Source organism: Callithrix jacchus, chromosome 11 (genome assembly GCF_049354715.1).
Source record: "Callithrix jacchus isolate 240 chromosome 11, calJac240_pri, whole genome shotgun sequence".
In the NCBI taxonomy this organism is placed as follows: Eukaryota; Metazoa; Chordata; class Mammalia; order Primates; family Cebidae; genus Callithrix; species Callithrix jacchus.
In genome coordinates this window covers 55,889,796-55,961,884 of record NC_133512.1, presented here as the reverse complement: position 1 = coordinate 55,961,884, position 72,089 = coordinate 55,889,796, and the positions used below count along the sequence as shown (strand labels likewise).

The following is a 72,089-nucleotide window of genomic DNA, read 5'->3' as shown; positions in this document are numbered from 1 at the left end:
GCCCTGGTGAGTGATATTCCCATCCCTGTGTCCATGTGTTCTCATTGTTCAACCCCCACTTATGAGTGAGAACATGCGATGTTTGGTTTTCTCTTCTTGTGGTAGTTTGTTGAGAATGATGGTTTCCAGCTTCATCCATGTCCTCGTAAAGGGCATAAACTCATTCTTTTTTATGGCTTCTTAGTATTCCATGATGTATATGTGCCACATTTTTCATTATCCAGTCTATTATTGATGAGCATTTGGGTTGGTTTCAAGTCTTTGCTACTGTGAACAGTGCCACAATAAACATATGTGTGTATTCATGCCAATATTTAAGAGATTTGCAGTAAACATTATTACAGTATAATCTATGCAGGGCATGTCAGACACGTGATAGTATTGGCAACAATTTAATCATAAATCAACAAAGCTCCCATTATTTTAGCCATAATTATGTGGCTGTTTCCTTTATCTAAAGCAAAGATCTAGACCCAGAGACATGGAGACAATAACTTTATTTTCAATCAGTCAACTATGATTTTCCTATCTATGTGACTATAAATATGATAAGTATTTTACGAGGGGTAAGAGAAATAACAGCCCTGGTTTTTATCCTTAAGAGACAGTAACAACAAAAAAGAATATATTAAAGTGTATAGTTGTACTGTTCAAAAGAATGAAAAAGATTAAATGTAGTATAATGGGCTTAAGAGCACAGTTTTCATAGTTAGACAATGTTAACCCTTTATTTTTAGTTGTGTGATGTTTTACAAATTGCTTTAGAGTCGTGATTTATTGTAGTAGGGATAGAAATATCATCTATCTCATGGGGTGATTATGAGAAGTGATTAAGCATAGGAAGCAATACTAGGTATAGAATGTACTGTCTTCAGTTGATGATAGTTATTATTCATAATAACATTAATGTTACTACTAATAATAATGACAAGAGTAGATGGGCAAGACTTAGGGGAGAATAGAATTGGGCTTTGAAGGTTCAGTAGAATTTGAATATATTAAGGAGGGTATTATTTCAGAAAGTACAAACAATTTTGAGAAAGGCTTACAAGGAGGCACTCAGGGAGAGATGTATAGGGCCAGTGGCTTGAAGTAAAGCTAAGTCAAAAGAAGACTATCAGGTCATTGAAGATGTCAAAAGTAGGATAATGAGAGCGTTCAACCTCTCTCCCAAGCATAGAATAAAACTTTTCAAGTTTTTTTTTAAATTAATTGAGATGTAGGTAACATAAAATAAAATACACATCTTAATTGTTCAGTTTTAAAAATTGTGTAGTCCCTGTCTAAACACAAAAGAAAGCAAAATGTGGACCATTTTCAACACACCAGAAATTTCCCTCATGCACATTTTCAATAATTTCTTCTCCATATTCACAGCTTCCATGACTTTTAAATGTCTGTAACTATTTATTTTATCCATTTTTGGACTTCATATAAATGGAATTGTTGAATAAATATTCTTCCATGTCTGTCTTCTTTTATTTAACACATTATTTCTGAAATTGATCCATTTGCTTGGTCTTGTATAATGATCTACATTTAGGAGATCTATATGGTTCAAAAATAACATTTATAATATATTTTATTTATTATAATGTCCTTATCATTTAAATGCCTTACTTTTGATGTTAATTTGTGTTTCCTCTATATTTCTGATCATTTTGGCTAGATTAATCTTTTAAAAAATCAATTATTCATCTCTTCATTTTCCCAACTTTTTGTTCAATTTCTATGTCACTGGTTTCTACTTTTATTTTTATTTTTTTTCTTCTTATTTGAATATAATTTGCTATTCTTTTTATAGCATGTTCAAGTGGACTCTTAGGTTATTTTTTTTTACTTTTATTCATTTTAAGAACTTTCATTTTAAGCTAAAAATTTTTCTTTTTGCATAAGTGCATCCTTTATTTTTATGCACTGTGGTTTTATTATTATTTATCCCAATGTATTCTCTAATTTTCCTGTATATTGGGCATCCTGTATATGGGCCTAAAATTTGTAAATTTTTTACATATTTATAATTTCTCTATATTTACACATATATAGTATTCATTTTATATTTATATTTATTCAAATCTGTTCTATCACATATATATTAAAATTTCTATAATTTCTATATATGCTAAGTATATTGCTAGATTTATTTATTAATTTCTAATATAATATAATTGTAGTCTGAGAATAATTCTGTATGATTCTAATTATTTGATATATATTGCAATTTGTTTAAGACCCACAATGTGGGGAGAGAGATCAAAGATGGCTGATCGCCAACAGTTCGAGATTGTAGCTCCCAGTGAAAGTGCAGAGAACAAGAGGATGCCACACTTTCAGACAAATTTTCGTCGCTCACGGACCAGAAGATTCCCAGTGGAGGGGCCCCACAGGCCTCCAGCACGACTCTTGTGGCTGGCCGAGTGGTTTTGCCAGTGCCTCGGCACGGCAGCTCTTCATGCAGAGTAAACAGGAGGAGATTCCCAGGCAGACGAGCACCATCAGTCTTATCACTGCTGTTTTGGCCGGTGCAGTGGGTTGCTCAGATTCCTGCGCTGGGAATCAACAAACTGGGCATCCACTCAGAAACCCAACTAGAAAGGCAGTAATTGTAAAGACGACAGATGGATAAATTTATAATAAAGGGAAGAAACCAGCCTAAAAAGGCTGAGAATGCCCAAAATCAGAACCCCTCTCCCTCTACAGGGGATTACAGTTCCTCATCAGCAACGGAACAAGCCATCATGGAAAAGGACTGTGGGCCATTATCAGAAGTAGGCTTCAGAAGATGGATAATAAAAAAATTCTGGGGGACCGGAACGATCCAAGATGGCCGATCGCTAACATCCCGGGATTGCAGCTCTCAGGGAAGGCGCGGAGAACTAGAGGACGCCACACTTTCAGACAAAGTCTGGTCGCTCACGGAGCAGAAGATCCCCCAGTGGTGGAAACACACGAGTCGCCAGCGCGACTCTCGTGGTTGGCGCAGCGGTTCCGCTGGCACCTCCGCGCGGCAGCGCTTGGCGCAGAGTAAAAGGGACTGGTTCCACTTCTGACCGAGGTTTGGAGCCCCGGGAAGGCAGAGTCGCCTACTACGGAAACAAGAAGGAAGCCCAACAGGAGAATCCTGGGCAGAAAAGCACCATCAGTTTTAACACCGCTGCTCTGGCCCTGGGAACTAACAACCTGGACGTCCACTCAAGAGACCTAATCTGAAAGTTGGTAATTTCAAAGACGACAGAGGATAAATTTACAATGACGGGAAGAAACCAGCGTAAAAAAGCTGAGAATACTCAAAGTCAGAATGCCTCTCCCTCTAAAGATGATCACAGTTCCACATCAACAATGGAACAAGGCTTGATGGAGAATGAGCGCCTCCTGATGACAGAATCACTCTTCAAGGAATGGATAATAACAAACTTCGGTGAGTTAAAAGAACATGTTGTAGCCCAACGTAAAGAAACTAGGAACTTTGAAAAAAGGTTTGATGAAATCCTATTGAGAATAGACAACTTAGAGAGGAGTATGAGTGAATTAATGGAACTGAAGAATACAATACAGGAACTCCGAGAAGTATGCACAGGTTTAAACACTCGAATTGTTCAAGCAGAAGAAGGGATATCAGAGGTCAAAGTCCAACTTAATGAAATAAAATGTGAAGAAAAGATTAGAGAAAAAAGGATAAAAAGGAATGAGCAAAGTCTCCAAGAAATGTGGGACTATGTGAAAAGACCAAATTTACGTTTGATAGGTGTACCTGAATGCAACGGAGAGAATGAATCCAAGCTGGAAAATACCCTTCAGGATATTATTCAGGAAAATTTTCCTAAACTAGCAAAGCAGGTCAACATTCAACCCCAGGTAATACAGAGAACACCACAAAGATATTCTTCAAGAAGAGCAACCCCAAGGCACATAATTGTTAGATTCACCAGGGTGGAAACGAAGGAGAGGATACTAAGGGCAGCCAGAGAGAAAGGTCAGATAACCCACAAAGGCAAGCCTATCAGACTTACAGCAGATCTCTCGGCAGAAACTCTACAGGCCAGAAGAGAGTGGGGGCCAATATTCAACATCCTCAAAGAACAGAACCTTCAGCCCAGAATTTCATATCCAGCCAAACTAAGCTTCACAACTGAAGGAAAAATAAAATCTTTTATGAACAAGCAAGAACTCAGAGATTTTGTTACCACCAGGCCTGCTTTACAAGAGCTTCTGAAAGAAGCATTACACTTAGAAAGGAACAACCAGTATTAGCCTTTCTAAAAATATACCAAAAAGTAAAGAGCACCAACATAAAGAAGAATTTACACCAACAAATGGATAAAACAGCCAGTCAACATCAAATGGCAGTAACCCTAAATTTAAATTGACTAAATTCCCGATCAAAAGACACAGCCAAAACCCAATGGCATGTTACATCCAGACCTGTTTCACATGCAAGGATACATAAAGACTCAAAACAAAGGGATGGAGAAAGATTTACCAACCAAATGGAGAGCAAAAATAAATAATAAATAAATAAAAAGCAGGAGTTGCAATTCTTGTATCGGATAAAATAGATTTTAAAGCAACAAAGATATAGTGGTAAAAGGATCAATGCAACAACAAGAGCTAACGATCCTAACACCCAGATACATAGAGACTTAGACACAATGAGACAGAAAATTAATAAGGATATCAAGGTCTTGAACTCAGATCCAGAACAAGTAAACTTAATAAATATATATAGAGCTCTCCACTTCAAATACACAAAATATACATTCTTGTCAATACCACATCACACCAACCCATTAGTTTAAATGAAACATTGGCCATTATTAATACCCATTTTTTTCAAAATAAAGCAATATTTCCATTTACTCTCCCTCTTTCTCTTCCTCTTTCTTCCTCTCCTTTACTTATTATTTTTTTTTCTTTCCTTCTCTCAAAAAAAAAAAAAGAAATCAACTTGTAAACCTCTAGATCCAGGTCGGCAATGTCTCTTTCATTGCTTGATTTCCTTCCTTCCCTTCCCTTCCCTTCCTCCCTCTCTCCCTGCTTCCTCCCTTCCTTCCTTCCTTCGTCCCTTCCTTCCTCCCTACCGTCCTTCTTCCCTTCCTTCCTGCCTTCCTACCGCCCCCCCCCAAAAAAAAATTCTGGGGGTTAAAAGAACTGTTCTAACCCAATGTAAAGAAACTAAGAACTTTGAAAAAAGGTTTGACAAAATGCTAACAAGAATAGACAATATAGAGAGGAATATAAATGAACTAGCAGAGTTGAAAAACACAACATAAAAACTTAGTGAAATATGCACAAGTTTTAATAGCCGAATTGATCAAGCAGAAGAAAGGATATCAGAGGTCGAAGACCTACTTAATGAAATAAAATGAGAAGACAAGAATAGAGAAAAAAGGATAAAAAGGAACGAGTAAAGTCTCCAAGAAATATGGGACTGTGTGAAAAGACCTAATTTACGTTTGATAGGTGTACCTGAATACGATGAAGAGAATGAATCCAAGCTGGAAAATACTCTTCAGGATATTATTCAGGAAAAGTTTCCGAATCTAGCAAAGCAGGACAATATTCAACCCCGGGTAATACAGAGAACACCACAAAGATATTCCTCAAGAAGAGCAACCCCAAGGCACATAATCATTAGATTCACCAGGGTTGAAACAAAGGAGAAAATACTAAGGGTAGCCAGAGAGAAAGGTCAGGTTACCCACAAAGGGAAGCCTATTAGACTTACAGCAGATCTCTCAGCAGAAACCCTATAAGCCAGAAGAGAGTGCGGGCCAATATTCAACATCCTTAAAGAAAAGAACTTTCAGCCCAGAATTTCATATCCAGCCAAACTAAGCTTCACAACTGAAGGAAAAATAAAATCTTTTATGAACAAGCAAGTACTCAGAGATTTTATTACCATCAGGCCAGCTTCACAAGAGCTTCTGAAAGAAGCATTACACTTAGAAAGGAACAACCAGTAGTAGCCTTTCTAAAAATATACCAAAAAGTAAAGAGCATCAACATAAAGAAGAATTTACATCAACGAATGGATAAAATAGCCAGTTAACATCAAATGGCAGTAACCCTAAATTTAAGTTGACTAAATCCCCAATCAAAAGATACAGCCAAAACCTAACGGCATGCTACATCCAGACCCATTTCACATCCAAAGATACACAAAGACTTAAAACAAAGGGATGGAGAAATATTTACCAACCAAATGAAGAGCAAAAGTAAATAAATAAATAAAAAGCAGGAGTTGCAATTCTCACATCTGATAAAATAGATTTCAAAGCAACAAAGATATAGTGGTAAAAAGATCAATGCAACAATAAGAGCTAACGATCCTAACACCCAGATGCATAAGACTCATAGAGAGATTTAGACTCAAGGAGACAGAAAATTAATAAGGATATCCAGGACTTGAACTCAAATCTGGAACAAGTAAACTCAATAAATATTTATAGAGGTCTCCACTTTAAATACACAAAATATACATTCTACACCTTAAATACACAAAATATTGATTGGCCATTATTAATACCCATTTTTAGAATAAAGCTACATTCCTGTTCTCTCTCCCTCTTTTTCTTCCTCTTTCTTTCTCTACTTCACTCCTGTTTTTTTCTTTCTAAAAAAAAAAAAAACTACTCAACTCTTAACAATGGTGAAAGCACCAATTTAAATCTGCAAGCAAATCTTAATAAGCAACCCTTGTTTGCCATTCTTTTCTCTTTTCAACTTCTCATAACTTGCCTCCTTCCACCCCCAACATAAGACCCTTTAAAAGAAAAAAAAAAGAGAGAGAGAGAGAGAGAGAAACATGGGAGCTTAAAAAAAAAAAAAAGAAATTCAGTGTCTTTCTCAAGATCACACAGTAGGAAAGCCAGGGTTAAATGAGATAACACATATGTACTTAGCACAGTGCTGGGAAGATAGTGTGTTCAATAAATGCAAGTAGGAGATTCAGTATGAAGTGAAAATAAGTTAAAAAAAAAAAAAAAAGTCTGGGTGCAGTAGCTCATGCCTGTAATCCCAGTACTTTGGGATGCTGAGATAGGATTGTTTGAGCCCAAGGGTTCAAGACCAGGCTGGGCATCATAGCAAGACCTCATCTCTACCAAAAAAAAAAAAAAAAAAAAAAAGACCCACAATGTGGTCTATCTTAATGAATGTTTCAGGTCACTTCAAAAAAATGTATATTCTGCAGTCAGTAGTAATAGCCTATGAGTGTCAATTGGGTCAGGTTAATAGTGTTTTTAAAATCTATATTTTCACTGACTTTTGGTATACTTATTCTAATAGTTACTTAGAAAAGTTGGCTAAAATCTCCAACTACAATTGTGGATTTATCTGTTTTTTTCCATTAGTTTTGTCAAATTTGATTGATGCCTTTTGAAACTCTGCTATATTAACTGCATACATGTTTGGGATTTTATGTTTTCTTGATGAGTTGTTTTGCCATAAACCATGTTCTTTTCTTTCTAGTAGTACTCTTGTCTTGAAATATTCTTTGTGTGCCATTAGTATAGCTATGCAAGCTTTCTTATGCTTAGTGTTTTGTGAGACTATTTTCTACACTTTTAATCTGAATCTGTGTCAAGGATGCTTTTTGAAAACAGCATATATTTGGGTCTTGTTTTATTATTCAGTGTAGTAGCTCTTTTAATTGGAATGGTTATTCCATTTATATTAAATGTAATTATTGATAAGCTTGTTTCAATGTTCCATTTTGGTATCATTTGTCAATTTTGTACTTTTTTTCTCTTTTCCTTTCAGGTCTTCTGTTTGATAAATCACATTTTTTGGGGGGTATTTTATTTTGTCAATAAAATGTCTCTTGTATTGATGTTTTAGTTGTATCTCTTTTTAAATTGGTTGCTTTAGAAATTACAACAGAAATTATTAAGTCACTATAGTCTACCTTTAAATAATAATAACTTATGACCTCACAGTCTGCATAAGAACCTTATAAAAGTTATAACAGTATAATTCCATTTATTTTCCCTATTTTTTGTTCCCAGGTTATCATAATTTACTTCCAAATATGTTCTACTGTCCCTTTTTTTTTTTTACTATTTTTAAAATAAACAAGTCCTTTAAAAGAGATCCAAGATGGCTGATCGCTAATAGCTCAGGATTGTAGCTCCCAGTGAAAGCACAGAGAACGAGATGATGCCACACTTTCAGACGAATTTTTGTCGCTCATGGACCAGAAGATTCCCAGTGGAAGAGCCCCATGGGTCTCCAGTGTGACTCTTGTGGCTGGCGCAGTGGTTTTGCAGGTGCCTCAGCAAGGCAGCTCTCAGTGCAGAGTAAATGGGACTGGTTCCCCTTCTGACTGACATTTGGAGCTCTGGGAAGGCAGAGTCACCTACTATGGACTCAAGAAGGAAGCCAGACCGGAGATTCCCAGGCAGAAGAGCACCATCAGTCTTAATGCTGCTGTTTTGGCTGGTGCAGTGGGCTGCTCAGATTCTGGCACTGGGAATCAATAAATTGGACATCCACTCAGAAACCTAATTAGAAAGGTGGTAATTGTAAAGATGACAGATGGATAAATTTATAACATAGGGAAGAAACCAGCCTAAAAAGGCTGAGAATACCCAAAATCAGAATGCCTCACCCTCTACAGGGTATCGCAGTTCCTTATCAGCAACGGAACAAGGCCTGATGGAGAAGGACTGTGCTCCATTAACAGAAGTAGGCTTCAGAAAGTGGATGATAAGAAACTTCTGGGAGTTAAAAGAACTTGTTCCAACCCAATGTAAAGAAACTAAGAACTTTGAAAAGAGGTTTAACGAAATGCTAACAAGAATAGACAATATAGAGAGGAATATAAATGAACTAACAGAGTTAAAAAACACAGCACAAGAATTTAGCGAAATATGCACAAGTTTTAATAGCCGAATTGATCAAGCAGAAGAAAGGATATCAGAGGTCGAAGACCTACTTAATGAAATAAAATGAGAAGACAAGAATAGAGAAAAAAGGATAAAAAGGAACGAGTAAAGTCTCCAAGAAATATGGGACTGTGTGAAAAGACCTAATTTACGTTTGATAGGTGTACCTGAATACGATGAAGAGAATGAATCCAAGCTGGAAAATACTCTTCAGGATATTATTCAGGAAAAGTTTCCGAATCTAGCAAAGCAGGACAATATTCAACCCCGGGTAATACAGAGAACACCACAAAGATATTCCTCAAGAAGAGCAACCCCAAGGCACATAATCATTAGATTCACCAGGGTTGAAACAAAGGAGAAAATACTAAGGGCAGCCAGAGAGAAAGGTCAGGTTACCCACAAAGGGAAGCCTATTAGACTTACAGCAGATCTCTCAGCAGAAACCCTATAAGCCAGAAGAGAGTGGGGGCCAATATTCAACATCCTTAAAGAAAAGAACTTTCAGCCCAGAATTTCATATCCAGCCAAACTAAGCTTCACAACTGAAGGAAAAATAAAATCTTTTATGAACAAGGAAGTACTCAGAGATTTTATTACCATCAGGCCAGCTTCACAAGAGCTTCTGAAAGAAGCATTACACTTAGAAAGGAACAACCAGTAGTAGCCTTTCTAAAAATATACCAAAAAGTAAAGAGCATCAACATAATGAAGAATTTACATCAACGAATGGACAAAACAGCCAGTTAACATCAAATGGCAGTAATCCTAAATTTAAGTTGACTAAATCCCCAATCAAAAGATACAGCCAAAACCTAACGGTATGCTACATCCAGACCCATTTCACTTGCAAGGATACACAAAGACTCAAAACAAAAGGATGGAGAAAGATTTACCAACCAAATGGAGAGCAAAAATAAATAAATAAATAAATAAAAAGCAGGAGTTGCAATTCTTGCATCTGATAAAATAGATTTTAAAGCAACAAAGACATAGTGGTAAAAGGATCAATGCAACAATAAGAGCTAATGATCCTTAATCCTAACATCCAGATACATAAGACCTATAAAGAGACTTAGACTCCCTAGACTCCCACACAATAATAGTGGGAGGCTTCAACATCAATATTAGTAGATCAACGAGACAGAAAATTAATAAGGATATCCAGGACTTGAACTCAGATCCGGAACAGGTAAATTTAAGAAGCATTTATAGAGCTCTCCACTTTAAATACACAAAATATACATTCTTGTCAGTACCACATCACACCTACTCATAGGTTTAAATGAAATATTGATCGGTCATTATTGAGTACAATTATTGGCATAAAAGAGGTTTTCAATACCCATTTTTAGGATAAAGCAACATTCCTGTTCTCTCTCCCTCTTTTTCTTCCTCTTTCTTCCTCTCCTTCACTCCTTTTTTTTCTTTCCTTCTCTCCTTTCTTAAAAAAAAAGATTTATAAATGTAACTAAATTTAAAATAAATATAATCAAGGTAATTTAAAGTTTTTTTTATGTTTTCTCAGCTGTTTACTTTTTTGATAGCTTCATACATCTCTAAAAAGTTTGGTTTTCTTTCTTTCAACCTAAATAACTTATTTTTCTATTTATTAATGTATGTATTAATGTATTGGAATATAGATTTACTGGAGATCAACTCTCTTAACTTTTGTTAATACCTCTGTCTGATAATACCTCTTTTGCTTTCATAGCTTAAAGATATTTTCACTAGAGATAGCATCTTAGATTTTACAGTATTTATTTATTTATTTATGTTTAGTACTTACTTATCATTCCATATGTGTCTGGCTTTTATTATTTCTGCTAAAATGGTAGGCACCATTTATATTATTTTCTTCCCATAATGAGTCTTTTGTTCTTTGGCTATGTTTACAAATTATTATTTATTTTGATTTTCAGGAACTTGATTATTCTGTAGATAGGCATAGTTTTCTTGGTATTTATCCCTTTTGCCTTGTTGAGCATTTTGGACCAGTGGGTTGATGTCTTTCCCTCGTTTTTTAACGTGTCATTCATTATCTCATCATTCTGCCTCATCCTCTCTCTTTTTGAGGGGACTACAATACATATAACTGTTTTGTTATGTTCACTTTTTTCATTTTTAAGTTTTAGTTGGGATTCTTCCTATTTAACTCATCTTCAAGCTTTCTGATAGTTTTCTTTATTGTTAAGTTATTAAATATTTTATTTTGGACATGGCACTTTTCATTGTTAGTATTCCTTTTTGTTTGAGACGGGATCTTGCTCTGTCACCCAAGCTGGAGTGCAATGGTACCATCATGGTTCGCTGCGACCTCTGCCTCCTGGGCTCAAGTGATACTCCCACCTTAGCTTCCTGAGTAGTTGGGACCACAGGCATGCACCACCACACTTGGCTAATTTTTGTATTTTTTGTAGAAATGGGGTTTTGCCATGTGTCCCAGGCTGGTCTCAAATTCCTGGACTTAAACAGTACCTCCACTGGGTCTCCCAAAGTCCTAGGATTACATCCTATTTTTTGGGAGCCACTGGGTCTATCCTATTTTTTTATTATACCTTTTATCTCTCTTATAAATTTTCCCACCTCTTTACACATTTCATTAACCTTTTCTTCTGGAACCTCTCACGTTTTAGACACAAGTATTTTAAAGCCCATGTCAATAATTTCATGGTCTTGAAAATCTCTGGGTGTCCATTTATTAACTGTTTCTTCTGAACAAGAGTCTAATTTTGTTACCTTTACATGTGTCCTATAGTGTTTTATTGTATACTGATAAGTTTGTATAAATATCAGTAGAGATAGAAGTAAATTGTATTTACCTTCAGAAAGGGCACACCACCTTTTTCAGACTGCTAAAGAGGTGTTTAAGTCATTCTGATTTGTAGATGTATTGGATCTGAAGTTTGTTTTGTCTTTATTTTATTACTGCCTTTAGGCATTTTTAGGCTAGTAATAGCACATTCCTTTTAGTGAGATCTAGGAAATGTGTACTAATAACATTCTGAAAAATTACCTGGTTTCCAGTCAAGCTACCAATTTTTGTAAATATGAGAAATATTTTTACACTTTCTATCTCAGCTGCTAGAATTTGGAGCAACTGGGGAGTTTTTTGTTTTGTTTTGTTTTGTTTTTACTTTCCAGCCCTACCCCTTGCTTGCTGGGCTGTAGTGTATCTTTTTTGACCACTGAGGTCTCCCCAAGGCCTTCAGAGAGCAAATGCTCTTCACTCTATGATGGTCTAGACTTTCCCGGATGTGTTTCTTTCAGTTCTATGGGTGTGTTTCCAGTCTTTCATGTTTGAAAGCCTAAAGTTACTGATAACATCCATTTTATTTTAGCTTTCTTTTCTTGACCTCAAACCTGCTAAGGTTGCTGCTTCAAATATACACGAAACCCTGCACATTTGAGGAAGAATTTTTCTGAACTTCCCTGCTTTCCCTGCCTCTGGAGAATAGTATAATATTGCTGAATATTTAGTGAAGAGCTGAGGGAAATAACTGGCAGGTGGAAACATATATAGCTGAGTTTCTTTTCTTTTCTTTTTTGACAATCTCGGTTGTTTTCCTAACTCTTTTATGGCATGTTCTTCTTTCTCTCATTAGTATTTTAAGAATATAAACGTCTTGTCACTTTTCGTAGTTTAATTCATTTGTATTTCTTTAACTTTGTATGATTTTAAAACTTGTCCCATTTGTTTTGTGTTGATGTTGAGTGTTAGGTGAGCATTATAGTTTCTTGTGACTTGATAAATCTGAATAATAAGAAACTAGGAAGCTCTATATTTCAAATTAAATAAGTCTCATAGTAAAGATGATGTGAATTAATAAAACTCGGGATGTAAGAATTAGAAAGTATTTGTACACATTAAAGGGATTTGAGTACACAAGGAAATCTGAAACTAACCTCTAACCTTTAATCTTTTTATTTTTTTAATGTTTAATTTTATTCATGCTTGCCTTGGGATGGAGAATAGATCATTCGGTAAAAACATACAGTAAAACCAAAATGTCTTATAATATACAACTTTTAAATTACAATAATTAGGTACCTTAATTACTTCCATGCACATAAGTCTAACATTTGTTTTTTTTTATAAGCACAATCAGGACTTCTAGGAGCATTTTATAATAATGTAATTCCTAATTAATTTTTCTTTGTAGATAGATCAAGCACCTCCAAAATACAAATTCCTATACACAGTAAGTACATTACTTAAAATGAACTCAAGTAAATTAAGTACATGGACAGTCTTAATATAAACTGACATTATATATTCATCTAGTTAGGCAAAAAACCATAGTGCCAAATGGAAAAAGTATTTTCAAATAAATTTTAAAAACTAATTTAATTTTTATAATTAAATACAGAAAATATACTGATTTGCTAAAATAAATAAGATGTGATGCCTTAACACTTCACTATAAAGAATGCATACCAGAACATTTATAAGCAGCGAATGAATCTTATTAAGAATAGTTACGACAATAAATGCTGGCTAAATAGAAGTGCATATTGTGAAGCACTATGGGTGGTATATGTTTTACCACATACTTTTGTTACCTTGAGGTAGATAAGACATGTGTACCCAATTTGGCCTTCATTTTCATTATCATGTGTTTTAAGGAATGTGTACAGTATGAAAAACTTGAAAATATGAATGAAAAAGTCTTAGAAAAAAATAGATATTTCATGCAATTATGTACAGTCTCACTATGTAAATTTCAAGGCAAGGTTTGTTTCCTGTAAAACAGATCATTGTTCTATGAGAGAATGTTCTTTACTTGTTTTGGTGCATCACTTTTGTCTCCTCCTGTGTTGCATTATTTTGCTTGTCTTTATTTTTGTGTGCAAATGACATGCCAGTTAAAATGAAAACTATCTCACCTGTAGAAAAAGAAAGTCGGGATTTTTAAAAACCAAAAACTAATAAAATCCTTACTAAATGACACCATCTGATTCAAGTAAAAAATGACTTAAACATTAGTAAAAAAAAAAGACAAAACATTTCATGAAGAATACAAAGATAAATGTCTGCTGAGTGTTTTAGTTCAGATGTTTCAGAATGCTGCCGTATGTTTTATGAGGAATTTGGGGGAAGATTTCATCCCAGAAAGTTAACACCTTCTCATTAACATGTGGCCTGTGTTGACTTAAGTGCCCGATGTCTTTGGACTCAAGCTGCTTGTTAAAGAGGAACTCCCCATTGTTGTTCAGAAATCCCTCCTCATTTCCTCTCTCCCCAAGCTTCCCATCCTCTATTGGCTCAGTTTCTAGCATTTCAATATCTTCTTTCCTGCTAAAGAACGTGTCCAAGTAACTAGTGTGTTTTCCTTCTCAAAATGTTCATCCTTCCTTACCTCACAAAACTGATTTATGAGAAAACAGTCCTCCCTGCCACTCACAAACTGGCTGTCCCAAGAAGATTGGTACAAGGCTTCTAATTGAGCCAGATTTGCATTCCTTTTTCCTGTTTTTCTTGGCTTACTGACTTTAATATCAAACTTTTCAATTACAGTTGGGACACTGAGCTATTCAAGTCATTTAATTTATCAACAACATCAGTAGGCTTATGTTGGGGACTAAGTTCCTGCAATAAAGGAATCAAAATTGAATCTCTGATTCTTTCCCCTTTCTTTCCCAGCCAGTTGCTGTGATGCTTCCTCTAGCGCTATCTGGGCTTTAACCTATCCATTCCTTTCACATTTTGATTTGCCTTTCTTATCAGATTTTTCTTTGCTTTGTTATTTCCAATTGGAAAGATCTATGGTAAGCTTGGGTTCATACTAATGGTTAACTTCACTCTCTCTCCAAACTAAGTTATCTAAACATGATGATGACTTCATTTTGTAGTTACAAGTATGACTACACTCCAGATCACAATATTTGTTTTGATGATGATCTTGGTGCTGCCAATAAGGCTCAGTAGAGTAATTGTTATCAAAAGCAGGATCCTCCTGATACTTTTCCCAATCTCCATCCAAATATTTTCAGGGATCAACTTGTACTTCCTCTTCATCAGTGACATCAGGCAGAGCTCTTGATCAAGCTGAAAGTCATCAATATCAAAGTTGTTAGGTATAGGCTAATCATGCTCTGAAACCTGACAATCATGGTAACTTTCCCAGTTATAAATGTGACTGTGAGTTTCATCCATAGGCAAAATATTATGAACTTCATCTTCAATATGAAAAGGGTGGCTTGAAATTGGCTCATCCATTGGAAGAGAATATATGCTCATGTAAGGATGAGAGAGCGCTTCTTCTGCTATTAACCGATTCATGGGGCTGTGTCAAAACGATGTTCCAGGAAATCCATTGTTTCTTGATTAATTCCTGAAAGCAGCTGAGTTAAAGGTTTATGTGGCTCAGTCATGTCATTTCTAGTGTAAACTGGAATTATGCTGAGAATCTCCTGTATGACAGGAATAGTTTCTAAAATCAGCTGCATCTGTTTAAGTTCATGTGCACCTGCAAAAAGGGTTTTACCAGTCAGCATTTTGGCAAAGATTCAGCCTGCTGCCCACATGTCAATGGCTTTCATATAGTTATTAGGAGAAAGTAAAAGACGTGGGGATCTGTACCATTTAGTAACCAATCCTTCAGAATAATGACCTTTATGGGAATAATGAGAATCCATGATCCATGCAAGAACAGAGTCACCTATCTTCAGCACCAACCCTTCGGTATTAGTGAAAAGAGTAGCTGGTTTGAGATATTTGTGCAGTACATTTGCATAGTGAATATACTTGAGCCTCCACGGCAGCCAAAACATGAAAAGCCTGGCATGCTCTTCTAGTAAAGGGCCCTGCTCCAGCACATTAGCCAAGTCTGTTTCCATATACTTCTGAACAATCTAAACACTGCTCAGTTCCATAAGAAATCCCACATCATCTGTTAATTGCCTTCCACTGAGACCAAGAATTTCAAATGTTTTCACAATGTTACAATGATCAAGTCTTCTAATAATTTTGATTTCACATAGAGCATGTTTGACCTTCTGGGGATTGGTAAGGACAGTTTTCTTGATGGCTACTCTTTTGTCACAGTCATTGTCTATAGCAGAAAAAAACAAGCCCTTGCCTCCACAACCTAATGGTTTTAAGTCCGTATACCTAGAACCCAGATCAAAACCATGAATGTTCATTAGACTTTCAAATTTCTCTGCCATTTTGAAACCCTTACCTGGCAGAGACCCTTTCCCACTTCTACCACATCAGAACACAGATGAAAAGCACCATCTGTGAACCAAAGAGTAGACCCTCACCAGACTAAATCTGCCAGAGCCTTGATCTTGGACTTCCCAGCCTCCAGAACTATGAGAAATAAATTTCTGTTGTTTATAAGCCACCCAGTTTATGGTGTTTTGCTATAGTGACTCAAGTAGATTAAGGCACTAGTATAACCATCTAAGAAAAAATAAAAAACATAAGTTGACTCAAAAGACTCAAACCAGCAATCAAAAATTGCTTCATACGGGAATCCATGGTTCACAAGTATTATCAAACTCTCAGGGTAGAATGTAGTCTAATCTTACACGACATCTTACAGTTAATATGAAATAACTTCTCAAGTCATGTTATGAGACTGATGTGATATAGATGCCACCAATATCTGAAAAGTATACTATGAAAAAGGAAAATTGCAGGCCAATTTCAGTCATCAATTGATATAAAAAATCCTAAACAAAATATTAACAAATATACTCCAGCAAAACATAAAAGAATAAGAAATTATGGCCATGTTGAACTTATCTAAGAAAACCAAGTTCAGTTTAATGTTAGAAAATCAATTAATATAATTTATGACATTAAGGGTTTAGAGGAGAATAATTTTATTATTCAATATATGTAGAAAAATGTAACATTCATTTTAGACAGAAATCTTAGAAAACTGAGAGAGAAGCATGATTTCTTAATCTGGTAGAGGTTATATATAAAATATCTATAGCAGCACAATACTTAACAATTAAAACATAGAAAACTTTGCTTTAAGATTACTAATAAGAAAAGAAAGTTTATTTTTACTACTTCTAAGCATTGCATTGGAGATCCTAATAAGAAAAAAAATGAATTATGAAAAGTGGAAAAGAAGAAACAAAATTGTCTTTATTTACATTTGTACATACAGGCATGCAAAAGCTATGATAGATAGATTCAAAAGCTATGATACTAGAAATAGTAGATGACTTTTTCAAGATTGATAAATATAAATTCAATATTAAAAATTATCAGAGCGATGTCATCAGGAATGGCAGAATAAGTACCTCTACAAATCATTTCATTCATAAAAACAATAGAATTCTGGCAAATAGTCTTATAATCAAGTTTTTCAGAAGTCTGAAAATTAGCTAAAGGCTTGCAATGATCTGGGGTGCATTTATTCAAGAAGAACAGAAAAACAAACAAATTTTACTGAGAAAAGAAGAGTACATTTTGTAGCATTTTACTTGCCCTATTCTTGAGGTGGGTGGACTTTTCCTACTAGATATCAAGATTATTATTATTTTTTAGTAAATAAAAACATGCTTCAGTAATAGAAATATAGAAAAATGAGCAGAACAAATCATGCCCCCCACAAAAAAAATCATGTGTAAATGAATGTTTGTCATATGAGAGAGATGGCATAACAGATAAGTGGAGAAATGCAGGGTTTTCAACAAAAGGTGATGAGACAATTGTAACTCATATTTAAAAAACGAAATCAGATGACCACTGCCTCATACTCTACCCCTCCTCTAAATCCAAGGTATATTAAAGAACTAATTGTTAAAGGGAAAACTACTCATTTAAAGAAATTAATACAGAAAAATATTTTTGTTATTTTTGAAGTAGGGAAAGCTTCTTTAAAAATAGCAAAAGCGTTCACCATTAAAGTGATAGATAATTTAACTACATTAAAATGAACTATTCAGGCCCTCAGAGTATTAGAAGAAAGTTAAGAAAAGTGACTTTGAAAGAAGTGAGAGAAGATATGTGCAAAAGATAGACAATTGATTTGAATTTGGAATATATACATAACACTCCTGCATATATATATATATATATTTTTTTTTGAGACAGAGTTTCGCTCTTGTTACCCAGGCTGGAGTGCAATGGCACGATCTCGGCTCACTGCAACCTCTGCCTCCTGGGTTCAGGCAATTCTCCTGCCTCAGCCTCCTGAGTAGCTGGGATTACAGGCACGCGCCACCTTGCCCAGCTAAATTTTTTGTATCTTTAGTAGAGACGGAGTTTCACCATGTTGACCTGGATGGTCTTGATCTCTTGACCTCGTGATCCACCTGCCTCAGCCTCCCAAAGTGCTGGGATTACAGGCTTGAGCCACCACGCCCGGCCATATTTTTTTAAATAAAATTTTTCTGGCAAAAAAATCTGTGAAAATGTGTTTCACCTCTTCAATATCAAGATATGCAAAATAATAACACAATAGTATAACACAATAAACCCTAAAGAATTTCAAAAGTTTTAAAAGTAGGGAAATGTCAATTGTGTTAGATTAAATTATTGGTTCCAGCGCCTTATTCCTCTGTAACAAAACTATGGGTGCACATCCTTGTTGTGGCCTCATGGTGCATAAAATGAATATCATTCCTCTTGATTTTGGGCTTGTTATTTAGAATTTGCTTTGGCTGATGGAATATAAGTGTACATGACAGAAACAATGGTTTAAATTATTATTTCACTGTGGGGCTTGCTCCTAAGCTCTCCTATATCATCCCCTATAAAATTCCTATACATGTACTAACAGTGTATAATATTCACAACATTAATGATCTTTACATTGATTGAATTTTCTTTATTGGTGAGTAATGTAAAAATTATGAGGTGTTTCATGAACACACACACACACACACACACATACTCTCACACACTTTTGAGCCTTGCACCTTGTTCCCAAGTTTATTTTCAATGTTGGGTCATGACACTCAATGTGTATTTTCTTGGAAAAGTAAGGAATTCCATTATGTTCATCCTGAATTAATTGCCTTTTAATCAACAGTATTTTCTACCTCTTTCCTTTTGAAAGACAACCAATTGGCTCACTGAGTATTTTTATAGTAGTCTAGAGAATGACTTTCCTCTGAAACATTGGAAATCCCATAGTGATTGCTTCTGCAGTTGTCTCTGTTTTGGGGTATAACATCAGACCAGTGTCTTGTGTGTGCAAAATGCTGCTGTGGAAATCAGAGAAGAAATCAGAGAAGCTGTTTTCTCCTCTGATTTTGTTTCCATTTGCCCTCCTTGCAGGTCTCTGGCCAGTCTTCCTAAGATGTAATTCATTCAACCAATATTTATCGAGCACCTGTGCAGTGAGTGACTAAGTACCTGATCCCCTGCAGCTTACACCCTATTGAGAAATATAAAATCTAATGCTGTAACATCAAATTTCTCAATTTGTGGATGTTATTAAAACCAAAAATCGTATAACTCCCTTTCCAAGTTCTCTGTCTGCCAATGCTTGCTGTATTAGTCTGCTAGCGCTGCCATAACAAAATACTATTGACTGGGTGGCTTAAACAACATACACTTATTTTCTCATAGTTCTGGAGGCTGGAAGTCGAGATCAATGTGCCAGCAGCATTGGTGTCTGGTGAGGGCTCTTCCTTTAGGTTGCAGATGGCCACCTTCTCACTGTATTATCAGTAGCCTTTTCTGGGTGTGGTGTGTGCACTTGGAGAGAGAGTGAGCTCTTTGGTGTCTCTTCTCATAAGGACACTAATGTATCAGATCAGGGACCAACTTTATGACCTTATTTACCTCCTTACTCCAAATACAGTCACACTGGGGTTAGGACTTCAACATATACATTTTGGGGGAAACACGTAAATCTTGTCCATAACACTTGCTGATCTTGTTCTTGACCCTCTTCTTGCCTTAGAGATTCCATTGCTGGGACCCTCAGAATTAACCTCATTACTCTTTATAGTATGTAGTGCTTTTACTTGAGCAGCGTAGCTCAGCCTTGTGGCTAGTTCTGTCCTCAAACTTATTATCATCATCAATTCACATTGATTAAATATCTACTTATTTTAAATTGCCTTATTTGAGTACTATGCAGCTTGCCCTTATCAGATGGACTGTTGGTGAATGCCCAAAGTCACACATGGAGCTCAATTCCTTCTTACGTCTTCATCTAACCTTTCTGAGACTTCTGCATTTCTGCCACCAGTTTTATGTCTATAGACTGAGGCTGTTTATTCCTCACAAAATGACAAATGGCCTGTCATTTTTAGAAATGCTGTCTTATGACTTTGTAGCACAGATATTTCCCAAACAGGCTTTGTGAAGCCACCCATGACCTCACTGGGGCTTGCTGCAATCTCATGCTCTATGTTGTAGTATAATTGTTAGCTTTGAGGCCAGAGGCTGTCTCAAGAATTTTACCCAACTTAGAAAATCAAATAGATGAATTAATTGTATTAATTGTCTCTGAGAAACACATAATTGGGGAGGCTTCTCATTTCAAGAAGAAAAACATGGGGTAAAAACTCATTTGGGACAAGGAAAATCAATCATAGTAAGAAAGTCCTTTGAGAACTGTGGATCCTTGCACCAATTATACCCTCTCAGGTGGGTCCCCTATTTAAGAAGGTGAATATTTTTAGAACTGAGTGCTTCAGAATTGGGCATTTGTGTCATAACTATGGCTTATGTTCCCATGATAAGAACAAATAAGACCCCATGGGATCTTCTCCACTTTAATGGGGTGAATTGTTCAATTGACAGAGGAGATTTAGAATCCTTCATCAGACAAACTAATACAGGCCCATTTTCCCATCTAGAATAAGCTTTTCTAAATCACTTTTCATAGATGAAGCTTCTTATAAAGTAATTACTACCAGAAATATTTTCTCTTTTTAGAAATATAGCTCAATACTTCAGTCATGGCATCAGTCATTTTCCTAGAACCCTATGTGACTGGGGACATTATGTATTTCATTGAAAATACCCCGCAGGCACCAAGAAAATCATAAAAGTAGGTTCTTTCTATGGATTCATTAAATTATTAGCTTATTGCCAGGTCATTTAAGAGAGTCTATAGAGACTTGTCAGGTAGAATAATGGAGCATGTTGTCTTTTAGACAACTACTGCTCTGGGATCCAAGAGTTGTTCTCTCCTAATTCCCACTGTCAAGATACTGTGATAACCAGGGAAATGCTAGAGTGATCATTCATGCAATTATGATTAATACCAGTCACTTATACTTTCTTTTTAAAAGAATATTATAGATAGCAAAGATAAATAATTTTTACTTACAAGCTGAGCTGAGTTAACCCAGCTCCATAAGGTTATAAAGTAAAATGATATTTTATAAAATCTCCAAGAAAAATTCTAAAAGTTTAAAACAAATTCACTGTATTTTATCCTTTGTGCTCCCATTGTAGACTTTATGTCCCATAATTTCAGAGCGGTAGTTTATTAGATACGTTATATGTCCATTTCCCTAGTTTGAATATACTCACATAAAGACAAGGCCCAAATCTTTTACTTCTTTGTATAAACAGTACCAAGCATGGAAGTCAGCACTTCCATGTTCACTCAGCATAAGTGAATGAGTGAATAGCTTATGTACGATGATTAGAATAGATTTCTTTTCCTGTATTACTGTGAGTTTAGCAAAAAACAAAACAAAACAAAACCCAACAACAAACAAAATATCTGTAAGCCTACCTTTAATAGGAAATGAAACAGATTTTCCTCTATATGGTAATATGTAAAACTTTAGCTTATAGACTAAATGGACCATAGATTTCAATATAAGTTAGTTATTTATGACTTTGCCACATATTTGAATTTTATATTCTGAAAATTAGGCCAATATGTTAAGAAACATATCTTAGCTTTCTTTGTTAGTTTCTGCTTCTACTATCAAATAAATTAAAAGTTTCATATTTTAGTAGTCAAAGTTTTGAGAAACCTATGCTTTTGTTTTAGTTCTTCTACTAAACACCTTCTAAGAAAGTGACATTTTGGCTTTCTATAGTTTCCTGTAAAATAGAAATGATAATGACAGTTTTGTCTTTTTAAGAAGTATGATTATAACAAAAATAAAATGATAATATGTGGAAATATTTTGAAAAAACATAAAGTGCCAAGCAGCTATAGGGAAGTATTGGAACACAAACAGATATAGGAATATGATGATGAAAGTACTGGCTAATGAATTCCCCCTTTACCTTTATTCAGTATTCAAAGCTCTTAAAAGTGTTAGTTATATAGAGGTTGGATTGGAATGGCCACTACTTAATTTCAAAGTACAGCACTGTAACTTCTACCCTCCCTAGCTGACGCTTCCATAACTATCTAAACACCTTCCACCCTTGCCTTAGCCTGTCTATCCAAGATAGGCCACTTCCTACTAGTGGGTCAGGTGCCTTTCCTCTTTCTTATGTTTCCTTTCTACAAGTGGAGCTCAATCTATATAAACTAAATATCTCTTCTCTGCTTTACTGGTTCTGAGCTGAGGAACTAGAATAATTTATCTGAGTGGTTAACTTGGGTAGGATAACAGGACAGGCTTGGCTCAGCACCACTTGGCTCTGAGATCAAGCTGGCTTAAAAGACAAGCTCTCCTCTACTTCTTTGCACTGTTAAGTCTTACCTACATAGACTTCCATGATGCACAAAGGCCTTCCTTGGTGTGGCACAGTCTGCAATTTGGTGTCCAAGTCTCTCTGATCCAGGGGTTCAATATTGGCAATCCTACTTTGCTATGCCACCTAAAGCTAGGTCCTCCAACCTATCCATTGGTTAGTAAAAGTGATTGTTTACTCTTGATAATTATTGTTTATTTTATTTCCCAACTACTTCAGAACCTGAACAGTGAAGAGGTATGATCTTTATTGCTTTTTGCTTTTCTTCACCCCTGAGTTCTGTACATGTATGCTGGCAGTGTCTAAAAGTTCCAGTAAAAAAAAAAAGGCCAGACCAGAGTCTGTTCACATTTCCTGCTCTTTCCTCCATTTTTGCCTAGTATTTCTCATTCCTCCTTTCCTGATTCTCTGGCCCCATTTGTGCCTGTATCTTGACACCCAATGTTAATTTCAAGTTTCCATTGCCATTATAGTCCTTTTGGTAGCTCAGCTCCATGCATTTTTACTTTTGGGAAGAAAACACCTTCCCAGGTGGTCAACACACTTGCCCTAACCAAACCATCCCATTGATAAAGGAAGGTTGGCACATCCTGTTGCAAATGAAGGTCAACAACCCTGCCTGACTGTAGTTCTGTTAGCCTTTCCTGTGTTTTTGCAGCCTTGTCTCTCTTAGCCCAGAGAGATTTCCCAATGATATTGGGAGCTACTTGAATGCTGGAGAAATGTTTCACTTTTCTCTGATCCTGCCAAAACATTGTTTATACTTCCTCTGTGCATGAGATTGAAATTGCCTGTGAGAAGGTTGGAATTACCAAAAATTTCTATTTAGATTCTGAATGGAATGCAATTCAGGAGATTATTCATTGGTATGATTCCTCTTCTTCTTTTTGTATTTGTTGGTATTTAGTTTAAATGTCTCGTTTATTGTTTTGTCAGTGCTGTGATATGATATCACTTTGTAACCAGCATGGTGCCACTAATTCAAAGGTCACTGAGATACTCAGCTGGTGTTTATATTCCATTTCCTACTTGGAACACTGTGTTTAAAGTTCTGACTGACTTCACCAAGTTGCTGAGGTCAGGATGACCTCATCCACTGAGAATACAGAAATTTCAAAAAAATTAAAAATTGTCTTAGAGATTTGAAATGTGAAATGTAGAAGGAAACACTAGGTCCTCTAAACTCTCAGTTTAAAAATATAAACTGATATGAGATAGAGTAAGTGATTTGCCCGGTAGAAATTATACTAAATGTTAAGGCGAGGACTATAAGAAAGTTGACATTATGGTTGATTTAGATCTTTTCCCTACTTCACATCACTGTCTTCTCATTACCAGAAAAGTGTAAAAATATTTCATCAGACACTTGCTAACTGAAACAATTTACTCAGTTTTTCCATAAAATTGATTACTGAAAAATTTCTTCTTGCTTTGAGTATTTAGTACTCTCCTCAAAGAGCAAAGGCAGTCATTTAATTCTTTATTTCTTATTTGTGAAGTTGATAGCTAAGAGTAATTATTCTATTAGGGTCTCCTAGAGATTAAAGCCTTACTGAAGGTTGAGAGGGTAGGCAGGATCTGTGATGCTACAAACTCTGATCTAAAATTATAAACATGTAATCACAAAACCACTGTGGTTCCAGTGATTGGCCTGTGCTTTGAAGCATAATCTACTTTCATAAAGGGGTAAGGGAGTTCACTCTGCCTGCCTTGGGTCTATGGCAGCAGGGGTATGGCTACATAATTCTTTTTTTTTTTTTTCTTTTCTCATATTCTCCTTGTCAGGTTTTAATCTCAATATATTTTTTTTAATTTTTTATTGGATTATAGGTTTTGGGGTACATGAGCAGAGCATGCAAGACAGTTGCGTAGGTACACACATGGCAGTGTGCTTTGCTTTTCTTCTCCCCTTCACCCATATTTGGCATTTCTCCCCAGGCTATCCCTCCCCACCTCCCCCTCCCACTGGCCCTCCCCTTTTCCCCCCAATAGACCCCAGTGTTTAGTATTCCCCTTTCTATGTCCATGTGTTCTCATTTTTCATCACCCACCTATGAGTGAGAATATGCAGTGTTTCATTTTCTGTTCTTGTGTCAGTTTGCTGAGGAAGATGTTTTCCAGATACATCCATGTCCCTACAAACGACACAAACTCATCATTTCTGATTGCTGCATAATATTCCATGGTGTATATGTGCCACATTTTTCCAATCCAGTCTATTATCGATGGGCATTTTGGTTGATTCCAGGTCTTTGCTATTGTAAACAGTGCTGCAATGAACATTCGTGTACATGTGTCCTTATAGTAGAATGATTTATAGTCTTTTGGATATATACCCAGTAATGAGATTGCTGGGTCAAATGGAATTTCTATTTCTAATGCCTTGAGGAATCGCCACACTGTCTTCCACAATGGTTGAACTAATTTACACTCCCACCAACAGTGTAAAAGTGTTCCTTTTTCTCCACATCCTCTCCAGCATCTGTTGTCTCCAGATATTTTAATGATCGCCATTCTAACTGGCGTGAGATGGTATCTCAATGTGGTTTTGATTTGCATCTCTCTGATGACCAGTGACGATGACCATTTTTTCATATGATTGTTGGCTTCATATATGTCTTCTTTCGTAAAGTATCTGTTCATATCCTTTGACCACTTTTGAATGGGCTTGTTTGTTTTTTTCCTGTAAATCTGTTTGAGTTCTTTGTAAATTCTGGATATCAGCCCTTTGTCAGATGGGTAGACTGCGAAAATTTTTTCCCATTCTGGTGGTTGCCGATCCACTCTAGTGACTGTTTCTTTTGCCGTGCAGAAGCTGTGGAGTTTCATTAGGTCCCATTTGTCTATTTTGGCTTTTGTTGCCAATGCTTTTGGTGTTTTGTTCATGAAGTCCTTGCCTACTCCTATGTCCTGGATGGTTTTGCCTAGATTTCCTTCTAGGGTTTTTATGGTGCCAGGTCTTATGTTTAAGTCTTTAATCCATCTGGAGTTAATTTCAGTGTAAGGTGTCAGGAAGGGGTCCAGTTTCTGCTTTCTGCACATGGCTAGCCAGTTTTCCCAACACCATTTGTTAAACATGGAATCCTTTCCCCATTGCTTGTTTTTGTCAGGTTTATCAAAGATTGTATAGTTGTATGTATGTTGTGTTACCTCCAGTGCCTCTGTTTTGTTCCATTGGTCTATATCTCTGTTTTGGTACCAGTACCATGCTGTTTTGATTACTGTAGCCTTGTAATATAGTTTGAAATCCGGTAGTGTGATGCCCCCCGCTGTGTTCTTTTTGCTTAGAATTGACTTGGCTATGTGGGCTCTCTTTTGGTTCCATATGAAGTTCATGGTGGTTTTTTCCAGTTCTGTGAAGAAAGTCAGTGGTAGCTTGATGGGGATAGCGTTGATTCTGTAAATTACTTTGGGCAGTATAGCCATTTTCACTATATTAATTCTTCCTAACCATGTACATGGAATGTTTCTCCATCTGTTTGTGTCCTCTCTGATTTCATTGAGCAGTGGTTTGTAGTTCTCTTTGAAGAGGTCTCTTACGTTCCTTGTGAGTTGTATTCCAAGGTATTTTATTCTTTTCGTAGCAATTGCGAATGGCAGTTCGCTCTTCATTTGGCTTTATTAAGTCTGTTATTGGTGTAGACGAATGCTTGTGATTTTTGCACATTGATTTTATATCCTGAGACTTTGCTGAAGTTGCTTATCAGTTTCAGGAGTTTTTGGGCTGAGGCAATGGGGTCTTGTAGGTATACTATCATGTCGTCTGCAAATAGAGACAATTTGGCTTCCACCTTTCCTATTTGAATACCCTTTATTTCTTTTTCTTGCCTGATTGCTCTGGCTAGAACTTCCAGTACTATATTGAATAGGAGTGGTGAAAGAGGGCATCCTTGTCTAGTGCCAGATTTTAAAGGGAATGCTTCCAGTTTTTGCCCATTCAGTATGATATTGGCTGTTGGTTTGTCATAAATAGCTTTTATTACTTTGAGATACGTTCCATCGATACCGAGTTTATTGAGGGTTTTTAGCATAAAGGGCTGTTGAATTTTGTCAAAAGCCTTCTCTGCGTCAATTGAGATAATCATGTGGTTTTTGTTTTTGGTTCTGTTTATGTGGTGAATTACATTGATAGACTTGTGTATGTTGAACCAGCCTTGCATCCCCGGGATGAATCCTACTTGATCATGATGAATAAGTTTTTTGATTTGCTGTTGCAATCGGCTTGCCAATATTTTATTGAAGATTTTTGCATCTATGTTCATCATGGATATTGGCCTGAAGTTTTCTTTTCTCGTTGGGTCTCTGCCGGGTTTTGGTATCAGGATGATGTTGGTCTCATAAAATGATTTGGGAAGGATTCCCTCTTTTTGGATTGTTTGAGATAGTTTTAGAAGGAATGGTACCAGGTCCTCCTTGTGTGTTTGGTAGAATTCGCCTGTGAACCCATCTGGACCTGGGCTTTTTTTGTGTGGTAGGTTCTTAATTGCTGCCTCAACTTCAGACCTTGTGATTGGTCTATTCATAGTTTCAGCTTCCTCCTGGTTTAGGCTTGGGAGGACACAGGAGTCCAGGAATTTATCCATTTCTTCCAGGTTTACTAGTTTATGTGCATAGAGTTGTTTGTAATATTCTCTGATGATGGTTTAAATTTCTGTGGAATCTGTGGTGATTTCCCCTTTATCAGTTTTTATTGCATCTATTTGTTTGTTCTCTCTTTTATTTTTAATCAATCTGGCTAGTGATCTGTCTATTTTGTTGATCTTTTCAAAAAACCAGCTCTTGGATTTATTGATTTTTTGAAGGGTTTTTCATGTCTCAATCTCCTTCAGCTCAGCTCTGATCTTAGTTATTTCTTGTCTTCTGCTGGGTTTTGAGTTTTTTTGATCTTGCTCCTCCAGCTCTTTCAATTTTGACGATAGGGTGTCAATTTTGGATGTCTCCATTCTCCTCATATGGGCACTTATTGCTATATACTTTCCTCTAGAGACTGCATTAAATGTGTCCCAGAGGTTCTGGCACGTTGTGTCTTCATTCTCATTGGTTTTGAAGAACTTCTTTATTTCTGCCTTCATTTCATTGTTTACCCAGTCAACATTCAAGAGCCAGTTGTTCAGTTTCCATGAAGCTGTGCGGTTCTGGGTCAGTTTCTGAATTCTGAGTTCTAACTTGATTGCACTATGGTCTGAGAGGCTGTTTGTTATGATTTCAGTTGTTTTGCATTTGTTGAGCAGTGCTTTCCTTCCAATTATGTGGTCAATTTTAGAGTAGGTGTGATGTGGTGCTGAGAAGAATGTGTATTCTGTGGATTTGGGGTGGAGAGTTCTGTAAATGTCTGTCAGGTTTGCTTGCTCCAGGTCTGAGTTCAAGCCCTGGATATCCTTGTTGATTTTCTGTCTGGTTGATCTGTCTAGTATTGACAGTGGAGTGTTAAAGTCTCCCACTATTATTGTGTGGGAGTCTAAGTCCTTTTGTAAGTCATTAAGAACTTGCCTTATGTATCTGGGTGCTCCTGCATTGGGTCCATATATGTTTAGGATTGTTAGCTCTTCTTGTTGTATTGATCCTTTTACCATTATGTAATGGCCTTCTTTGTCTCTTTTGATCTTTGTTGCTTTAAAGTCTATTTTATCAGAGATGAGAATTGCAACTCCTGCTTTTTTTTTGCTTTCCATTAGCTTGGTAAATCTTCCTCCATCCCTTTATTTTGAGCCTTTGTGTATCCTTGCATGTGAGATGGGTTTCCTGGATACAGCACACTGATGGGTTTTGGATTTTTATCCAATTTGCCAGTCTGTGTCTTTTGATTGGTGCATTTAGTCCATTTACATTTAGGGTTAATATTGTTATGTGTGAATTTGATACTGCCATTTTGATGCTAAGTGCCTTTTTTCCTGTTAGTTGTTGTAGATTCTTTATTATGTTGAAGCTCTTTAGCATTCAGTGTGATTTTGGAATGGCTGGTACTGGTTGATCCTTTCTATGTGTAGTGCTTCTTTTAGGAGCTCTTGTAAAGCAGGCCTGGTGGTGACAAAATCTCTGAGTACTTGCTTGTTTGCAAAGGATTTTATTTTTCCTTCACTTCTGAAGCTCAGTTTGGCTGGATATGAAATTCCGGGTTGAAAGTTCTTTTCTTTAAGGATGTTGAATATTGGCCCCCACTCTCTTCTGGCTTGTAGTGTTTCTGCCGAGAGATCTGCTGTGAGTCTGATGGGCTTCCTTTTGTGGGTGACCCGACCTTTCTCTCTGGCTGCCCTTAGTATTCTCTCCTTTATTTCAACCCTGTTGAATCTGACGATTATGTGCCTTGGGGTTGCTCTTCTTGCGGAATATCTTTGTGGTGTTCTCTGTATTTCCTGCAATTGAGTGTTGGCCTGTCTTGCTAGGTGGGGGAAATTTTCCTGGATGATGTCCTGAAGAGTATTTTCCAGCTTGGATTCATTCTCTTCGTCCCCTTCTGGTACACCTATCAAACGTAGGTTAGGTCTTTTCACATAGTCCCACATTTCTTGGAGACTTTGTTCATTCCTTTTTGTGCTTTTTTCTCTGATCTTGGTTTCTCGTTTTATTTTATTGAGTTGGTCTTCGACTTTAGATATTCTTTCTTCTGCTTGGTCAATTTGGCTATTGAAACTTGTGTTTGCTTCGCGAAGTTCTCGTATTGTGTTTTTCAGCTCCTTTAATTCATTCATATTCCTCTCTAAGTTATCCATTCTTGTTATCATTTCCTCGAATCTTTTTTCAAGGTTCTTAGTTTCTTTGCATTGATTTAATACATGATCTTTCAGCTCACAAAAGTTTCTCATTATCCATCTTCTGATGTCTAATTCCGTCATTTCGTCACAGTCATTCTCTGTCCAGCTTTGTTCCCTTGCTGGTGAGGAGTTTTGGTCCTTTCTAGGAGGCGAGGTGTTCTGGTTTCGGGTGTTTTCCTCCTTTTTGCGCTGGTTTTTTTCCATCTTTGTGGATTTGTCCGCTGGTTGTCTGCGTAGTTGCTGACTTTTCGATTGGGTCTCTGAGTGGACACCCAGAATGTTGATGATGAAGTATTTCTGTTGCTTGGTTTTCCTTCTGCCAGTCTAGCCCCTTCGCTGTATGACTGCTGAGGTCCGCTCCAGACCCTGCTTGTCTGGGGTGCACCTCTAGCAGCTGTGGCACAGCGAGGGATGCTACCAGTTTCTTTTTCTGCTGTCTTTGTCCCAGGATGATGCCTGCCTAATGTCAGTCTTTTGGATATAGAGGGGTCAGGGAGCTGCTTGAGGAGACAGTTTGTACTTTATAGGGGCTTAATTGCTGAGCTGTGCGCTCTGTTGTTCCTTCAGGGCTGTTAGTCTGCTATGTTTGATTCTGCTGCAACAGAGCTCATTAAAAACCCCCCCTTTTTTTTTTCTCAAATGCTCTGTGTTGAGGAGTTTGGGCTTTATTTTTGGATGTTCGATGAGGTGTCCTGCCCAGCTAGAAGGCAGTCTAGCCACTGTTTGCCTGCCGAGGCTCCGCCCTGCTGTTGTGTGATTCGCCCTGTTCCTGCAGGCTCTGCTGTGGTCTCCGCCACGCCCTGCAGCAGAGTCTCTTCATTGTAGCGTGTTGCCTCAGCAACGGCAGGCTGCGTCAGCAGTGGGCGTGTATCTCAGTTGGGGCGGGTTGCCTCAGCAACGGCTGGCTGCGTCAGCAGTGGGCGTGTATCTCAGTTGGGGCGGGTTGCCTTGGTAGTGGTGGACGCCCCTCCCCCACAGAGCGTCTCAGACTGTCTGCTCGGGATAGTTTGAAATCACGGTTTTGTTTGTCCCACTGGGTATCCCAAACGATCTGTTCCTGCAATCCCCTGGGCTGGGCTACTGGCCAAGTCTCGTTCAGTCTCAAGTCCAGCCCTCTCAAGTCTCAGGTTGCCGGTTCAACAGGGCACCTACACAAGCGCACCCTGTGGGGATTGCTGGGTAGGGCCGGCCGCCGCCGCCCCGGCTGCCAGCTTCGCCAGGCAGACCTACTGCCTGGCGTCCCGTGTCTTTTTATACTTGGGAGTTTCCCCGTTCTGTGGGCAACAAAGATCAGTCTGGAAATGCAGCTCTGACTCACCGTTTGCGGATTCAACACGAGCTCCAATCCTGGGTTGTTCTCACAGCGCCATCTTCCACTTCCCTCCTACATAATTCTTTTACCAGGTAATGAAGAATTGAAACCAATCATTCAATTTAACATACTTGGTATTTTCTAACTTTTACATATTTGACAATATTTTGAGTGAGTAATGATATCCTATTATTATTATTTTGTACATTTTTAACTCTAAAGAGATTAAGCACATTTTTATGTGTGTGTGATTCAGGTACATTTCTTTTTATAAAGTGCCTATTGAAGTAATCAGCCTATTTTTCTATTGAGCCACCTATATTTTTAAATATTTTTTAATATATAAGAGTTTTCATGTATTTCCAAATAAAGGCCATTGTCTATTATATTTCTTATATTTTTTTCTAAAATGACTTGTTTTCCTTTTATAATATTTGAGAGCTAGACATTTTTCATTTTAATGGAGTTAAATTTATTGATCACTCTTATAGTGGTTGCTTTTTGTAGCCAGTTGACAAGTGGAGTGAATTTATTCACATGTTTGGCAACTGACTGGCTGTTAGCTAGTATGAGAGAAAGAGGTTTTCTTTTCAATATTTAGGCTGGCTCAGGCCAAATCACTTGAAGACTGACTGGGTTATGAGAACAAGAATGATGTGAATGATGTATGCAGAGTCTATAAAGACTGGGCCTAGAAGTGCCATAACATTACATCTACTGCATTCTATTGGCCAGAGAAAGCCACAAGACAAGCCCAGAATTAAGCGGAGGAGTAATAGCTCATCATCTCTACGGTAGAAGTGCTACTGAGTCACATTGAAATGGCATGAATACTAAAAAGGGATGAATTCTTGCAATATACCAGAGATCTTTGTATAAGATTTCAGAGGCCAAAAGAAGCAAGCCACCCCATGCCAAATCTTTGTAAGCACCATCATCACTGTAGTGTTTAAATGCAATAACTATTTGATTTCTCATTGCTTCGCACTTCATCAGGATTTCATCCCATGCCTCCTTGGTATTCACTGGAGTAATTAGGATGCCACTGGAAGCCATAGGATAACAGTGTTACATTTTCCCACCCTGTAAAAAGATTAGCATACCCATCTAATATGAGCGGAACCCAATTACAGAATTACATTTTGAAGGTCTTTTTCAGGGGCCAGACCTAGTATAAATTACTGCATCAGACAGGAAATCAGGAAGACAAAGTTAGCAAAGTTATAAAGCATTTTTTAAAACAGTTTTCACGAAATAAGTTATTACAATGTTGTGGCCAGGTTTCAGGATACACAATAAATGGCAAAACACCCAAACAGCTGGCAAAAGCAGAAAGCTGCCATCATCTGTAGGCTTGGAAGGACAAGGACAGTATTTACTGGAAAATTTTTGGTTACATGGGAAACTCATGTGAAAGAAGCTGTAGTTTTGGTACAGGAGCACAGCCTTAGCCAACCCAAGGCACAGCAAACAGGAACAGAAAGATTGAGTACTCTGAACTCTTTCATCCTGCCCTTAAGCTTTCAGACAGTGCCTAAATGTGTCTGAAGAAATCAGAAGCTGGAAGAGAGAACAAGGGAGCCCAGTTCGTCAGTCAGTCTTGAAGTACAAGAAGGTTTGTCTGGACAGACAACCAGATAATGTCCAGCCATGTGCATAATAAAAATTTGTTGAATAAATACACTGTTTCCTAAGTGAAAAAAAAAAATCCTACAAATTTGAGCACCGTAGTTGCTTTAGCAGAAACTTCCACTAGCTTATAATTATTTTTCAATATTAATGCAGGTTCTCATACTCATTTTTAATCCTCATAAGAATTTTCTCTCTTCCATAACAACCTCAACTCCAAAACTCAGTTGTTAAATTTTCCAGTTAAGAGAGCCAATAAATTATCTTTTTTTTTTTTAAAGAGCTTGTTCAACTTGAGTTTCTGTCACTCAAAACCAAGAGTCCTAATGTGACCTTACTTGGTTTCTTCAATCACACTTGTTGTATTTCAGTTCCTGGAACATGTTTCTATAAATGTGTCAGTAATTACTGCAGAATTATAAGTGATTAAAATTAAAAGTACCCTTTTCTAGGTACTCCATACAAAACAAAGGAGACAAAACAGGCACAAAAGACAGTGACACATTGGCTTGCAGTTCCCTTAGTAGAAGACCAAAAGGTATCATAAGGTAGTGTTCACTTTAATTATTTAGACACTAGTGTATTTAGGGCCCTGAGTCCATTGTACCCAGCATTTGGAGGAAAATATCTGATTTTTACGGGAGTAAAAAGCAATGGTACATGTAGTTATATAGATTCTTGACTTCAAGACATTTTATTGCAAATCAGAATTATTCTCTAAAAACTTGAAGATAACACATTTCAATCTTTTTTAGGATTCATTTTACTCATTTACCTAAGGACTGTGAAATAACGGTTTTGATAATGCAGCTACAGCTAATAATCAGAACTGTCATTTTTGAGGGATTGGCTCTGTCCCAGGCACTGTACTAAGAAATTAAATATATTTTATCTCATCTTCAAAGCAATTCCACCAGTTAGATATCATTCCCATGCTATATATGACAAACCAAATCTCAGAAATTAAGTAATTTCCTGCATTATGTATATTTGATTCTCTGAACATGAGTTTCTCTCATTATTACATTAACTAGTCTTATATCTTAGCATATTTTAATATTCATATTAATAACATAAAGATATTTGCTTAAGGGGAGAATTGAATGGGAGGAGATTTTTCTCTCCATAAGAGAAAGAAGCCTTAGCTGTATATTTGAATAAACATCTTAAAGTTAATAAATTACAAAATCTATGTTAAAACTAAAATTAAGAAACTAGAAAAATTAAAGACAGACATATGTGATCATTATTTTTACCTGACCAGTGAAATTAATGATGGAGAAATCACCCTGTCAACAGGATTTGTGGGATTTAGGGGTGGCAATAGAACTGGTAAGACTTGTATCAAAACAGAGGGCTCATAATCTCTTTTACAGTATTTTAATGTGGTGTTGACAGTTTTCTAGGATATAGATAGCTATATTGAAATTACACTAAGGATGTAAATGGTAATTGTGGCTTCATACCTGATATCAAGGTGATTTTATTGTTTTTCATCTAAAATTGATTACATAAAAGAGAGTAAAGCTTGGTATCAGTTCAATTGAGGATTTGATGAGTCAAATACAAAGCCAAATGTGACCCATATAAACTTTGTATTACTTTTTAAAATATCATACGAGGCCTATACAAATCAGTCATATATATTTATATGAATGTAAAATAGAATAAACATTAAAGAAAGTATGATAATTAAGTACAAATACAGATGCTTGGCATTTATGTAGGGCCTTTATCACCAAGTGTTCAAAACCTAATGGGACTAGTATCTCATGATGCATTGTGATGTTGGGAGCAAGAATGATTTGTAGTGTTTGTACTGAACGATTTGCCAAATGCTGTCAGGTAAGCTGAAGATAGCACCCAGCCTGCTATTTTTTTGTTTTCTTGGCCTTCCAGTATTGCATTCCTAAAAATTATATTTGAAATATAAGAAAGAAAATGACCAAAATTAAGATTTTCATAGCGAGTCAATTTTGATTAAAGTCCAAAAATTTCCAAAAACTATCAGTATTTGATAAACTTTGGATATTGATGGGTCTCCTAACAGAAACACTAAGTATATGCAGTACAAGGAACAGACTTTTCCAAAGGAATCAAAATGTGTTTGTCATTTTTAACTAATTATTAGATGCTCTTGTCTGCATTTGATTATCCAATCTTTACACATATACTGATTAAAAAAACACTAGGATTTCTCTGTAATCTGTGGTATGAAATAAATAGTTTGGTTTCCAAAAAAGTACATAGCACTTTTATTGATTAGTCTTATCAATAAATAAGAAATGATACTGAAATGAGAATGAAGCAAATGCCCGAGGGCTGAACTGTTTTGCATAAGCTGAAATAGTCCAGCACTGTTGGTTCTATCAAATGCAAGTGAAAGTCATATCTTCATCGGCAACTGCTCAGTGAAAACCCAAGAGGTGTTTTGTCTTTGTTTGAACAAAAGAAAACAAAACCTCTTCTTTTACTGACTCTGAGAGAATTTTAATTCAGGAAAAAAAAATCCTCACTGATGAGTAGCTAAATGTAAAATTAGAGCAAAAGTCAATCTCACTAGAAACCAAACACTGGGAACTGTATGTTTCTCTATGGTTCTCAACTTAATAAGTACCATCTTTACTTTTTGAGATCATGAAATGAGGGAGCAACATCTTCAGTTTTGTATAAGCCTGAGCACTTTCCCAAGTGAAATTTTAAATAAGTTAAATGTCAATAAGCCAGAATTACCCAACTGCATTTTTGAAAAAATGTTCATGAACATTTTTTTAATGGGGAAAATATTGTATAATGTTCACATTGGGAAACATTAACAATAATAACCACTTCTAAGTGGGTGATTGATTTTTGCATATGCACTCAAGGTCCGAGAGTGGACTGAGAAGGGAAGAAATGTATGGTGGCAGCATAGAATGTGCCACCCAGAAATATAAGCTTGGTGTGTATTTGTGAATTCACTAGGGCTCAAAATAAATAGGGTAGGCTAAATAATGACCCCCAAATATGCCCGTATCCTAATCTCTGAAACATGTAAATATTGTCTTATTCAAAAGTGGAAATTTGCTGATATATGTAAGGATCATGAGACTATCCAGAGTGAAGCATATATCATAAAAAGAAGGGTGAAGGATAAATCAGAGTCAGAGAGAAGGCAATGGGACATTGGAAGTAGAGGTTGGAGTGATGAACTTTGACCATAGAGGAAGAGACCATAAACAAGGATCAAAATGACATCTTTGTGAAAGACAAGTAAAGAAATTCTCCCCTAGAGTTAACGTAAGAGCACAACCCTATTGACACCTTTACTTTAAGCTGGTAAATCTGATTTCAGTTTTCTAAACTTCGAAATTGTAGAGAATAAATCAAAGTGGTGTTTTAAGCCACCAAATTTGTGGTAATTTGTTATACCAGCCATAGTAAACAATACAATATCCTTTCTCTGCATTTTGAAAGTGTATGTTACTTCTATTTAATTTTAAAAGTGAATGTTTTGCCTCTTTAGAGGAAAATCTGGGAGAAATATGAGAAAATAGTGTTGGAGAAAGATGCGTTTTGACATGAAAAGAATTCAGGAGATCAGGTAATATTAAGAATGAAATAGCAGGAAACAGAGAATAGTACCTATCCTTGTAGAAACCATGAGGTAGAAAAAACATAGTAAACCCAAATAAAGAAATAATCTGAATTTATCTGGTGTTAACCAAAAGTTGTCACCATCTTAATACTTCTCTATTATAGGACATATATGAGATATTTTTGATATCTGCCAGATATCTGATAACTGCCAACCCTCATGAATTATTTTTAAGTATTGCAACAAAGGTAATTAAGCTAAGTTCAGTGGACTTGCCCAAGGTCACTTATTAATGTGCTCTAGAGTAGGGATTAGCATATATTGTTTTCAGTCCTTGCTTATACATCAGACTCTTGCTACCTTTCTGTGCAACCATTACTAAGACCTATTGTTCTGTCACTGAAGACATTCAGAAATTTAGTCCATGGGAAGGTTAACTAAGGGGTTCTATGTGGGTAAACTTCAAAGACAGAAGTCAATAATGGACTAGGCAGAGTCAATTTTTTCAATAGGCACAGTGTCCAGGGCCCAGGAAAATATTTTATTAATAATTTTTTAAATGAGAAAACACATATAATAATAATGTATAATCATGAATCTAGCTTTGGATTCTATTCATCTTTAAAGCAACAGAGCCATAAAATATAAATTTTCTTTGTTTTTTTTAAGGAAGGAAAGGGCCTATGAAGGCAAAATTGTTTAGGGTTCATAAAGTCATTACAGGGCTCTGGAAACTAGGATAGTTAGAACCATTGAATCTGTAAATGCAGAAAACAAAACCAATATTCATTCAAAATATTCCATTTACATTGTGAGAGCATAGGTTTAAGATGATTTTGTTTACCAACTGTTTTATAAAAATAAGCCAGGAGGAGTTGGCTACCATCTGTGGAACTGAAGGAGAGTGTTTTATCAGTAATAAGTTTTTTGCTATATAAATTTAATTGCAATTGTACATGGAAAGAATTTAAGCCAGAAAGCTGGATGACCCTGAGACAGACACACTGCCAGAGCTTTCCTCCCTTATGGTTTATTTTCATGTCAAGGAATACCTGTCTCTCATGGATTACCTAGTGATAGCTAAGCTGAGATAATGATTCACTTAGCCTTTTAGCTGGTCAGGGAAGGACAGGGAGGGGACATGATTTGGCCTGCTGGGTCTTCTGGGGAAGTAGCATGTCCCTTGGAGCAGTCTCATCCAATTGCTTTAGTGTACTCTACAAATGTTAATATTTTCTGTGTGTGCCATGAAGTGAAAAAGGTGAGGAGACATTGATCAATCTAGGCTTCAGTTTCTTTACCTATAAAATGTAGACATAGGACAAGATAACCTCTAATTCAATTCAAATTGATAAACGTTTTGAGAGATAATTGCACTAATCACTGTGATACAAAGATTAATTGAATATACTTTGTCCAAAATCACATATTTCAAAGAGTTCACACCCTTTGTGGAGAGACAGGCATGAAATCTTCTTCCAATAATACAAATTACACTGTGATAAATGTTGAGGGTGCATAATAATCAAAGTAATATCAAATCTTAAAAAAATATTAATTCCAATAACAGGGGAAAAAACAGGGCTTCAAAAGGGAGGTGACATTTAGCCCAAATATGCATGTCAGATCTACAGAAAAATTGATTAGGATTCCATCCCTAAGGCAAGGAAAGTAAAGTAGAAGAACTGTGGTCCTAATTTTAGAGATAACTCAGATAAAGAGAAATTAAATTGCTGCTTGTTTAAGGTGCTCATGGTATTAGCAGAACTGAGAAAGAAACCAGCCACTTTTTCACAGAAATTCCCAACGTAATAGCTGGGAAAATGGCACTAGCTTCAAGCATTCATACTGCCCTTCTGGGAAAAACTTATAAAATAAATTAAAGCACATGACAATTTCATAGGGAGCTATTACTCAATGGCTAAAATAAGAGTAAGAGGACACCAAAGCATTATTAGAAGTGGTTTCCTGCCTTTGAGTCCCTCATTGGCACAGAGCACCCTCAGTAATCTCATAGTGTATTGAATGAGATTGCTGAAATGTGGAGATACATGAAAAGCAGACATTTGGTTCATTCATAATTGAAGAGAGAATTTAAATTGAAAGTGGTTCTCTAGACTTATTAAGAATGATGAATGACTGAGATAAAAAATATTAGGAAGTTTAAGTCAACATAATTATTAGTTAGAAATGAATGTGGGTGCTTGGGGGCATGAATAACATTTGCTAATAGTGCACCAGGCAGCCTGTGTAAAATAATTTACGCACTAGATCAAAATATGAATCTTTTATTGTCTTTTTGTTTTTACTTTTTATTCTGAGAACTTTAAAACACACAGAAAATTAAAAGGAGTAGTATAATAGACACACGTTACCAATCATCCAGCATTAACAATTATAAATACAGTGCCAAGTTTGTTTCATCCTGACTCTCAGTTCTGATCTTATTGTTTTTTTTCAAAAAACGATTTTGATGAGATGTAATTTACATACCACAAAATATGCCCATTGCAACTATGAAATACAAAGAATTAGCAGGGCATGGTGGCACACTCCTATAGTCCCAGCTACTCAAGAGGCTAAGGAGAGAGGATTGTTTGAGCCTTGGAGGCAGAGGTTGCAGTGAGCCAAGATCGTGCCTTGCACTCCAGCCTGGGTGAAAGAGCAAGATTCTGTCTAAAAATAAGTACAATTAAAAATGTTTTACAGTTACTTATGACTATGACATCTCTGGTACTCTTTTTCTTTTTTTCTCATCTGATATCTTTTTTTTTCCTCCCTGAAGGATTACCTTTAATATTTCTTGTAGTGTAGTTCTACTAATGATACATTCTTTAAACTTTCATTGTCTAAAAAGGTATTTAATTCTCGCTTTATATTTGAAAAATGTGCTAAACAGGTATACAATTCTAGATTGGGAGTATTTTATTTTCCTTTCAATTGTATGAACATTGTTCCACAGACTCCTTGTTTGGATTTCTATCATTGAGAAATATGCTATTTTTATCTTTACTCCTCTTTATTAAACATATCTTTTTTCTTTTTTTTCCATTTACAAATTTTATTTTTAATTTTTATTGGTGCATAGTAGGTATATATATATTTATGGAGACATACAATATTTTGATACAGGTGTACAGTGTGTAATAATCACATCAGGGTAAATGTAGCTTCTTTTTTTTTTACCACCAGATTTGAGAAATTTGTTTATGATGTATTTTCGTTTAATTTTCTCTATGTTTCTTGGGCTTTGGGTTTGTTGAACTACGTGAATCCATGGGTTTATCATTTTGATTTGGTTGAATGCCAGATAATTTGAATTACCATCATGAATGCTAGATAATTTTTATATTCCTATAAATATTATAAAAATTGTTTTCTGGGGTGAAGTTAACTGTTTGATCATTTGGGTCTTGCTTTTTTTTTTTTTTTTTTTGAGACGGAGTTTCGCTCTTGTTACCCAGGCTGGAGTGCAATGGCGCGATCTCAGCTCACCGCAACCTCCGCCTCCTGGGTTCAGGCAATTCTCCTGCCTCAGCCTCCTGAGTAGCTGGGATTACAGGCACGCACCACCATGGCCAGCTAATTTTTTGTATTTTTAGTAGAGACGGGGTTTCACCATGTTGACCAGGATGGTCGATCTGTTGACCTTGTGATCCACCCACCTCGGCCTCCCAAAGTGCTGGGATTACAGGCTTGAGCCACCGCGCCTGGCCTGGGTCTTGCTTTTTAAGATCAAGTAGAAAAGTAGATCTTAAGATATCAGTTCATGTTTAAAATTTTTTTTCTACCCTGAATCTATATTCCTTTAGTCCTGGCAGGTTACTCATAGCTTCACATGGACAATTTGTGTATTTTGTCTTCTCTTCTAGCTGTGTCTGATAGTTACTGCTCTGCTGACCACAAGCTATTTTATTTAAGTAGCTTAAATGGTGCCAAAACAAACAAATAAATAAAATAACATTTATACTTTCTTAATTTAAAGATGCTATCAATAAAACATTTTGAAATGAAAAATAAGCTTTTTCTACCTTGTCCTCTAAAACCTCCTGAAGAAAAAATTGTGACACAGGCGGTCTCTTGGGCCAACCTCTAAACCTGGATTTTTGATGTGTTTCTAAATTCCAGGAGAAGTCATGGTTTAATCAGAAGAGGCCTGAGATAGGAGAGGATTACAGTTTACAACATGAGATAATCAGGGAAGTAGGAAGAGAGTCACTTCATAGATGATGATAATGGCTGACAAATACACTCTGTAAGGTACTATGCTGTGTGCTAGACATAAACAGTTGTGAGTTATAAGATTTCTTTAGGCACTTTATAATAAAACAATTTTTAGACCAAAACAAGTGACCCATCAAGTTGAATTACAATACTACTTTTAGCCTGAAGGAAGTAGTCTCTTTCAGTATCAGATACATTGGCATGACAGAAGTAAAACTTTTTCTTCCATTATCCTTCCCAATATTTTTATTTCAAATTATTTTCTTCATGATACTATTTTCAGTAACATGGATTATCTTTCTGTTTTATACTTTACAACATATATGATATTCTCATGGCATATAGTGTATCCATTAGATATGGGAGGCAGGAGGGTTTCATCTCACATTAGCTCTGATCAGTTGACATTTGAGGCCAACAGGAAAAAATGCTATGGTCAATTGGAAATGTGTGCCTTGGATACAGAAGAGAAAATAAAGACAGTTATTTCATGTATTTTTAAAATTTGACTGATTTAATATTAGATGTATACATTTTAAACTCTAATACCTTTCAGAAATACTATAACAAGAGCTTGTGTGTCAAATGCTGGACATATCCACAGTTCTGACCAATTGCACAAGGATAAAGGTGAGGTGAAGATCAATTTCTAATTATACAATAGAATATTTGATTTTATTTATTTATTTTTATATTTTAAACAGAATCTCACTGTATTGCCCAGGCTGGAGTGCAGTGGTGCAATCTTGGCTCACTGCAACCTCTGCTTCCCAGGTTCAAGTGATTCTTGTGCCTCAGCCTCCCCAGTAGCTTGGACTATGCGTGTCCTTCCCAGTAGCTTGGACTACACGTGTTATGCCACCATGCCCAGCAAATTTTTTGTATTTTTAGTAGAGATGAGGTTTCACTATGTTGGCCAGGCTGGTCTCAAACTCCTGGCCTCAAAAGATCTGCCTGCATCAGCCTCTCAAAGTGCTGGGATTACAGGTGTGTGCCACTGTGCCTGGCCATATTTGAATTTTCAAAGAGAAAAAGAGGATGCAAAGTGTTCAAAGAGAAAAAGAGAGAAACAGCACTATTGCATCACAAAGACAGCAGTCACTCCCAGGGTAATAGGTGATAAAAAGCTTAAGTTTTGAATGTAATGGAAGAAAGTAATACCTCCTTAATAGTTAAGTTGTGAAGTTCCTATACTGAAAGAGGGCTTTGGGGAAGTACCTAAGCAAAGATTAAAAACTTAATTCAGATGTTATTGGTATCAGATATAAAAAGACAATATTCTAAGAGAAAACTCAGCAGAGAAAATGGCGGGGGTGGGGGGATCAGTAGTGCTGATTTTCTTAATTGTTAGAAAAGTTACTATGCTTTTAAAATACAAGGATTTTACCATTCCCTGGTAAGAAGGAATTGAAAGTTTATATCAAAATGTCCTTTAAATACAAAATATAGTTGTGCAAAATGTAGAGAAAAGTAAATATAATTCTTTTTTCAGAGTGTGGGTTCAGTGATGTAGACTATAAGAATTCCAGGTAAAAATCTTCTCCAAATATTATTATATAGCTAAATTTCCAAATTTGGTAGACAAATTCTACCACTGTAGGTAAAATTAGGCATAGGTGCTCATACTAGGCATAAAAAGTGTAAATGTCATTACTTAATAAATGTTAATTTGTCTGGATGAATGGCATGACAATAATATAGTTCACAATCACTAATGTGAACTCAATGTATATTACCCCCTCTATTACTGCACAAATAACATACACAGTGAAATGACCTATTTAAAAGCTACTTATATTTTTAAATGGGATTGTAGATAATTAATTTTTAAATTCTCTAAATAGCTATACTTTTTATAGTAGGGAGGAAAGCAATATTTACCAAAGCACTCTTAGGCTCATCATGAAGATAACATTAATGAAATAATGCAGGGAAAGCACCACTTTCCTAAGGAGAACTTACTACCAAGCTACATTCTTTTTCTTAAATGTAGTATTGGCCCTATTTCTCAACATTGTTTCTAGGTGTGAATTCATTAGATTTGTTTGCAATGAAATTCAAGCCTGAACATTAAGAAACAATAGAAAAGACTGCGTATTTTTCGCTGGGAATGTATATCTGCAGCTATGTCTGCAGTTATGTATATAGTTGGGAATGTTTGTATATAGCTGGGAATATAGCTATATATATGGGAATAAAGCTATGTATATGTATATAGCTGGGAATATATATATATATACATGTGGGAATTTAGCTGTGTATATAGTTATGTATCTAGCTGGGAATGTATGTCTGCAGCTATGTTAGCACACACATGCTTATTTGTGTGGGTGTTTTATAACAATGAAAATAGACAAGATAACAGAAGAAATTATTTATTTACATATAGATACAAATCAAATAGGAATTAGTCAATTCTCTGAAGAAATAGTGAGAAAATGCAGAAACCTACAAAAAGAAGCAAAAGGGTAAAACAGAATATTTTTAAAAATGATTCATTTATTAAGTTATTTTATTCTTTAAGAACTCTGGGCCGGGTGCGGTGGCTCAAGCCTGTAATCCCAGCACTTTGGGAGGCCGAGGCAGGTGGATTACGAGGTCAAGAGATAGAGACCATCCTGGTCAATATGGTGAAACCCCGTCTCTACTAAAAATTTTAAAAAAATTAGCTGGGCATGGTGGTGTGTGTCTGTAATCCCAGCTATTCGGGAGGCTGAGGCAGGAGAATTGCCTGAACCCAGGAGGTGGAGGTTGCGGTGAGCCGAGATCGCGCCATTGCACTCCAGCCTGGGTAACAAGGGTGAAACTCCGTCTCAAAAAAAAAAAAAAAAAAAAAAAAAAGAACTCTGAGAGGTTAGGTAAGAGAGTATTATGAGATGGAAAAGGAATACTCTCAGAATTTCCAAGGTCAGGCAGCCCTGGCCTGCACTATTTTATCCGAAGAGAGAAATTGAGGAAACTCATCAGGTTATCCCAAATTAGTGTAATTCCACTATGCCATTTTTTTTCTCCTGCATCCCTGTCTGGTAACATGAGCCTAAGAAAAATCAGACAGCTTGAAAGAAATAGTGGTAAAATACAGAAATCTGCACATTTACTTAGCTTATCACCATCATTGTAATGCACTGTAATATAAAGAGAATCAATATTGGGTTCTTCCAATTTTATGTGAAAAGTTATTGGTCCTGGGAGATGGCTAAATAAATTATCACATCCTCTTGAGGTCTCGAGACTGGGGCAGGAAGCTGCAGAGAGACAGATGTTTGTGGAGCTGAAGAACATGCCTTCTGATGAATTGGTCCAGAGCTCAATAGTTCCAGAAAGCAGGCTCAGGACAGGAGTGTGCTTAAGTCACATAAGAACCTTGTACAGAGCCTACTCCAGTATCATCACAGGACAGAGACATAAATTCAAAAATCATGTTTGGATTTTCTAAGTTTAACTCATGATAATTTCTATGTTAAAAAAAAGAAAGGTCCATACACTTGTGCTAAAGAAATATCCCCACCTCTCTTTTAAGGTCTTAAGTATTTGCTTGGAAAGGCATGCTGGGTGCTCCCTCCAGATGGTAAATCCACTAGTTAGTCAGGCACTATCTGGACTCTCTCTGCACTTGAACTATCCCATGACACATTGCCACTTCCAAAGCAGATACATGGAGGTAAAATATCTAAAACTCAGATCAAACAAACTATGTATCTTTTAGCAGGTCTAGTAAAAATTTTGAGATTGCACGTGTATTTTAATTACCTTGGTACTTCTCATCTCTTATGAGATTTGGATGCATACAGTGCCCAATATCTGCATATTTCTATAGGATATATGTATTTGCTTTCAGGAGGCCGATTATAGTGAAGGGAGGGACACTCCTCTGGTGTGATGCAAGGAGCATGATGTCCAAAAATGACCCCAGGCTCTCAGTCTGATTTTCTTGAAAATGAGCTAGCTGGGACATTGGGTTTCTTTGCCCTGAAGTGGAGATTGTGCAGTCTTATAAAGATGCTGGGCAGATATTATTCCTATATGGCTTCTATAAATATGTTGCACTCTGATCTCGACTGGCTGGGAAGGTTGGTCTCATGCTTGCCCTGCAAGAAACGAGAGATGGCTAGACGACATTTCTTCTCTGTTCTAACGTGGATTCATCTGGAGTTCCAGCAGATTGCTCAGGCTCCCATTTGCCCTTCTGTAGGATGACAATGGGTGATTGAAGTATGTATGTGACCTTAGTTTTATAAATTCTCCCTTATTTATTAAAGCGTATCTCTTACCTGAGTTGCAAAATATTGAGGAATTCATTCTAAACATTAACACATGATAAAAGGGGAGCTTCACATGGGTTCTGACATCATAGTGGTGTCCTGAAAGGTCCTGACTTGCACAACATATGGCTAACAAAAGCCCCTGAATTTATGAGTTTGACAGTAATCTGGTGACAGTAATTTGGTTTTTACTGTTGATTTATTTTCACTAATTTGGGTACAAATATAGTCATACTTAGTGTTAAAAAATGTTTTAAAATCCCATCTTAGTGGTAGCCTAGTTTTACCCTCTTGAAGATAACTATCCTCCTCAATTTCCCAAAAGCACAACAGGATAATTCAGGGCACTGAAAGCAGTGAGTGAAGGAGTTATCAGAGCTCTTTCCCAGGACCAGGTAAATCAAAGACAGAAAGACTGACCAGTTTACTCGCATGCTTCATACTGTAACCATGCAGAGTCCCTGTTGAAGTTTGAACCTATAATGCCCAATGGATACTTTTCCATGGTGTGGTGAGGCCCTTGCTGGTCCTACCATGTGCAGAAGCAACTGAAACCCTTCTAGTTATCTCTGTGCTTAGTTGCAGTTCTCAGAAATATAATTGCACCAATATGGCTTTTTCCTTAATACCACCAAGCCTCAGCCACTCACAGTGCCAGAAGTGGCTCTTCAGAAACATGATGACCAGAGGCGACAAAGCAGAAACTTGTGAACCCAAATTCATGCATCTGTTTGACCCAGATAAGATATTGAACTATTTGCCCACATTTAGCACCTATTGTTCTTTTACACAATTTCTGGTTTTTTTATATTACAGAAAATGAGTTGGTAGTGAGATCAGTGAAGACGTTTCTAGTTGAAACTCACTGTAGTCGTTATTTTGAGATGGGGTAGGAAACAGGACATGAAGGAGCTGGTGAAATTCCAGTCAGTGCAGAAGCTTCTTATCAAGGCCAGTCCTGCATTGGCACAACAACATAGGAGTGGTATTATGACTTAGTTTCTTTACATTACTTTTTTGGAGATGGAGTCTCTGTCGCTTAGGCCAAAGTGCAATGGCATGATCTCAGCTCATTGCAATAGCTGCCAAGCAATTCTCACATCTCAGCCTCCCAGGTAGCTGGGATTACAGGCATGCACCAACACTCCTGGCTAATTTTTTGTATTTTTAGCAGAGACATTTTAGTATTTCTAGCCATGTTGATCAGGCTGAGCTCAAACTCCTGGCCTCAAGTGATCCGCCCACCTGACTCTACCATTGTCCTTGAGTACACATGCAGCTCACCCAACTCCTGAGATCTGATTGGGAAGATGCTGATCACCAGTTTCAAGTGCTTCTATCTGTTGGGAGACCACCTTTCCCTGGAGCCAGCTGTGATTAATTATTATTATTTTATTGTGACCACTATTATTTTACAGAGTTTAATAACTGCCTATCACCTGATGGTTGCCCAACATTCCTGGTGGGAGTGAGGTCCAGGGACCTCTCCTGCTCTACTCATGCCTGACTAGCTACCTACCGTAAAAAGAAGACCTTTGAGGCCAAGCCATGTTGCTTGAAGGAGCACATTTTTTTGTGCCCATTGACAGGGTAAGGCAGAGTTACACCAACACTTTTCTTGTTTCTGCCCATTTGAAGAGGATTCAGTTTCTTTATGATTTTAAAAGAGTGCCTTGTGGATGTTTTGAAGTGACCAGAACATTTTAGAACTCTCTGACTCCTGCTTTCTTCTAATTTCCTAAGAGCACATAAGAAAGAGTCTCCTGATTATTTAAAAAGATATAGAGATCAGGGGAGGAGTCTTGGATATTAATAATCTCTAGAGCAAAAATTTACACTTATTTTACATAAGCCTCAAGCTGTTCATTTGAGGAAAATCCCACATGTGTATGCTCTCTGACTTTTGAGTAACTCTCTCAGAATGTGGCTCCCACACCTACCTCCACCTGCCCTATTCTCTGCTCCTCCCCTCATGTGAGCGGAGGTTCCTATAACTAACACCATCACTTATGCTCTGACTTCCATATCACCTTTTCCTTCCCAGGAACCTTAAGTTATCCAATACCTCTTCTTTCTACTGTCTTTTCAATGTTCCTTTTACACAGGATCTATTTAATGAGTATGAATTGCTCAAATCTTTCCCATCTAAAACAACAAACCAAACCTCCTTGGTATCTTCTTCCTCCCAGTGATTCTCCTCTTTCTTATGCTCCCAGTTGCCATGTCTTCTCATATCAGTCTTCAGTTAGTTCTAATCTAGTTTCAAACACCACCATTAGCTCCCATGTAGGATCTCCCAGTGACTTCTATGTTGAAATGTAAACCTCATCTTGACTAACTTCAGCAACACTTGATACTCTTAACTTTGCCCTCTTAAATACTTTCTCTTCTTGGTTTCCATGATACTATATAAATTTTTTTCTGCTTTATTTTCTATTTTTCTTTCCATTCCTCAAGTGCTTTTCTTCTGTAGGTTTTTGTTTTGTCTTGTTTTGTTTTTGTTTTATACCTACCTGACCTGTAAGTGTCAGGGATCTCAAATTTGATTTCTAGGGCCATTTCTCATCACTATTTTAACTATTTCTTTGTATACTATTATCCACATACTTAACTTAAATGATCACTATACATCAATGAATACCAAATTTATGTGTCTAAGAGCTCTCCTTTGAGTTTCAGAGCTATTTGTTCAACTGCATACTTGTCACTGTTTGGATATTTCAAATACATAGCCACCCAAGATTGCCTAACATTGAGTATATGCTCTTCCACTCAAGCATGATTCTTATACATTTCTTAACTTAGTGAGTGGCATCACATGCCCCCAATTTTATAACCCAGAAATCATTCATGACCTCCCTTTTTCTCACCTATCATGTGCAATGCATCATAATGCTTTGTTGATTTTATCTCTTAAATAACTTTACTTTCTCTATTTCTCTCCATTATCTCTTACTATTATTTCTTACTTGACTACTCTAATAACTTCCCATTTAGATATCTTGCATACATTCTTATTCCTCTTTAATCAGCCTATCTTTAAAAATACAAATCTGATCATTTCACTCTCTTGCTTAATCCTTTTAATAGTTTCAACTTGTTCCTATGATGAAGTCACAAATATTTAATGTGTAGACAATGTCTTTAGCTGATTTGGCCCTTGTCTGCCTGTCTAGCCACATGTCTTACTACCCTCAAATCTAAGTTCCTACCACTGGCCTACTCATATTGAACCACTTTTATCTCTCAGCCTTCAGTCAGACTGACCTTTTTGCCTGAATTAATTCTTACATCTCACCAACTCCTGCACATATTTGAGTCCTATTCATCTTTTACATATCAGCAAAATCACCACTACTTTAAGGAAGCCTTTTCTGATTCACTAGACTTAAACAGGACCCTTTCACAGCATTTAATTTAACTATAATTTAAAAGTATAAGTGTGACCCTATGTTAATGTGCATATAATATACTAGACTGTAAACTCCATAAAACAGCTCCTTATAGTATAGAAATTTAATAATGAACATCTCAGTGTCTGTGTTAGCAGTGGATCTTAGATATGATGGGTGGGTGGCAATCACTAGTAGATAAAAATTATTGATAAACTCAGGCAGATAAAAGGGTGTGTGTTAAATAGAAGAACCAAAAGGAATAGAAGGTACTGAAAGAGAAAATATTAGAGAATGAGAATTTAGCAGGCACTATGTCCTAAATTAGGAATGCCAACCGGATTTCAGCTCATATATTATCTTAGAGCTGCTGCTCTTGCCTTCCAGAAGTGATATATTGAGAAGGATTCTGAGCCTGCATTAGAACTCAGTTGGAAAAGAAGTGCTGTCACTGATTAATGATGTCTCCCACTAGAGTGGGAGAGGGAGGTTGTAGCATGTGTGCTATATGTTTGCCATGTCTCTTAAAATATATTGTCAGGTAATTGTGGTCCAAATTTCAATTTTCCAAGGAAACTGGATAAAGCTAGACTACTTTAAAAAATACATTGAAGAAAACCAAACCAATTTACTAAAAACAAGAAAACAAAACAGACAAAACCCTCAAATACAAACACAAAAACTAAAACCCAGTCAATTAGAAGAAAGCTTATTTGTATAACAACTGATTTCGCCAAAAAGCTGTTATAGGTGGTAAAACCCATAGTTAGCTTCTCCAGTGTCCATAGCATAAAAATAATAACTAGTATTTTTGAGCCCTTACCATATGGCAGAACATGTGATATAGCTTTACATTTATTAACTCATTTAATCCTCACAATAACCCTGTGAGATAAGTACTGTCATTATCTTCATTTTTTAGAACAAAAACTAAAATTTTGAGAGATTAAGTAACTTATAGAAGAAAATACAATTAAAGGGCTAGAGTTTTATCAGGATTTGGACTATTAAAAAAGACACATGTTCTTGACACTTGTTACTAGGACTTATGTTAACACATACCTTTTTTGTTATTTAGTTTTTATTTCATAATCATAAACTTAACTCTATAATCCAGCTAGGCATGGAAAGGATGAAGGAAAACATGGAACCCAAAGGGAACTGCAGTGAGTGCACAAAGATTCTAGGATACTGGGAGCAAATGGGGTTGGAAAGGTGCTCTCCTGAGCTACAGAAGGAATGGTCTGGTGGTTAAAATAAATCACAAGTTCAATTTATTTGAGTTGTCCATAGTCAGTGGTGGTGATCTCCTTGCTGGTCTTGCCATTCTTGGACCCAAAACACTCCATGGCGTTCACAATAGTCATGCCTTCTTTCACCTTGTCAAAGACTACATGTTTACCATTCAACCACTCAGTCTTGGTGGTGCAGATGAGAAACTAGGAACCGTTTGTGTTGGGTCCAGCATTTGCCACAGACAAGATGCCAGGACCTGTGTGCTTTAGGATGAAGTTCTCACCGTTGAATTTCTCCTTGTAGATGAACTTTCCACCAGTGCCATTATGGCATGTGAAGTCACCATCCTGACACATAAACCCTGGAATAATTCTGTGAGAGCAGGAACCCTTATAACCAAATCCTTTCTCTCCAGTGCTCAGAGCATGAAAGTTTTCTGCTATCTTTGGAAACTTGTCTGCAAACAGCTCTAAGGAGACAACTGCCCAAGGGCTTGCCATTGACAGCAATGTAGAAGAGCACGGTGAGGTTGACCATGGGTGATAGTGCAGGGCTCCTGGCAGTGGTGTCTGCAAAGCCTAACACACACCTTTTTAAGAAGACCTTAAGGCATATAGAAAGATAAATGTGTAATGAAATAAATACTGCTCGATAAAGAACAAATGTACCAATATTTTGCTTGAAATACTGAAAGACATAATTTTGCTACCCTAAAAGGACAGATAAAAAGAATAGCTTGTCACAAAACTATATTAACATTTGTCTGAGGGAGTTATTTTTTATGTAATTGCAAAATGATTAATTGATGGTTTGTTTAATTATTCTTTGAAGCATCCAAGTAAAACTAATCAGTATGATATTTTCAGAGTTATCACTTTTCATTCTTTGATAAATGGATACTAAGTATGATTTTTTCCCAATATTAAAATGATCTTGGTCTTTTAGATGAATTCTTGAAAATGATAATATAGCCATAATAAATTATGTAAATTATCGGTGTACCCTTTATTTAGATTAAATCAAGATCTCTAAAAATAATCTATATAATAGAGCTTCCCTGGATGAGACTGTGCAACACAGTGAGACCACACCTCTCTATAAAAATTAAAAAATAAAAAATTGCCAGCCATGGTGATGTATGCCTGTAGTCCTAGATAATCAGGAGTCTGAGTCCTGAGGTGGATTACTTGCTCCCAGGAGTTCGAGGCCGTAGTAAACTTTGATTGCGCCATAGCATTTCAGCCTGGGTGACAAAGTGAGACCTGGTCTTTAAACAAAACCAACAACAACAACAAAGGCCTTCCTGGGGAAATAACTGTAGCTGATACAAATATGTCTTGCCCCAAAAGGTAAAAATTCTTTGATTTCAGATCTTTGCAATTGTGAATAATACTGCAATAAATCTGTGAGTACAAATTTCTCTTCAACATACTGATTTCCTTTCCTTTGGATATATCTCCAGCAGTGAGATTGCTAGATCATATGGTATTTCTCATTTTAATATTTTGAGGAAGCTTCATATTGTTTTCTACAATGACTAAATTAACATTCCCAACCAACTGTGTGTCCAAGGGTTCCCTTTTCTCCACATCCTCACCAACACTTGTTATCTTTTGTCTTTTTCATAGTAGCCATTCTGACAGATATGAGGTAATATTTCATAGTGGGTTTAACTTGCATCTTTGTAAAAGGAAACACTTTGATAATAAGAGCTTCATAGTCTCAGATCAGCTATTTTCCTAAAATAAAAACAAAGTAGCCTCCAAGACTATCAGCCTCATATCTTTTAGAGGTTTATATTTAAAATAAAAAGGGAAAACCCTAGACTTGGTATGGTGATTATGTCTGACACTATTCAACCATTAACTCTTGTCAGTGGCTGTCTCTCCCTCTCCTCTGTCTTTTGGTTTGTCACTTTAATTGTTGTGTGTGTGTGTGTGTGTGTGTGTGTGTGTACAATGATTCTATTGCCCCAAGGTGTTTTGTTTTCTTGCCTAACCCAATCTACTACACCAAGGAATAAACAGAGGTTCTATAGCATTATTCTGTCATCAGGAGACAGCCTTAATTTTATTTCCAGTGATCATGTGAGCGCTGGCTCTTTATACTAGGAGTTGTAGTTTTTTGATAAAAGGCCAGATAGTCAATATTTTCAACACTATGAGCCATATCGCCTACATCACAACTATTTAGCTCTCTTGTTGTAGGATGATAGCAATCACAGATAGTGTGTAATGAATAAACACTATTGTGTTCCAATATATACTTACAAAACAGAATAAAAGGGCAGATATGTCTACAGGCCACAGCTTACCAGCTCCTGCTTTATACCCTTATTCAGGCCAACAATTACCACTTCCTCCATCCAAGGTTAAGGTTATGCAAGTAGAAATCTTACATGAGCTACATTTTCCAGACAGACTTAAGCTTCACAGTGGCACTAAACAAGTGATTATTGGTCTTATGTTTAGGATCTGAAAAAGGCTTTGAAATATTAAACAATGGGCAGAATTATCTTCCCTCCCCTCCCCTCCCCACTCTCCTCTATTTCTTTCCTCAACCAATATTTTTAAATCCCAAGTATATACTTGGGATTTTAAAATATTATACTAATTATCCTAATTATTTTATATGAATTTTAATTTAATTCATGTTTACTTTTTCATTATTCTTTCTTGAATTGCATCTCAAATTCTTCTGCTGATAACATCTTCCTTCTTCAGGCAATTTTTTAAGACTATTTAAGTGAGTATAAAGGCAGGTTTTTTTTAAACATTTTTGTTGTCTAAAGCAGTGATTCTTAAAGTATAGATAGACTATGAAATTTATAAAAATGATTTTCATATAGATACTAGATGTTTTTCACATTTTCCACCATGTTAACATTTATGCTAGTTTTGAAAAGAATTAGTGGACAAAACTTTGAGATCTTTGGGAATACTAGAGTTCACAAGACCCAGTTTCATGATGGAGAGACACTTTCAGTCAGTACGGAAGGCAGAAAAAGAGAGCATTTCAATACAATGCTTTAGGTTTTACCATAGACGTATGAAAAGAATATTATGGGAACAAACTGCCTCAGCTTTGAAAGAGCAGTCAGAGTTTTCCAAATGAATGCAACAGTAGAGCTTAGATATAAAAGATGGCTATTATCCAGATCAAAATTAGGGAAGAGGAGCCTGGAGATGTCCCAGCAGGCAGTTACACAACAGGTCTGTAGATATGAGAAACCATGTAGATTTCATTGAATTACAAGAATACACAGGGCATAGAGGATAAGATGGGAGTTGATAAAGGATGGGGCTGGAGAGGTAGACAGGGATCAGAGCACAAAGAACATTTTGGGAATCCACTGTAGTTTAGCTTACCTTCAATCACACCAGGAAAATTCAAGTAACCTCCTAGTTTGTTACCTTATCTCCAATGTTGCCCCTCTTTAATCTATTCATCATACCATTGGCAGAATGATCACAGTCTCATATAGCTCCTATTTATACTCTACTCAAACCCATCCATAGTTACTCATTGCTCTCAGAAGTATTTCTAACCATTTAATGGGACCTCAAAGACCCATCATGATCTGACCATGACTGCATTTCCAGCCTCATCTTTTGTCAGCTCCTTCTTTATGCTGCCTATTTATTTACATAGATCTTTTTGAATGTCTTCCAGAATTGTTTTATAATATCATTGTTAGGTTTACTACTATGTACTTGAGACACCTTGTAGCCTTTGTTGCTATTGAATATGATAGCTTTTGTTTTAATTACATGTTCTAATTCCTTGTTACTTATGCACAGGAATGCGATTGATTTTCACATATTGACCTTATATCCAGTGACCCTGCTGACTTCTTTTATTAATCATGACATTTGTTTGTGTATTCTTTTGGATTTTATATATAGGCAACTCATATAAACTGTAAATAATTTAGTGTCGCTTCTGTTCTATGTCTTATCCATGCCTGCGCTCTTCCTATACTTTTGAGATTTCTAGCACCTCCAATATACCACAACAAAGTTCCTGTTGCTTCATATCTTTTCCAACATTTAGTATTCTCAACTTTGACCATTTTAATAAGTGTGTAGTGGTTGCTTAGATTATTTATATTTATTTCTTCTACTTTCTTTAGATTTATTCTGCTAGACTTTTCCTAACTTAAATTGGAAACTTAGTTCATTCACTTTTTGTCTTTCATTTTCTAAACATGGTATTTAAGTGTATAAAATTTCATCATATTTTTTTAGATACATCCTAAACATTATGAGATGCTCTAGTTTCCTTATTATTTAGTTCTGGATATTTTCTAATTTTTGTTATAATATTTTGTCTATGAATTATTTATGAGACTGTTTAAATATCCAAATATTTGTATATTTTTAAATATACTTTAAGTTTTGGGATACATGTGCAGAATGTGCAGGTTTGTTACATAGTTATTATACACATGCCATGGTGGTTTGCTGCATCCATTAACCCATCATCTATATTAGATATTTCTCCTAATGCTATCCCTCTTCTACCCCCGCATCCTCCAACAGGCCCTGGTGTGTGATGTTCCCCTCTGTGTGTCCATGTGTTCTGATTCTTTAACTCCCACTTATGAGTGAGAACATGCAGTGTTTGGTTTTCTGTTCCTGTGTTAGTTTGCTGAGAATGATAGTTTCCAGCTTTATCCATGTATCTGCAAAGGACATGAATGTCCTTTTTGATGGCCATGTAGTATTCCATGCTGTATATGTGCCACATTTTCTTTATCCAGTCTATCATTGATGGGCATTTGGGTTGGTTCCAAGTCTTTGTTGTTGTGAACAGTGCTACAATAAACATATGTGTGCATGTGTCTTTATAGAAGAATGATTTATAATCCTTTGGGTATATTCTCAGTAATGGAATTGCTGGGTCAAATGATATTTCTAATTCTAGATCCTTGAGGAGTTGCCATACTGTCTTCCACAATGGTTGAAATAATTTATACTTCCACCAACAGTGTAAAAACGTTCATATTTCTCCACATCCTCTCCAGCATCTGTTGTTTTCTGACTTTTTAATGATCCCTATTCTAACTGGTGTGAGATGGCATCTCATTGTGGTTTTGATTTGCATTTCTCTAATGACCAGTGATGATGAACTTTTTTACATATGTTTTTTGACTACATAAATGTCTTCTTTTGAGAAGTATCTGTTCATATTCTTTGCCCACTTTTTCTTGGGGTTGTATATGGTTTTTAAAGATATATTTTGTGATTAATTTCTATTTAAATTACATTTTGGTCAGAGAAAATAATCTGTTGGATTAAAATTTATTGACTTGATTAATGGCTTAATGCCTGTCCAATTTTAGTAAATATTCTAGGTTAACTTAAAAATATATATAATTTAATTCTTAATGTAGTGTTCAGATTTTATTAGTTAAAATTTATCCATCCTATTGTTCAATATATGGCTTTATTGGGGATTGTGTTTTGGATTTACAGATCACTGAGAAAGATGTGTTAAATGGTAGAATTTTTTATTTCTTTGTTGTTGTGCTTATTTTCTGCTTGATATATTTTTAAACTATGCCATTAAGTGTAACTAAGTTTAGAATTATTAGATTTTTCTTTTGATTAAAAATTTTATCAATATGCAAATGTTTATATACACAGGTAAGGTACTGCTCTATTCTAACTGACTGACAGAAGAAAATTAAATTCGCTCTTGGCAAAGATGGCAACAAACAGAAAACCTACTACATCACACACATTGTTTTAAGTATTCAAATAAAAATGTAGGAGACCAAACACATGACAAAAATGATCAAAAACAAATAAAGCAGAAAGCAAATAATAGAAACAGGTCCACAGATGAGCTAGATTTTGGAAGCATCATATGTGGACATTAAAATAATTGTGCTTCATATGGTCAAGAAAATCTATGTAAAAGTATAAAATTTCACAAGAGAACTGTTTCTCAGCTTTTAAGTCTCTTATCCTACCCAACATATGACTTAGAAAATATGTCAAGAGAAAAAGCAGTACAGACCATCGAGCTTATTCTCTGTGGATCTTGGTCCCTCCAGCTCTTGCTCTCTTGATAGCTTTTAACTCTGATATTTGTTCCCCTAGTGTTTTGAGAATGTGAAGTATCAAGACTGCTGTTTTCTGCTATATCTCTATGTTGATAAAGTTATTAGCAAATGCTTCAAGGAGAAAAGAGGCAGAGAATGTCATGGTCACCTCACTACATTTTTCATTCTCTCAGGAATCTAGGCTTCTTAAGCTCTGCCTGCTTCTGCTGCTCTTTGATGTGCTCAGGTGGTTGTTGATTCATTTTTGTACAACCAGCAATTACTCTCAGTGGACGATTGGTCTTTTACAAACTACTATATCATACACAAAGGTGGAAATCCTCAATCTTTCCCTTTTAATGAAGTAAATTAATTGATCTTTTGTTAGTTTTAATTACATATATATTTAGGAATGTTGTTTTGACCTTTTTCAGTCTTTTTTCCCTCTACTCTCTTCTTTTTATTTTTCTTCTGTCTACACATAAGATAATGTAGGATATATACACTTTTTAAAGTATTTCAGTAGTTCCATGGAAAGTTTTAGCATTCATATTAGACTTACCATAGTTTAAAATTAATATCTTGTCTCTCATCTGACACAAATCAAGAATTTCAAATATCTTATTCTCAATTGTCCTATCTCCTGAATTAAAAGCTTTTATTGCTTATTATTTTAATTCCCTCTTGCTTATTTAATCCCACAATATATACATTATTATTTCATATGAATTTTATTTAATTCATGTTTACTTTACTTTTTGATTATTCTTTCTTGAATTGCATCTCAAATTCTCCTGCTGATAACATTTTCCTTATTTAGGCAGTTCTTTTGGACTCTTTAAGTGAGAGTATTGTGGTAGCATTTTTTCTTAGTCTTTTGTTGTCTAAAACAGTGATTCTCACAGTATAGACTCCAGGACCTTGGAAATCCTGAGATACTTTCAGAGGAGTCATAAAAAATATTTCCATATATATGCTAAGATGCCATTTGCATTTTCCACCATGTTGACATTTATGCTAGTTTTGAGAAGAAGTGGCGGGTAAAACTTCAAGCTCTTTGGGAATGTTTTGATGAAACAGTAAAAAATTATGGATTTTATTACATTTTGACATTTGAATACATGCCTTTCTTATTCTATTTCAAGGAAAGGGAAATATGCATAAAGCGTATTGTACACTAAAAAGTATATTGATTTTCCTGAGGAGAAGTACCTGTCCAATAGTTTGAATTGCAATATTAATTTACTACTTTTTCATAAAACATTTGTATTTTTTAAAGACAGCTTTCAGAAAAACATATTTATTCAAATAAAGGATATTTGGTAGAAAGTATCTTCTCAATAAAATGTAAGCCTGTCACTTCCAGGAAACAAACAGTTCTATGCTGAAAATGTTTAACAACTAGCTCTCTGGGGGCAAAAAGAAAGCTTAATTTGTATATTTGTAGCCAATTTTTGTGGTGTAAATACTCCTGGCATGACTAATTTCAAGCTATCATCAACTTGGTGTCATCAAACACAGAGCAGGGAAAAGATAATCAGGTCTCATAAGTCATTGCAAATCAACCATAGCACACTTCTGAAAATACCGTAATTAGAAATCTTTTTTTTCTTTGAAATAGGGTCCCACTCTGTCACCCAGCTTGGAGTGCAGTGGTATGATCATGCTAATGCAGCCTTAACCTCCTGGGCTCAACTGATCCTCCTGCCTCAGCCTCCCAAAGTGCTGGTATTACAGGCATGAGCCACTGCATGCAACTAGAAAGCACAAGTAAAAATTAGAAAGTAAGAAAATCTGTATCCACAAACATGAGCCTGTCAGCTTCCTAATATATGAAGACTTTTCTAAAAAATTGCTAGATACATTAACAAGTGTAATTTTTATATTGTATAATAAAATGTATCAATATTTAGAAGCTCTGCATAACTCAGTGATCCAATATTTTCCAAATGACAAATGTGTGATGTTTCCAGATCTTCATAACGGTTTTATTCAAAATTGAAAATAGACAAATCAACTTAATGTGAGAGTATATAAAGTATTTATTGATTTCAGATTTCATATTGCAAATAACCTATAAGAAACTACCATTTATCAGGTTCTAGTATGGTATCACATTATCTTAAAAAGGTTATTAAAACACTCCTCTGTTTTCCAATTTATATGAGGCCAGATTTTTTTAATGTTCTTTAACTAAATCAGCATATCACAACAAAGGAATTCATTATTTTCAAAATGGAAGATGAAGCTTCAGGTCTGAAATGACTAGAGAAACTCAAGAGAGTCTGATTAGTGTTTAAAATCTCCTTACAGGTGCAGTGTTACGTCTAAGAGTGGATCCTTGGTAATTGTGATGTTCTGGATGTGGGGAAAAGGCCTCCATAGTTTCAGATGGGAAAGCAAAGTGCTTCAGGGAGACCAACACCAATGCAACCCATCAATCTGTTTCAAAAAAATATATTGTAGTCGTTCAGAGAGCTTTGGAGATTATCCTTTTAAGAGGATTAGCTCTCATTTAAGTCAATTTATTTCTTGACTGATAAATACTTCTTATTTCATTTATGTGTTTCCTGGATCTCTGTGGCTTCAATAAAATGGCCTATAGAGGACTCAAGATGGTGTGGTGAGAACAACCCAGGATTGAAGCTCTCACTGAATGCATGGAGGGTGAGTCAGGGCTGCATTTCCAGACGGATCTTTGTTGCCCACAGAACGGGGAAATTCCCAGCTATAAAAGAGACGTGGGATGCCAGTGCAGTGGCTTTGGCTGGTGCCGCCGGCAGATGGTGCAGCCGACGGCCAGCACTGCAACGCAGTGGCGCTCCACAGCACTCCGCACAAAGCGCACTGGTCTGGGTGCCCTGTTGAACCAGCAATCTGAGACTTGAGAGGGCAGATTGGCATATCCATCTGATTGAACAGGACTTGGACAGTGAGCCAGGCCAGGAGATTCCAGGGAAATGGCGTTTGGGCCAGGGCAGTGGGACAAACAAAATGGCGATTCCAAATGCTCTGGGTGGAGAGTTTCACTGTGGGCACAACTGAACCCAGGATGGTGCAGCTTGGTGGGGGAGGGACGATTGCCATTACCGAGGCAACCCACCCCTACTGAGGTGCATTCCCATTGCTGACGCAGCCTGCCATTGCCAAGGCAACCCTCCACAACAGAGATACTCCGCCACAGTGCGCAGCCCATGGCAGCAGGGCGGAGACTGCAGCAATAGGGCAGACCTCACACCAGCAGGGAAGAGCCTCGGCAGGCAAATAGTGACTAGACTGCCTCCTAGCTGGGCAGGACAGTGCAACGGACACTCATAAAGAAAACCCCAACCCCACAAGACAGAGCATCTGAGAAAAAAAGGGTTTTATTTTATGAGTTCTGCTGCAGCAGAATTAAATGCAGCAGCCTAACAGCCCTGAATGAACAACAGAGCTCACAGCTCAGCACTTGAGCTCCTATAAAGTACAGACTGTCTCCTCAAGCAGCTCCCTGACCCCTCTATATCCAGAAGACTGACATTTGGCAGGCATCATTCTGGGACAAAGATAGCAGAAAAAGAAACTGGTAGCACCCCTTACTGTTCTGCAGCTGCTATAGGTGCACCCCAGAAAAGCAGGGCCTGGAGTGGACCTCAGCAGTTGTATAGCAAAGGGGCTAGACTGGTAGAAGGAAAACCAAGTAACAGAAATACTTCATCATCAATAATCTGGGCGTCCACTCAGAGACCCAATCGAAAGGTCAGCAACTACTCAGACGACAGGTGGATAAATCCACAAAGATGGGAAGAAACCAGAGCAAAAAGAGGGAAACACCCGAAACCAGAACATCTCGACTCCTACAAAGGACCAAAACTCCTCACCAGCAAGGGAACAAAGCTGGACAGAGAGTGACTGTGACGAAATCATGGAATTAGACTTCAGAAGGTGGATAATGAGAAACTTTTGTGAGCTAAAAGAACATGTTTTAAATCAATGCAAAGAAACTAAGAACCTTGAAAAAAGATTCGAGGAAATGATAACAAGAATGGATAACTTAGAGGGGAATATGAATGAATTGAAGGAGCTGAAAAACACAATACGAGAACTTCGTGAAGCATGCACAAGTTTCAGCAGCCGACTTGACCAAGCAGAAGAAAGAATATCAGAAGTTGAAGATCAACTCAATGAAATAAAATGAGAAACCAAGATTAGAGAAAAAAGTGCAAAAAGGAATGAACAAAGTCTCCAAGATATGTGGGACTATGTGAAGAGACCTAACCTACGTTTGATAGGCATACCAGAATGTGACAAAGAGAATGAATCCAAGCTGGAAAATGCTCTTCAGGATATTATCCAGGAAAATTTCCCCCACCTAGCAAGACAGGCCAACACTCAATTGCAGGAAATACAGAGAACACCACAAAGATATTCCGCAAAAAGAGCAACCCCAAGGCACATTATCATCAGATTCACCAGGGTTGAAATAAAGGAGAAAATAGTAAGAGCAGCCAGAGAAAAAGGTCGGGTCACCCACAAAGGGAAGCCCATCAGACTCACAGCAGATCTCTCAGCAGTAATGCTACAAGCCAGAAGAGAGTGGGGGCCAATATTCAGCATCCTTAAAGAAAAGAACTTTCAAACCGGAATTTCATATCCAGCCAAACTGAGCTTCATAAGTGAAAAAATAAAATAAAATCCTTTGCGAACAAGCAAGTACTCAGAGATTTTGTCACCACCAGGCCTGCTTTACAAGAGCTCCTGAAAGAGGCACTACACATAGAAAGGAACAACCAGTACCAGCCATTCCAAAATCACACTAAATGCTAAAGAGCATCAACATAATGAAGAATCTACATCAACTAACAAGCAAAACAGCCAGCTAGCATCAAAATGGCAGTATCAAATTCACACATAACAATATTAACCCTAAATGTAAATGGACTAAATGCACCAATCAAAAGACACAGACTGGCAAATTGGATGAAAAACCAAAACCCATCAGTGTGCTATATCCAGGAAACCCATCATACATGCAAGAATACACAAAGGCTCAAAATAAAGGGATGGAGGAAGATTTACCAAGCATATGGAGAGCAAAAAAAAAAAAAAAAGCAGAAGTTGCAATTCTCATCTCTGATAAAATAGACTTTTTTTTTTTTGAGACGGAGTTTCCCTCTTGTTACCCAGGCTGGAGTGCAATGGCGTGATCTCGACTCACCGCAACCTCCGCCTCCTGGGTTCAGGCAATTCTCCTGCCTCAGCCTCCTGAGTAGCTGGGATTACAGGCACACGCCACCATGCCCAGCTAATTGATAAAATAGACTTTAAAGCAACAAAGATCAAAAGAGACAAAGAGGGATATTACATAATGGTAAAAGGATTGATACAACAAGAAGAGCTAACAATCCTAAACATATATGGACCCAATACAGGAGCACCCAGATACATAAGGCAATTTCTTAATGACTTACAAAGAGACTTAGACTCCCACACAATAATAGTGGGAGACTTTAACTCTCCACTGTCAATGATAGACAGATCAACCAGACAGAAGATCAACAAGGATATCCAGGGCTTTAACTCAGACCTGGAACAACAAACCTGATATACATCTACAGAACTCTCCACTCCAAATCCACAGAATATACATTCTTCTCAGCACCGCATCACACCTACTCTAAAATTGACCTCATAATTGGAAGTAAAGCACTCCTCAGCAAATGCAAAACCATGAAATCATAACAAAGTTTCTCAGACCATAGTGAAATCAAGTTAGAACTCAGAATTCAGAAACCAACCCAGAACCGCACAGCTTCATGGAAACTGAACAACTGGCTCTTGAATGTTGACTGGATAAACAATGAAATGAAGGCTGAAATAAAGAAGTTCTTTGAAACCAATGAGAATGAAGACACAACATGCCAGAATCTCTGGGACACATTTAAAGCAGTCTTTAGAGGAAAATATATAGCAATAAGTGCCCATATGAGGAGAATGGAGAGATCCAAAATTGACACCCTATCATCAAAATTGAAAGAGCTAGAGGAGCAAGATCAAAAAAACTCAAAACCTAGCAGAAGATGAGAAATAACTATGATCAGAGCTGAACTGAAGGAGATAGAGACACGAAAAACCCTTCAAAAAATCAATAAATCCAAGAGCTGGTTTTTTGAAAAGATTAACAGAATAGACAGACCACTAGCCAGATTGATAAAAAAGAAAAGAGAGAACAACGAAATAGATGCAATAAAAACTGATAAAAGGGAAATCACCACAGATTCCACAGAAATTCAAACCATCATCAGAGAATATTACAAACAACTCTATGCGCATAAACTAGTAAATCTGGAAGAAATGGATAAATTCCTGGACTCCTGTGTCCTCCCAAGCCTAAACCAGGAGGAAGCTGAAACTATGAATCGACCAATAACAAGGTCCAAAGTCAAGGCAGCAATTAAGAGCCTACCACACAAAAAAATCCCAGGTCCAGACGGGTTCACAGCCGAATTCTACCAGACACACAAAGAGGAGCTGGTACCATTTCTTCTGAAACTATTCCAAATAATCCAAAAAGAGGGAATCCTTCCAAAATCATTTTATGAGACCAACATCATCCTGATACCAAAACCCGGCAGAGACCCAACAAGAAAAGAAAACTTCAGGCCAATATCCATGATGAACATAGATGCAAAAATCTTCAATAAAATATTGGTAAGCCGATTGCAACAGCAAATCAAAAAACTTATTCATCATGATCAAGTAGGATTCATCCGGGGATGCAAGGCTGGTTCAACATACACAAGTCTATAAACATAATTCACCACATAAATGGAACCAAAAACAAAAACCACATGGTTATCTAAATTGACACAGAGAAGGCCTTTGACAAAATTCAACAGCCCTTTATGCTAAAAACCCTCAATAAAGTCGGTATTGATGGAACATATCTCAAAGTAATAAAAGCTATTTATGACAAACCAACAGCCAATATCATACTGAATGGGCAAAAACTGGAAGCATTCCCTTTGAAATCCAGCACTAGACAAGGATGCCCTCTTTCACCACTCCTATTCAATACAGTACTGGAAGTTCTAGCCAGAGCAATCAGGCAAGAAAAAGAAATAAAGGGCATTCAAATAGGAAAGGTGGAAGCCAAATTGTCTCTATTTGCAGACGACATGATAGTATACCTAGAAGACCCCATGGCCTCAGCCCAAAAACTCCTGAAACTGATAAGCAACTTCAGCAAAGTCTCAGGATATAAAATCAATGTGCAAAAATCACAAGCATTCCTCTACACCAATAACAGACTTAAAGAAAGCCAAATCAAGAACGAATTGCCATTCACAATTGCTACAAAAAGAATAAAATACCTAGGAATACCACTCACAAGGAACATAAGGGACCTCTTCAAGGAAAACTACAAACCACTGCTCAATGAAATAAGAGAGGACACAAACAGATGGAGAAACATTCCATGTTCATGGTTAGGAAGAATTAATATAGTGAAAATGGCTATACTGCCCAAAGTAATTTACAGAATCAATGCTCTCCCCATCAAGCTACCATTGACTTTCTTCACAGAACTGGAAAAAACCACCATGAACTTCATATGGAACCAAAAGAGAGCCCACATAGCCAAGTCAATTCAAAGCAAAAAGAACACAGCGGGGGGCATCACACTACCAGATTTCAAACTATACTGCAAGGCTACAGTAATCAAAACAGCCTGGTACTGGTCCCAAAACAGATATATAGACCAATGGAACAAAACAGAGGCATCGGAGGCAACACAACATATCTACAACCATACAATCTTTGATAAACCTGACAAGAACAAGCAATGGGGAAAGGATTTCCTGTTTAATAGATGGTGTTGGGAAAACTGGCTAGCCATGTGCAGAAAGCAGAAACTGGACCCCTTCCTGACACATTACACTAAAATTAACTCCAGATGGATTAAAGACTTAAACATAAGACTTGGCACCATAAAAACCCTAGAAGAAAATCTAGGCAAAACCATCTGGGACATAGGAGTAGGCAAGGACTTCATGAACGAAACACCAAAAGCATTGGCAACAAAAGCCAAAATAGACAAACGGGACCTATTGAAACTCCACAGCCTCTGCACAGCAAAAGAAACAGTTATTAGAGTGAATTGGCAACCAACAGAATGGGAAAAAATTTTTGCAGTTTACCCATCTGACAAAGGGCTGATATCCAGAATTTACAAAAAACTCAAACAGATTTACAGGAAAAAAACAAACAAGCCCATCCAAAAATGGGCAAAGGATTATCAACAGATACTTTACAAAAGAAGACATACATGAGGCCAACAATCATATGAAAAAATGCTCATCATCACTGGTCATCAGAGAGATGTAAATCAAAACCACATTGAGATACCATCTCACGCCAGTTAGAATGGCGATCATTAAAAAATCTGGAGACAACAGATGCTGGAGAGGATGTGGAGAAAAAGGAACACTTTTACACTGTTGGTGGGAGTGTAAATTAGTTCAACCATTGTGGAAGACAGTGTGGCGATTCCTCAAGGCCTTAGAAATAGAAATTCCATTTGACCCAGCAATCCCATTACTGGGTATATATCCAAAGGACTATAAATCGTTCTGCTATAAGGACACATGCACACAAATGTTCATTGCAGCACTGTTTACAATAGCAAAGACCTGGAACCAACCCAAATGCCCATCGATGATAGACTGGATTGGGAAAATATGGCACATATACACCATGGAATATTATGCAGCAATCAGAAATGATGAGTTCGTGTTGTTTGTAGGGACATGGATGAATCTGGAGAACATCATTCTCAGCAAACTGACACAAGAACAGAAAATGAAATACCGCATATTCTCACTCATAGGCGGGTGATGAAAAATGAGAACACATGGACACAGGGAGGGGAGTACTAAACACTGGGGTCTATTGGGGGGGAAAGGGGAGGGGCAGTGGGGCAGGGGGGAGCTGGGGAGGGATAGCCTGGGGAGAAATGCCAAATATGGGTGAAGGGGAGAAAGGAAGCAAAACACACTGCCATGTGTGTACCCATGCAACTGTCTTGCATGTTCTGCACATGTACCCCAAAACCTAAAATGCAATAAAAAATTTAAAAAAATAAATAAAATGGCCTATATTTGATTTTAAGATCCCAGAGGGAAGAAAGTGATTTGTTTAGTTTCTTTTGAAATGGCCAAGCATGGAGCACACCCAAATTTCTATATAAAAGACACACTGATGGTGATTAATTTTCTTTTATCTAGAGTCTGGCTTATGGAACTAAGTAGATGCTCTTAACTTCCTTATTATTCTAGCAAAAGGATTAGCCTTGTCTCTAGTATCCAGAAAGTTTTATTAATGAAGAAGGCAAAGCCGATACAAATATATCTATCTGAAATTGCTACCCATTGATGTTTGTTCCAAAAGTTTGATTAAGAATCAGTTGTTCAGAAGTTGGAAGACATATTTTGGGGGGAGAAAATATTATATATGATACCTGTGTCTCATGGTGATTCCATTAAGTCCAAATACACCTGAGATATAGTATTGTATTAATGTAACTATACATACTGTTTGTCTGGGAGACATATATTTCTAGTTGTATTTCAAAGATACATTTTATTCTATTAGAGAAAGATTAGACTCCTTTCCATTAACCAACCATCTTCTGAGTAGTTAAAGCAGAGACTCCTTGAGTTCTAAATTACTGATAATGATCTGATACAGGAAAATTAAACTTGATAGGGGATGGGGACAAGATTATGAGACCTGAGGGGAGGAGATGGTGACTATGGAGTAAGGAGGAGGCTGGGAAAATTCCAGAAGTAGAGACAAAGGAGTTGTTTACTTGAGTTTTCTACTAGAGTGACACCATAGGAAATACTGACCTTTCAATCTCCCCATTTATTTTTTTCTGAAGGTCTCATGGATTGATCTATTTTCCCATTCTGCAGTCATTACCTCTTATATTTCCATCCTGTGTTGTTCACATGCCTTTCATTCCTGACCTCTGAATCCTAAACACTGACACTCATTGTAAACATAGGTTTGTAATATATTTGGGTCACACCTCAGTAAATTGGGCAGAGGAAGAAATCTGTATGTTGTTTAACTTTTAATAAATTCTCTTATTTATTCATCAACAGTTAATTTAGAGATCAACACTTAGACATTCAGAAATTTATTCAAATTAAATTGAATTTTGTCTTTTGTCTTTAGCATACTTCTGTTTGAATGGAGAATTTTCAAATTAACAGAGAATGATCTGATACAGAGTAAAATAATTATGCATCTTTACTTATATTTATATATAAGGTCTATGTTTTAATTATTGTTCTATCAATTCTATTGAGCTCTACTATTTCCATGACCACTACAACAATGTAACCTGGGCATGGGGGAATAAAGGAAGCAAGGATTGAGAGAAGAAAATTAATTGTAAGAAAATAGTTACATGTAATTTCTATGTATCTACTTGGATATTTTTTTCCATTTGACCAGCTAGTTTCAGAAACAGCTGTCAAGGTGGTTAAGAGGTCCATTAAGACTGAAAGCCTTAAGGATGAATTGGTAAAATCCATAACACACCTAAAGTAAAAAGCATTTTATTTTCTTCTGCTTCACAGAATAAAGAGAGGCAAATGTGGAGTAAGATAGATAATGACAGTTTAGGAAAAAGAAATACTGAGAAGTTAAAGACTGACATTAACTACTTTAGATATTGTTTATAGGATCGATTCTAGCTGATCCCACAACACTCATCCATATTTACCACCAAAACAAATAAACAAAACCAAACATAAAAATTTATATATTATTTACAAAAGTTTAATTTTCATCACTATGCAGCTCTTGAGAACAATAAAGTGGGGATAGAGAAAATGAGTCACCCAATATATGTCTCTTGTTCAGTTATTCATGAAGTCTGTTTTTCACTATTAATAAAGACAGCAGTCTTCTGTGTTTTCATGCTCATTAATTAGCCACTGGCTTCATTGATTCTGGCTGTTAGACAATTCTATTTAGAAAACTACCAAGATAGCAACTCGCTTGCTTATAGAACAACCACACATGTAAGAGCAATGATTTATCAAAGAGCATATTTTCTCTTCCTTTTTACCTCCCATCCCTTTGACACATCATTTTAACAACACTGCCGAGTATATTAATGTCCTTTTAATAGGAAGGCAAGAATTCAATTCCTTTTCTTTGCTAAGATGAAATGTTAGGATAATGAGGACAGCTAAATATGGGGAATTTTTCATTCTCTTTTAAGAAAAAAGCACTACATATTAATCTGCCTTCAGTTTCTTGCTCAGAAAGTTTGGGAGATATTTTAAATGTTAAAAATACATTTTTAAGTTATATACAGTAAAATTCAATCTTTTTGTTGCATGGTTCTATGAGATTGGACAAATATTCAGAGTCATGTAATGACTACCATAAGCAAGGTACAGAACAGTTTTGTTAAATCTCATCCCCTTCAAAAAGTTGTCCATGGCTACCACTTAATTGTCAGAACAACTTCCTTAAACCTTGGTATCACTGAAGTGTTTTCTATTTACATAGTGTTGCCTTTTCTAGAATATCAAACACAAGAGATCACACATGTAAACTTTTGAGTCTGACTTCTTTCGGCCAGCATAATGTATTTGAAATACATGCGTACTGTGGTGGCCATAAGTAGTTCATACCTTTTTGGAATGCTTTTACGCTGTTTTGGGAATGTAAATTAGTTTGACCATTGTAGAAGAGAGTGTGGTGATTCCTCAAACACCTAGAAGCAGCAATATCATTTGACCCAGCAATCCCATCTGGGTATATATCTAAAGAAATATAAATGATTCTTATAAAGAAAAATGCGTATGTATGTTCATTGGAGCACTATTCACAATAGCAAAGAGATGGAATCAATCCAAATGCCTATGAATGATAGACTGGATAAAGAAAATACACAAATACACCATATGGAATACTAAGCAGCCATAAAAAGGAATGAGATCATGTCCTTTGTAGGGACATGAATGGAGCTGGAAACCATAATCCTCAGCAAACTAACAGAGGTACAGAAAACCAAACACTGCATATTCTCACCTACAAGTGGGAGCTGAACAATGAGAACACATGGACACAGGGAGAAGAACAACACACTCTAAGGCCTGCATGGAGGTGCTGGGGGAAGGGAGGACATCAGGATAAATAGCTAATGCATGCGGGACTTAATACCTAGGTGGTAAGTTGATAGGTGCAGCAAACCACTATGACATACGTTTACCTATGCAACAAACCTGCACATCCTGCACATGTATCCCTGAGACTAAAATAAGATTTAAAAAAAAATTTGACACAATTTGATCATTTATTCCACAGATGAGGAATGTTTGGATTGCTTCTAATTTTGGCAAGTGAAGCTATATAAACATTTGTCCAAAGATTTTTCTGTGAACATATGTTTTTATTTCACTTAAATAAATACCTGTAAGTGACATTTCTGGGTAGAAAGTAATTGTATGTTTAACTATATAGGAAACTGTCAATACATTTTTCTTAGTGGCTATACCACTTTGCATTTACACTCGTCATATATGACAGTCCTAGTTGTTCTTCTGCATCATTGTCAACACTTGGTATTATCATGTATATTTTTGTTTTTGTGTGTGTTTTCATCATTCTAAAGATGGGTAGTGGAATATTATGCTGCTTTTATTTTGTATTTCCTTAATTACTAATGATGTTAAGCATATTTTTATGTGTGTATTTCCCACCTGTATACGTTCTATGGTGGGGTGTTTATTCAAATATTTTTTTATTTTTATTGAGTTTTCTCATTAAGTTTTAAGAATTCTTCATATATTCAGGATACAAGTCATTTGTCAGATAGATAATTTGCAAACATTTTCTCTAAGTTTGTGGCTTGTCTTTTTATTTTCTTAATGATTTTCACAGACTAAATATTTTTAATTTTCAAGCCATTTAGTCCTGTTTTTCTTTTATACATTATGCATGTAGTATTATGTCTAAGCATCATTGCCAAATCAAGATCTCAAATATTTTGTCCAATCATTTTGCATTAGTTTTACATTTCTCATTTAGGTCTGTGGTCCATTTGAGTGAATTTTTGTATAAAGTATATTGTGCACGTTACAAAGTTTAATCTTTTGAATATGGATGAGTAAATGACCCAGTACCATTTGTGGGAAAGATTATTCTTTCCCCATTGAATTGGTTTTGCATTTTTCTCAAAAAATCAGTTCCACTTTGTGTATAGGTCTATAACTTGACTCTAGGCTGTTCCATTGATTTTTGTGCCCATTCTTTTGCTAATGCCACACTGTCTTCATTACTGTAATTTCATAGTGAAATTTAAATCAGATACTGTGAATCCTCTAAATTTGTCTTTCTTTTCCAATTACTGATTATTCTAGTTCCTTTAATTGTCCACATAAATGTTATATCTTTTCTTCTTACTTTTAATCAATTTATGTCATTTTATTTAATATGTCTTTTCGTAGGTAGCTTATGGTTCAATTTTTAAAATTCATTTTGACAATCTGTATTGTAATTGGTATGTTTAGACCATTTACCTTAATATAATTGTTTTATTGTCAGATTAAGTCAACCATTTTATTACTTTTCCACTTTTGTTTCTAGGATTTTTACTTCTCTGTTCTCCCTTTCCTACTTTTCTTTAGGGTATTTGAATTTTTAGAAGCATTACATTTTACTTATTGATTTTTGGCTAATATAACTTTATATTGCTTTTTAATGGTTTCTCTAAGAATTAAAATATACATGCCTAAGCTTTTATAGCCTTCTTAGACTGACATTTTATCACTTCATCTAAAACATAGAGGTCTTACAACCTCATAGGCCTCTTAACTTCTCTTTTGTCCTGTCATTCCCACGTGTGTTTTATATATATAGATGAAACTGTCTCCCTAGACAATGTTATAATTTTTATTACAATCATGAAATATATTTTTAAAACTTAAGGAAAAATATAATCTATTACATTTTCCAAAATGTGTACCATTTCTATTGCTCCTCCTTCATACCTGAAGTTCCATGTTTTCCTCTGGTATTATTTTCTTCACCTGAAAAATTTTATTTGGAATTTCTTTTTGGGAAGAATCATGGAGACAAATTCTTCTAATTTTCTTCATCTGAGAATGTCACTTTCTTTCTTCCAACACTTCCTCCATGGCTACTTTTAATATTTTTTTTGGTCTTATTTTGATTGTGAACTGTGTACGTTCAGTTTTCTTTGTATTATCTTTTTAGAGTTTGCCTAGCTGCTTGAGTCTGTAGATTTGTATATTTTATAAAGTAATTTATATGGAAGAGTTTAAAAAAAAACTTTGCATAAATTTATTTCTTCTATCAGGTAAATTAATAACTCACCTACTCACTCCTGAACTGGTTATCATTAAGTGATCTCAGACCTCTTTTCATTAAGCCTTAGTGAGGCTTTAGAATTGTTTCTACTACAGTCAATGACCAATCAAATATTGTGCAAAAGTGCACTAAAGATGTCTTTGAAGATGCTGTTCATTACAACTCAGGGACCTCTTCAGTCCTGCTATGAGAGAAATTGCTCTCTCACTTCAGATACTTTAAAAAATCTTAGGGAAATTGTTGAGTTCCCTCTCCATGATATGTTTGCCAGTACTGACACACAGATTTGTGGGTCTCTCCGCTAAGTGTACAGAAGCAGTGGGAGTATATTTTGTGTATTGAGTTCACTTGTAATTACAGCTTATGTTTTGTTTTCTCCTCTTGCGCTATTTTCTTTATCTACATATTGAAGATTTTATAATTTATGAGTTGATAAAATCTACTAAAGTCCTGTTGGAACACATTAGAGATATAAATAATAAATTATGGCATCTTCTTTAGTAAAAACACTGAATAGCCTAAAGGTATTAATTAAAGCAATGCTAACATTAAAGCATTATTCAAAGCATAACTTAAAGCAATGCTAACATTAAAAATACTTAGAATTTAAAGTGTAAAGTGTTAGGTGAAATTTTTCTGGTTAAAAAAACAAAAAAAATGTAGCATAATTCAAATTATACATTGAAAGTTATTATACATAAATAAAAAGAAGTCCAAAAGAAAATATCCTGAAATATTTCCAGTGGATAGCTTTAGAGAAAAATACAGGTACACCTTCTTTCATTGCCCTTTGTTTTATTGCACTTTGTAGATACTGCATTTTTCACAACTTGAAGGTTTGTGGCAACACTGTGTCAAGCAAGCCTATAGGTGCCATTTTTTTCAACAGCATGTGCTCACTTTGTGTCTCTGTATCATGTTTGTTACTTCTCACACATTTCAAACTTCATTATTATGATATCTGCTGTGATGATCTATGATTAATGATCTTTGATATTACTCTTATAATTGTTTTGGGACAGCACAAACTATGTCCATAATGATGACAATCTATAAATGTAGTGTGTGTTCTGACTGTTCCACTGACCAGCCATTCCTCCATCTCTCTCCTTCTTCTCAGACCTGCTTATTCCCTGAGAAACAATGTTGAAATTAAGCCAGTTAGTAACCCTACAATAGCCTCTAAGTGTTCAAGTGAAAGGAAGAATGGCACATCTCTAACTTTAAATAAAAAAGTTAGAAATGATTGAGCTTAGTGAAAAAGGCACATCAAAAGCTGAGATAGGCTGAAGGACATCTTGTATCGAACAGCAGCCAAGTTGTGAATTCAAAGGAAAAATTCTTGAAGGAAATTAAAAGTGCTGCTCCAGTGAACACATGAATAATAAGAAAGTGAAACAGCCTTATTGCAGATATGGATAAAGCTTAAGTTGTCTGGATAGATTAAACCAGCAACAATATTTTCTTAAGCCAAAATCTAATCCAGAGCAAAGTTCTAAGTCTCCTCAATTCCCTGAAGGCTCAGAGAGGTGAAGAAGCTGTAGAAGAGAAGTTTGAAGCTAGCAGATGTTGGTTTATTATATTAAAGGGGAAATAAAAAGTATTCATACCATAAAAGTGCCAACTAAAGCAGAAAGTGTTGATGTAGATTCTGTAGCAAGTTATCCAGAAAATCTTGCTAAGATCATGGAGAAGTGTGGCTACACTAAACAATAGATATTCAATGTATATGAAACAGCTTTATATAGTATTGGAAGAAGATGCCATCTAGGACTTTCATAGTTAAAGAGGAGAAGTCAATGCCTGGCTTCAAAGCTCCAGAGGACAAGCTGATTCTCTTGTTAGGAGCCAATGCAACTGGCAACTTTATGTTGAAGCCCATGCTCACTAATCATTCCAAAACTCCTAGGCTCTTAAAAATTGTACTAAATCCACTCTGCTTGTGCTCTATAAATGGAACAACAAAGCTTAATGACATCTGTTTATAGTCTGATTTGCTGAATATTTTTAACCCACTGTTGACACTTACTGCTCAGCAAAAAAGATTCCTTTCAAAGTATTATTGCTCATTTACAAATGTCCCCAGTCAACCAAGAACTCTGATAGTGGTGAAAAGATTATTTTTGTATTCATGCCTGCTAACACAATATCCCTTTTATAGTCTATAGTTTAAGAAGTAATTTTGACTTTCAACTCTTATTAATTAAGTAATACATTGTGTAAGGCTATAGCTGCCATAGATAGTGATTCCTCTGATGGACCTGGACAAAGTAAATTTAAACTCTTTGGGAATGGATTCATCATTCTAGAAGCCATTAAGAACATTCATGATTCATGAGAAGAAGTTGAAATATCAACATTAACAGGAATTTGGAAGAAGATTTCAACCTTCATATATAACTTTGAGAGGCTCAAGTCTTCAATGGATGAATCACTGAAGATGTGGTGGAAATAGCAAGAGAACTAGAATTAGAAGTGGAGCCTGAAAATGAAAAGGAAATGCTGTAATCTCATGATAAAACTTCAGTGAATAACAAATTGCATTATACAGATGAGCAAAGAAACTGTTTTCCTTTTTCTTTTTCTTGTTTTGAGATGGAATCTACTTCTGGTGAAGATACTGAACATAACTGAAATGAAAACAAAGGATTTAAAATATTACACAAACTTAGTTAATAAAGCAGCAGCAGGGTTTGAGAAGTTTAACTCCAGTTTGAAAGAAGTACTGTGGGTAAAATGCTATGAAACAATATCACACGACATAATGAAATCTTTCATTA

At 36.3% G+C, this 72,089-nt stretch overlaps 1 pseudogene; it reads right to left on the bottom strand.

Annotated features, from left to right (window-relative positions):
- Positions 1-13,931: 13,931 nt before the first annotated feature.
- On the bottom strand, positions 13,932-16,055 carry LOC100402623 (mitogen-activated protein kinase 6 pseudogene; annotated as a pseudogene).
- Positions 16,056-72,089: the final 56,034 nt, after the last annotated feature.